Genomic DNA, 57,667 nt, shown 5'->3' on the forward strand with positions numbered 1-57,667 from the left:
CATCCACATTCATTCCAACAAATCCTCACAAAGCCACAGGGAGGTTCTGCTATCCCAGGTTCACGAGAGGAAACTGAGGCTCAGAGAGAAGTGACTTGCCCAAGGTAACAGGCTGGCATGTGACAGATCTGCAGTCACTCACAGATACTGCTGTTACTCATATCTGTGCTTGCCCCCCTCCTCCTGCAACCTGCCCCTGCTACAGTTTGTGGGAGCCCCTACTTCCCTGCACTGCTGCACCCCTGCCCAGCCCCTAGCACAGTAGGTGCTCAGGAAACAAGTGTTGAACTGACCTGACTTCAAGCAGGCAGAGGGGACGATGGAGGGAGGGAGAGGAGCAGAACCAGGACAGGGAGGCCCAGGGGGGTTTCTGAGGCTGTTTGCCAAGCAGTAGACCCCAACCCGGGTGTATGATTTCAGCTTCACACGTGGGCACCCCTAGGCTAGGACTGACACTTCTGCTCTGACCTGGCCCAGGTGGAGTCTGTCCAGGGGAAAGGCAATTGGACCAATGGATGCTTCCCCACCTTGGGGTCACTGGCTCCCAGGGGGCTGCAGCTCAGGGAGCCTCAGAGGAAAAATCACAGAGGGGAGGACACCTCCACGCCACTCTCCCCAGGCTTGTCACTTTTCTTGGATCTAGCTGCAGAGCAAAGGGACCCTGTGAGCAGAGAGCTCTAGAAACCAGGTGAGAGTGATGTGGGAACAGCCAGCGCCACCACTGGTGGGGCACCAACTCTGGACCAGGCCCTAGTGTGCCCTTTCCCTGCCTCTGTCCCCAGCAGCTCTGCAAAGGGGAGCATTCATGTCTTCATTCGAGGGCAATCAGTCCAGCTGCCCCATGTTACAGGTGAGGAAACAGAGCCTCCGAGAGGGAAGGAACTTGTCCAAGGTCACAGCCAGCACCAGGGCGTTAGGAGTTAAGCCTAAGTCTGACCTCAAAGCCCATGTTTTCCCTACTGCCTTCCTCTCCCTGGAATGCCCTCCCCTATTCCTCTTGTGGCTGGTTCCTCTTCATATCCTCCCAGAGAGGCCTGCCCTAGCCCCACCCACACCCCTTATTCTGTCTCAGCCCCTTGCTCGTTCCTTTATAGCACGCATCACCGCTGGTAATTATGTTCATTTTTGTTGGGAGTTCCCTGGCGGTCCAGTGGTTAGGACTCAGCGCTTTCACTGACTGCCAGGGCCTGGGGTTCAATCCCTGGTCGGGGAACTAAGATCCCGCAAGCCAGCCGAGGACACAGTAGGTGCCGTGTTCCCCAGCACACTGGACAGCAGCAAATGTCCCCACTGCCCTGGACCTTGCCTCTGTCTCCCACCCCTTCCCTGCCACCCAGAGTCTCAGCTGCCACGACCCTAATAGAAGATTGAGCCCCCTTGCTCAGGGGCTTGGCAGAAAGCTGCTCGAGCCTGGCAGGACAGGAGGACGGGAGCAGGGCCTCTGAGCTGGCAGACAAAGGGCGTGTGTTCTCATCCAGTGCACTTCCTGGGTTTCCATTGCAGGAAGCCGGGCACCTGCTAAGGTGACACCGACACCAGGGCTGGTGCGGGAGTCCTTTGTCTGGGACGCTCCTCTCCAACCTGGAGCAGCGGCAGAGGTGGGACAAGCGAGCAGGGGTGTTGGACAGCCGGTAAGTGGTGGCAGCTGGGCCTCACATACCCCTTGGACCTTCTCCCTTCCCAAGCCCGTCTTAGCCCAGAGCAGGTGTGGGGAGGCCTTGCTCCTAGGTGGAATCGCTGGAACCTTAGACAAGGCTCCAGATCAACCCTTCGGTGCCTCCTTGTCCCACCTGGGGATGCGGTAGGAGGCTCAGGGGTGTATCGTGGAGGAGAGGGAGGGCAGCTCCATTTTTATTTGTTTTAAATAAGCTTCTGGGTCACAAAGCACTTCAAAAGGGGGTTCTATGGCTGAAAGTGTCTGAAAACCCCTGGCTCGCACTTCCTCCTTAGGGTCCTTCCTGTGGCTGGCGTCCAGTGACTCCCTCCTTCCTCCTGGGGGAAGGCATAGGGGTCTTGCTCTGAGCAGTGCTGCAAAGGGAAGTGACCTTACCAAGCTGGAGAATGAGCCTGAGCAGGGGCTCAGGCAGCATTGAGTGTGAGCCCCCCTCTGCCAAAAAGCGAGGGAGTCACCTCTCTTCCCATCTTGAAGGGCGGCAGTTGTACGAGCCCCTGGGACCGCAGGGCAATATGTGTGCCCGGGGGCACCCGCTGGTCTGGGTTTGAATCCAGCTCTGCCACTTGCCTCTTGTGTGACCTTGAGCCTCTCCGGGCCTCAGTTTCTCGTCTGTGAAGCAGGGATAATCAGCCCTTTCCCATAGGGCTCTCCCGGGGATTAAATGGAAAGGTCTGTAGGCCGAGCATCAGATAGAAAGCCCCTATAAACGGCAGCTACTCTTATTACTGTTGTTATCGTAGAGTGGCTGAGAGGATCGAATGAAAAAAGGGATGACAAGGGGGACAGGAGTGGTGACAACACGTAGGTGAGGAATCTAAGGAGGCGGGATGAGAAGGAAGAGCGCGGGACATGGTGTCCAGGTCCCCCCCAACCCCCATGAGTGTGGGCCCCACAAGAGCAGCCCCGGAGCCCTCCCCGCCAGCACGACTCCAGCTTTGGGCCCGCAGAGGGGAGCCGGACCCTGCCTGGCCGCCCCACAGATGGCGCTGGGTCCCGCGCTCCTCTGGCCTCAGCCACTGTGGCTTTAATCAAAAGAACAATCTGTTTGCCTCTGAATCAGACCCAGATTCCTTTTCCCAGCAATGTTCCCTGGGCCTCCAGGGACTCAGGCGGCCCATCCAGGCTCCATCTCCTGCCCCAGAGCCCAGCCTCGGCTTCTCCCTCCCCATTCCACTTTTGGGGGATGGGGGTGCAGGAGGCGGGAGGGGGTCAGGTACAGGGCTCAGGGTGGCAAACCGGGTGACCTGATTGCCAGCTGGGCCCTGTCGACCAGGCCTCCTGGAGGAGCCTGTCCCCCAAGACTCTAGGACCCACCTGCAGAGGGCTTAAGGGCCCAGACAGGTCATTACCCCCATTTCAGAGGCGAAGAAACTGAGGCCCAGGAAGGTGGAGTGACTGCCTAGGGTCACATGATTCAATCCAGATCCACCTGACTCTTGAGACCTTGGGAGATCCCAGGCCAAACTGGTGGAGCCACCAACCCAGGTGACTGGGGGAGGGGGAGGGGAAGGACCACTCTGGGTTCACAAAGGACGAGGAGGGTGGGCAGCGGAGGAGGCCTCCCACCCTCCAGGCCTGGGTCGAGGGGAAGGGAGAAGTGGTCGAGGGAACAAAGGGAGCGGGGAGGGGGCGGCGCGGGGCGCGGCCGGGCAGGTGGGGGGGCAGGTAGGGGCCGCTTCCGCCCGGCGGGAATCCCGGGCCCCCTCCCCCAAGCTTCACCTTTTATGGTAAGGCGGCCGGGGCGGCGGGGCGGAGGGAGCCGAGGGGGCGGGGAGGGCGGAGGGGCGGGAGGCGCCGCGCCGCTCCCGGTTCTGCTCGATCGGGTGACCGACCGGAGCCGCCGGGGGCGCGGGCGGCCCAGGTAAGCGGGGCGGGGGTGGGGTGGGGGTCCTGTCCTTCCGTCCCCGCCCCGGCGACAGACAGGTGACAGCACGGGCAGCCCTCGGCCGGCGCCCACCCTGCTCCCCAGCCGGGACCCCAGCCCCGTCGCTCCCGGAGGGGGCCCGGGGGACGAGGGGCCGCGGGCTCTGTCCTTCTGTCTCAGTCCCTCGGTCTCTGTCCTCCGAGTGGAGGGAGGGCAGTTCCGGGGGGAAGGCTGGGGTCCCTGCCCGGGAGCGGCACGCGGAGAGCAGGGATGGGCAGGGCGGAAGCTCCCGCACAAAGAGGACAGCGTCCCGCACATGGATCGAATTAAAGTCCCCGGCAGCGCCCCACAGTGACCCGGCCGGCCCGCCGGGCTGCTTTGCTAGAGGGCGCTGGGTTTCCGGAGCTCCGGGGTGCTCCGGGCCCCTTTATCCAGCCAGGGTCAGGCGAGGGGAAGGAGAGGCCGCAGGGCTGCCCCCCTCTGGGCCTCAGATCCTCTCGGGGGCTGGGAAGGGGTGGGACTGGGCGATCCCCAAGGTGTGTGCCTGGGGCATCCTGGCCTGGGTCCTCCTGCAGCCCGGATCTGAGGACCCCGGGAAGAGGGTGGGCAGCACCCAGATCCCTGCTCTTCATAATGATGGAAGCTAAGTCCTGGTCCTCGCAGGCCCTCCAGGGGCTCCTCCTCCCACTCTGGGGCTGAATAACCAGTTAGCTTTCTCTTGGCACCTACCAAGTATCAAGATTTTGAGTACCCCCCTCCTTTTATCCTCTCAGCCACCCTTCCAGAAAGACCTCATTCTTCTCACTCTATGAAAAAACTGAGGCCCAGAGAGGTTCAGTGACCTGCTCAGGGTCGCCCAGCAGGAAGGAGGGGGCCCAGGGTGAACTCAGCCCTTTGTGCCTCCTCTGCTTCCCTGGGGTGGGGGAAAGGAAGAGGGACCTCCTGTGCCAGGCTGCAAGGTCCCCTGCAGGGGGCGTGGGGCTCAGTCTCACTCCCACCTCCAGCAAAGTTTAGCTCCCAACCAAGCCTAGGCTACAGCTTAAAGGTAGTTCCAGAGGGTTCTGGGGGGGGTTAGAAGGAGTGTGACAGGGGACAGTGTGGCGGTGGGGGTGAGGTGGGGTAGACTACCCCACCCCTGGAGGCCCTCCAGCTCAGCCAGCCTGGGCCCTGCCCTGGGCTGCAGCCGAAAGCCCGGCTGGGTGGGTGGCTGGATCTCAGCCTCCTTCCTTCCTCTTGACAGGAAATGACTTTCCTTCCCTTTGTTTCCACTTTCTCCGCTTACCCAGCTGGATCTCAGATTCGCCCTCTGGGGGAGGAAGGGTGGCTGCCTAGGGTCTCCTGGGCTGGGCTGGCCGGGAGGCTGCCCCACAGGGAGCTCTCTCACCCACAGCCCACACTAGGGTGACCTGGGGGGCAGTGGGACCAGGGGGAAGCCGAGACTCCCTTTCCTTCCCCGGGGCTGACTGGGCTTTGAAAATCCCTAGCCCGGCCTCTTTCCCTGGGGCCTGAAGTCCCTGCAGGAACCGCAGGGGAGGGATGGGGGTGGGGGAGTGCTGCCCAGCTGTGAACATCTGGTCTCAGTGCTGGGACGTTCGCCTTGGACATTTTCTGAGAAACCAGCAGATCTGATTTCCCGGCGGGGGTGAGCCGGGATGGAGTGGGGTTCAGGGCGGGAGGGGAGGGAGGCAGAGGAGGCATCCTCAGCTGTCTCTGGGGATGAGCCCAGGATATGCTGACCATCAGATAACTGGTCTGGACTGGGCCACCCTGGGGTAAGAACAGGCCTGGGAATTTTGCCCCCCCCCTCCCCCCCCCACCCCTAGCCATCCAGGGAAGAAAAAGTGTGTCCTCTCAGGCTCAAGGATACCCCCTGGACTTCCAGGTTGGATGGTGCCCTGTTAGAATTCCAAGTCTGCAACCTCTTGCTTGGGGCCTCACCTGGCCTCATCTATAAAGTGGGGGCATAACGCAGGCTGTGTTGAGAATTAGGTGACTTTTGAGGCTGGGAAAGCACTCTCCATAGTGCCTGGCACAGGGCGAGCACTTTATCAGTGAGTGCCCTTGTTGTTTCTTGCATTTAAAGGTTAAATGCACTCTGAAAATTGTTTGCAAAAACAGATTCTTAAACTTGTAACGAAGTATGAAATTGAAGTGGAGGACAGCCAACAGAAGCAGATGTACTTTCAAACATCACTTACAAAACAAGAAACAAAAGAGAAGTACTTTAAAAGAACTTTTAAAGCCTTATTCATATATTGGTTTCTTATTCACGTTTCTTATCAGAATGACCTGCACGTTTTAACCAAACACAAATGAATTTAAAAGGAATTTAGGAGCCTATGTTGTTGTTTTGTTATTATTATTCTCCATCAGTCTCCAAGAGAGCCCACGGTGGCCAGTGGAGGGAAGGCTTTGAGTGGCCACTTGGGCTCCAAGTCCACATTAGGGTCCCTTGGGGCCTCAGCCCCACCTCTCCAGGTTCACTCTTTGGGTCCCTATTTACTCTCCTCCTCATGAATCTATGGGCCGGGCTCTGGGGCCATGTCGGCGTGGCCCATATGGAGAGTAAGATAGAAAAAGGGCACAGTCCTGAGCTGAGTGTGGTCGACTCACCCCAGCCCATGACCCCACCTCATCCCTAGCTCTGGAGCCTACTCTCTGCAGGAACCACCTGAGAGAAGGAAAATGGGCTCTCCCCGGTGGGGATGCCGCCCTGCTCCCAGATCCATGCTTTGATGTCTACTGTGAGCCGGACTTGGGTCACACAGATATCACAGACACAACTGAAGGTAGATGAGGTCACTTGTCAGTTGGTGGGGGGGGAGCAGACATAGTGATGGTGAGTCAGCTGTCATTGCCCTGTGGAATAGACAATCGCCCTGGAGTCGGGAATCAGGGGAGGCTTCATGGAGGAGGTGATGTTTGCTCTAGGCTTCTAAGGAAAAACTGAAATTCACCCTGCAGCAGGGAGGAGAGGAAAAACAGGTGGTGGAAACATGCCAGAGCAAGTAAGGGAGAAAGATGGTCCAGGAACTGTGCGTGGTCCAGGGTGGTCAAAAATAGGTTGAGTCCAGGGAAATTTAGACTTTATCTTGAAGGTAGTAGGGAGCCGTGGAAGGCTTTTGACTAGAGGAGAAACAGATTTATGCTCCAGAAAGATCACTCCAGAGACAGGGTAGGAGGCAGGTTTGGAGATCATTGAGGCACCCTCACCCCTGTGCCTGAACCAGGGCCGTGATTTTGGAGATGAGACTGAGTGAGACATTCTGGCCATACAATCAAGACTTGATTGGATGTGGACTCTGATGGCGGAGAAAATGATGCTGGTTTGTGAGCTGGGCCGGGAGAGGGCAGAAGAGCGAAGTGGCCAAGAGCATGGGCTCTGTGTTCAGATCCCAGGTCTGCTGCTGCATGACCCTGAACAAATGACTTACACCTCTTCACCTGGGTTTCCTCATCTGTAAGATGGGCACGGTGAGTGTGCGGTAATAGTGCCTCTCCGCCGCAGCGGTGGGAGGATCTGTGAGTTAATGAACAGCAAGTGTTTAGGGCCCTGCTGGCACAGAACAGGGCTTGGTAAATGGTAGCTCTTTGTTCTTCTGTCCGCTTTGCCTCCTGGAATCCAGCCCTGATGTTCTGACGAGAGTCACACTGTTTCCCGCCCACCGTGGAGCTGGCCTGAACGTTGGGGACGTCACCTTTCCCAGGAAAATCCAGATCCCAGGTGAGGGAGTTCACTTGGGGTGTGGCCCTGGGCTGGGACGGGCAGTCAGCTGTCCTGGGAGTGGGGAGCTGCAGGAGTGGCCCCTCCCTCACGCTCCGTAGAGGAGGGAAATTAATCATTTGTGAGGTGAGCAGGGCAGGGCTGCCCTCTGCTCCTCCAGGTGTGTAGGTCCGGGGGAGGGGTATTCAGGACTGCCGGGTCCCACCCTTTGGCCAAGCCACCTGGTGGGCACCTACCCTTCCCTGTGGGACATCCGCAGCCCCTTCCGTGGCTGGGTGGGGCACTGGCACTGTGGAGTGGCTGCTCCTGTCTTGTTGGGAGGGGAGAGGCTCCCTGCCCTGGGGGTGTCTGCGTGCCCAGGTGGAGCACCTCTGCCCCGCCCCTGCCATGCCCTGAACCCTGCCCAAGCCTGCGCCTCACTCTGTCCCCAGCCCCACCAGAAGCTGAAGCAATGGCCTCAAAGCCTGAGAAGAGGGTCGCCTCATCTGTCTTTATCACCCTGGCACCTCCACGTCGAGATGAGGCTGTGGTTGAGGAGGTGAGGCGGGCAGCTTGTGAGGCCCGGCCTGGCTGCCCCCGGGAGTCTCCTGCTCCCACGAAGGCACCCGGGGCCGGCTCTGCGGGGAGGCTCCGTTCTTGGACACCCCCCAGCAGGGCTGCAGCCCCAGTGCCAGCTGTTCCACATCAGCTCTCCAGTGGAGGTAAGAGGGCGAGGGCGGCGGGTGGGAGACCCGGTGAGAGGCATCACCAAGGTGGGGAGGAAATGGCAGGCTCTGAGGTCATTCATTGAGCACCTACTGTGTCCCAGGCAGCCTCTGGAACCTTCCTGCCTGGGTTCGAATCCTGGCTGCTCCGCTTCTTGACTGTGTGACATTGGCAGGCAACTTAACCTCTCTGTTCCTCAGCTTCCTAATCTGTAAAATAGAGATAATGATAGTACCCACCTCAAAGGGTCCTTGTGAGGATTCGATGAGTTAATACATATGTAAAGTGTTCAGCCCAGCGCCTGCCATGTAGAAAGTGCTAAATACCCACCGTTATTATTCTGGGCCAGGCACTGGGAATGTGAAAAGAGAGAAGGTTTTCAGCCTGCATGAAACTTACCTCCTGGTGGGGGAAACAGAGATAATAAAAACAAAATATAACATCAGGAAGACACAAACACTCTACTAGAATAGAACACAGTGAAGAGCCGGGGAGGTACAGCTTTTTATGGGGTGGTCAGGATGGCTTCTCAAAGAAGGTAACATCTCAGCTCAGTTAAGACCTAAATGACAGAGTGGAGCTAGAAGGGAAATGGGAACAGTATGTGCAAAGGCCCTGAGGCAGGAATGAATTTGGCAAGTTGAAGGACCTGAAATATAGTTTTGTTTTCTCTCGCGCTCTGCCATTCACTTGCTGTGTGGTCTTAGGCAAGCTGTTTCCTCACTCTGGGCCTCAGTTTCTTCCTCTGGAAAATGGAAATTTGGTCATGTATGTGATGTGAAATCTCAACTGTTGGGTAGAAGCAAGGAAGGATGACAACCTAGGGGCCCGAGGTGGCTCCTCATCTGATAGCGCACCAGCTCGAACAAGGAGGCACTGAGACGCTTAGTGCGAGAGGCCAGCCCGGGAAGGCGGGTGAACGCCCCGGAGTCCTCAGAGCGAGGCTAAGGCAGCCTTGTGCATCCATCACCATGGAAACCACCTAGAGTCCAATGGGAAGTGCCAATTATGGGAAGCCAAAAACAGATGGGAGAAGGGACCACACGTGGATACACGTGAGAGTACATGAATATTCGTGTAACATGCTTCTTCATTATGACGCAGCCTCTTAAACTGATCTTTCCTTCCTAACCACACGTGCCAAGAACAGCCTCCTGCTGCTTCTCTGTACAGGAGAACCAGGACCATGATGACCAAAATTCACACATCAGGACATTGATCCAATGGGAAAAAGAAAAATTATGGCCCTTCTGGGTAGGAGAGGGAACCTAGGAAATATAGTTTAGTTGCCCAAATGCCAAACTTTCCTGGACATTTTCATGGGGTATTGGAATTACAGGCAGAAGATCCAGGGAGCAGGTTTTGTGGTAGCAAAACCAGACCAGACCTTCCTCGGGCGAGATGGCCTTACAGTGGCTGGTCAGGCATGTTGCTGGCCAATTTGGCAAACACAGAGCACGGGGAATCTTGGGGTTCAGGCCCGCTGGGGTGAGATAAGTTCTAGGTGAGCAGCGGTCATGAGTCTGGTCTGACTGCAGAACACAGAGGTGGGCCCTGGGGGTCTGCCTTCTGCTCAAAGCCAGCTCTGCAGCAGGCTGTCATCTGACACCTCACCTATGCTTGTCCCCTTAGGAATCCACCAGCATTTCCTGAGCCCTTTCATCCTGGCAGAAATCCCCCCCATCTCTCTCTTGAATTCCTGCCCACCCTTCACAGCTGAATGTCTAGAACCTCAGGCAGGTCCTGGGAGAGGCCTCAGCTCTCCTGCTGTCTCTTCCTGACCTGGTTCCTGGCTCAGTCAGCTCACGTAGGGCAGAGTCTCACACTTTAGCAGCATCGGCATCCCCTGGGGGCTTGTTCTAACACAGCCAGCTGGGCCCTACCCTGGGCCTTCCTGATTCAGCAGGTCTGCGGTGGAGCCCGAGAATTTGCATTCCTTACATGTTTCCAGGTAAGGCTGATGCTCTGGTCTGGGGACCACACTTTGAGAACGACTGTTCCAGTCCAAAGGCGTTAATAGGTTAGACTTTCGGAAGAGAAGAGTAGTTCCCAAAGTGTGGCCTTTGAACCCGAAGCGTCGGTATCACCCAGGAAATGTAAATTCTAGTGTAAATTCAAAACACAATTCCAAAAAGGTCAATTCCCAGAGCTTACCCCAAACCTGCTGAAGCAGAAGCGCTGGGGTGGGCCCAGATATCTGCATTTGGACAAGCCCCCAGGCGATTTTGGGGCAGACTCACAGGTCTAGAGCAAGCTTCGCATCTGTATAGCCCTTGGGCAGAGGGGTTCTTACCTTTGTCAAATGGGTGGGAAACCTGAACCCAGAGAGGTGCCCCAGCGAACATGCAGGGAATGGGACCAGAGCCCAGGTCTTTAGGCAGCAGGGCCTTGAACATTCTCTATCTGCTCTCCCAGGGTGTCTAGGGCGGTCTGACCTTGCTGGAGCCTGGCCTACCTTGGGCCCCCATGACAGGAGGTGGGCAGAGTGCCTCCATGCCCTCTATCCCGGGGTGCTATTAATAGCACTCCCCTTGAGCGTGGCAGTGGGCACAGCCCTGCGCTGCGGCCTCTCTCCCGAGTTGCCCAGTTGCCACTCCCCAGGGAGCTGGACAGCCCCTTGTCAGGGCAGCCTGCAGAGGTGGGATTACACTATAGTGAGTGTTCCTGGATGGAGGAGATCCTTCACACCCGCCTCCTCCCTCCCTGCCGGGGGCACCCGCTGGCTGGCAGATAGGGTGGAGGCCACCTCCTCACCCGCCATCGCCCCACACCATGCCACTCCTGTCCTCTGTGGGTATGTGTGTGTTTGCTGTTGGGTTGTTATTGTTTAACGAAACTTTTAAACATACACAGAAGTAGGGAAAACAGTACAAGGAACCCTGTATACCCCACATCCAGTTTCAACAGTTACCAAGATTTGGCTACCTTTGTTTCATCTGTTCCTTTTTTTCTTTTCCTTCGTGAAGTATTTAAAAGGAAATGCCAGTAATCAAGTCACTTCAGCCCCACATTCTTCAGGGTGCCATCTCTAAATATGGCCTTTCTCTTACATAACCCCAAGGCCAAACAATGCATAACAAAATCAACAGGAATGCCTTATGATTATCTAATAGTCAATCCATAATTAATTATCCCTAAACTGTCATAAAAATGCCTTTTAACTGTTGGATTGTAGAGGAATGGATTGTGTCTTGTATTTCTTTTGAGCTGTATCATTCAGTGGAATATTTAGCTTTTCCTTGTCTACAAAATGAGGAGAATTAAATGAGATGATTAATCCTTTGAATCAGAATCCAAATAAGGTCCATAGCAGTGCTGGCCGATAAAAACATCATGCAAGTCACAAATGCAAGCCTCCTATGTAATTAAAAATCTTCTAGCATCCACTATGAAAAAAGTGAAAAGAAATATATGATATTACTTTTAATGATATATATTATGCAACCCAATATATAAAATGTATTATCATTTCAGCACGTAATCATTATCAAAATTTTTTTTGTGTGTGTGTGTGTGGTATATGGGCCTCTCACTGTTGTGGCCTCTCCCGTTGCAGAGCACAGGCTCCGGACGCACAGGCTCAGTGGCCATGGCTCACGGGCCCAGCTGCTCCGCGGCATGTGGGATCTTCCCAGACCAGGGCATGAACCCGTGTCCCCTGCATTGGCAGGCAGACTCTCAACCACTGCGCCACCAGGGAAGCCCCTCACGTTGTTTTTTAGTACTAAGTTTTCCAGCACATCTCAATAGCCACATGTGGCTGGTGGCTTCTGTACTGGACAGCACAGATATATGCATTATATATGGTCATTTTTCTTAGGTCTCTTAATTCTAGGGACATCTCCTCTCTTGGTCTCTCCCATGCCATTAACTTCTTGCAGAAACAGGGTCCGTTTCTGTAGAATATCCCACACCCTGATTTGTCCCTTTGCCTCCCCGTGGTCTCATCCAACTTGCCCCTCTGTTTTCCAAATTTATTATAAATGGAGTTAACTCTAGAAACCTGATTGGTTTGAGTTGGTTTTCTTTTTATGTTTTGGGTTGTTTTTTTTTTTAATAAGGCCATTTCATCAATAGTGCCCATCCCTTCCTATACATAACACGAGTCAGAAGACTCCTGATGTCCGCTGAGGTTAATCGGTGGCTTCAGGTGACGATAGCTGGACCTTTCCTTTGGAAAGTTCGCCCCCAACTGTCCGCTTGATACTTTCAACACCTAATGGTCTGACTCTATTATTTAACTAGGTGGTGGTTCCCAGCCTGGAGGGCTTTTTAAGCACCCCGTGACTGGAGCCAGCCCAAAGTTTCTGATTGTGTAGCTGCGTGGCAGGCCGAGAAGTTGTGTTTCTAACAAAGTCCCAGGTGGTGCCATGCTGCTGGTCCAGGAGCCACACCTTGGGAACCACAGTCTTGGGGGTTAGTTTTGCTTACATCTGCACAGGGCCCATCCAGCGGGGATTTCAGACGCCCTAACACCCGGGTAGGGGAGGCTTTGCTAGGAAGGGCTTTGGCGGCTACTGTTTTCTGAGCCTGTGCCACGTGCCAGCCACTGTGCCAAGCCCTCACCTGCATCATTTCATTTAATCCTCGTTAACAACCCTAAGCGATTGAGACCCATGTTCCAACTGAGCAAACTGAGGCTCAGAGAGATTGTTTCATGCCGAAGGACACACAGCAAGTCAGAGGCAGAGTCAGAGATGGAACCCAGGTCCGGGTGACCCTGGACCTGGGCCTTTAGCCACTATGCTGCACGGCCTCCTGGGCAAGTGTCACCTCCTCTGTGTACCTGCAGAGACTCTGGCCAACCCACCCTTCCCTTCCGGTTGCAGGATGTTCACTTCCTCCTCCTCCCCTGGATGGCGAGGACACACTCCCCGACCTGGACCTCCTCCCACCTCCGCCGCCGCCCCCTCCAGTGTACCTGCCTCCCGACGAGGAGCCCCCTGCCCCGATGGGGGCGTCACTCATTTCAGACTTAGAGCAGCTGCCCCCACCCCCGCCACAGGTACTGCCAACCCTTGGTCCCTGACGGAGCCCCGTGGGTTGGGGAGGGAAGGTTGGGGTCTTTCGGTGTTCTAGGCCTAGAGGTTGTTTGGTCCCTCCTCCTACTTGAGGGCAGTCCCTCTTCAAAACTCTTTCAGGCTGGTAAAAATTAGACGTGGTTTTCAAGGTCCTTGGAGAAGGGGTGCCACACCCTTCCCCCCGCTAAGTGCCTCCTTCATCTCTGAGGACGGCATTCCGCTGTGTCTAACCTAAATCCCTTATGCTGCATAGAAAACCCATATTTAATCCTCTGCCCTTAACAGAGGCGTTGTAGAAATGGGAGAGGTTCCAGGCCAAGGGAAACCCTGATTCCAGGAGATTCCTTAGAAGCAGAGGGAAGTAGCTTTGAAGGAAGCTACTTCCCTGAGTGAAGGAACCCAGGGCAAGGAGCTGGGAGATCTGGCCTCAGTTTCTGCCTCTGTACAAAGGGGCTAATTGCGCCTGGTGCCACCACATGAGGAGCAGAGCTGAGAGGGCTGTGTGCGGTCCTCACTGGGTGACTCTTCTCCCCTTCTATCCCCGCAGCCCCTCGTGGAGGGGCCTCCCCTGCAGCCTCGGCCCAATCATCTCAGACCCACAGAAGAGGAGCTGCCACCTCCCCCGGAGGAGCCTGTCGGCTTCCCCGAGAGAGAGGCCTCCACAGGTATGGGCACAGGGACGCAAGGACTGTGTGTGACTCCCAGGGGCCCTCGTGCGGCCAGCATGAGCTTCCAGGGGGAACCAGGAGAGCAGGGGCCACCGCGTCTGTCCCGGCTCACAGTGTGGTGATGGGCCTTATGGTTGTGCATGAATTGTATTTTTATTGCATTAACCTGTTTTCCTTTATAACTAAAGTCCATTTAAATATTGATCAGCAAAATTTGCCATGATAGCAAAAATGCCCTAAGTTTTTTCACTATGTAATTTTTTGAATACAAACACCCTTACATAGTACAAAATAAAAAGCACAAAAGGGCACACTGTGAAAAGTCTTTCCCCTTCCCCATCCCTGTATCATCTAGTTTCCCTGCAGATAGACAACCTGTTAATACCTTGTGCATAGCCTTTCAGAGATATCTTACGCGTATGCAAGCGGATACAAATATATCCTTCCCCCATTTCCCCACAAATAGTAGCAAGCTCTGTGCTGTTTTGCACTTTGCTCTCATTCCTTTGTAGTCTTAGAGCTCACTCCACATCAGAACATAAAGAGGCTCCTTGTTCTTTTCCACAGCTGTGTAGTATTCCTTAGCAGGACCCAGCCACATGGATTTAACTAGTTGCCTGTGGACAGGTGCTCAGGTGGTAATGCTGAGTGAATCGCCTTGCACCTGATCATTTTGCTTGTGTGCAAGTTTGTGAGATAAATTCCTAGAAGAGGAAGCACTGTGATAGTTTTGCCACGTTGTCTTTCTTGGTCATCCAGATCTACAGTCCCACCAACAGTGTCGGAGTGCCCGTCTGCCCACAGACTCTCCAGCACCGTGTGTTACTAATTTAATAAATGGCTATTAAGTGCCTACCATGTACCAAGGCCTTCTCTAGTCCAGGGTTGTAAAATAATTCTCCTCTGGTTTCTTCCAGTGTTCTTATGGTTTCCCTTTTCACATTTAGATCTTTGATACATTTGGAATTATCTGGGTGTAAGGTGTCACAACAGAGATCCCTCTTTTGACTTTTTTGCAGATGGCAACCCAGTTGTCCTAAGGCTATCTGTTTCTTTTTTTCTTCTTCTTTCTAGTTGTGGCGCGCGGGCTCCAGGGCACGCGGGGCTCTGTAATTGTGGCACGCGGGTTCCAGAGTGCATGTGCTCTGTAGTTTGCGGCACGCGGGCTCTCTTGTTGAGGCGCGCGAGCTCAGTAGTTGTGGCCGTGGGCTTAGTTCCCTCGCGGCATGTGGGATCTTAGTTCCCTGACCAGGGATTGAACTCACCGTGTCCCCTGCATTAGAAGGCGGATTCTTTACCACTGACCACCAGGGACGTCCCACACTATGTGTCTTGATTTTAGCTTTTTAAAGACCCTTTGCCTTTTTTTTTTTTTTTTGGCCACACTGCTTGTGGGATCCTAGTTCCCCAACCAGGGAACCAGTGAAAGCATGGAGTCCTAACCACTGGCCTGCAAGGGAATTCCCCACCTTCCTTCTTTTTCATTTTTTTTTAAAGTTAAGGTTTTATTTATTTATTAATTATTATTAACGAGCTCAAGCTCGTTGCTGTGAGCGGGCTTCTCATTGCGGTGGCTTCTCTTGTTGTGGAGCTCGGGCTCTAGGTGCATGGGCTTCAGTAGTTATGGCACGCAGGCTCAGTAGTTGTGGCGCACGGGCTTAGTTGCTCCACGGCATGTGGGATCTTCCTGGACCAGGGCTCAAACCTGTGTCCCCTGCATTGGCAGGTGGAGTCTTAACCACTGTGCCACCAGGGAAGGTCCCCCATCTTCCTTCTTTTATTTATTTATTTATTCATTTATTTATTTTTGGCTGAGTTGGGTCTTCGTTGCTGCGCGCGGGCTTTCTCCAGTTGTGGCCAGCAGGGCTACTCTTTGTTGCGGTGCGCGGGCTTCTTGTTGCGGAGCACGGGCTCTAGGCGCAGGGGCTTCAGTAGTTGTGGCTCGCGGACTCTAGAGCACAGGCTCAGTAGTTGTGGCGCACGGGCTTAGTTGCTCCGCGGCATGTGGGATCTTCCCGGACCAGGGCTGGAACCCGTGTATCCTGCACTGGCAGGCAGATTCTTAACCACTATGCCGCCACGGAAGTCCCCCCACCTTCCTTCTTAATGCCCCTCATGACCCTGCCCATGAGCTGAGGCTGCATTTATAACACCCGGGGGTTTCAGACAGAGACCTGGCACTCTGGGCTGGTTCTGGGTGGCGACTGGGTACAGTTCTCCCAGGCTGGGCGGGTATATCCTCTACCCCAGGATATCCTGTATATAGCCTGTATATCCTCTACCTCAGACGTCTGTGCCTTCTGCCACAAGACCGTGTCCCCTCGAGAGCTGGCTGTGGAGGCCATGAAGAGGCAGTACCACGCCCAGTGCTTCACGTGCCGTATCTGCCGCCGCCAGCTGGCCGGACACAGCTTCTACCAGAAAGATGGGCGGCCCCTCTGTGAACCCTGCTACCAGGTAAGCCCCAGGGCAGTTCCCCAGGTGCCTGGCACTGAGCTGGACACCTGGAAGATGTGGTATCATCTCTTTCTCCACAACAAGCTGGGGAGATAGGCACTAGTGACCCATTTTACAGATGAGGAAATTGAGGCTCAGGGAGAAGGAACTCAGCCAAGGTGTGTTTGTTCCCCGTGACTGCCGTAACGAATGACCACAAACTCGGTGCCTTCGAACAGTACACATTTATCCTCCTATGGTTCTGGAGGTCCGAAGTCCAAAATCAGTTTCACTGAGTCAAAACCAGAGTTTTGCTCCCTCCAGAGGCTCTAGGGGAGAGTCAATTTCCTTGCCTTTTCCAGCTTCTAAAGCCATATTTCTTGGTTCCTTTGTCCATCTTCCAACTCAGCAGTGTGGCATCTTGCATCTCTTTTCCTTCTGTGTCAAATCTCCCTCTGCCTCCCTCTTGTGAAGATACTTGCGATGACATTTGCGGCCCCCCTAGATAACCCAGGATAATCTCCCCATCCCAAGATCCTTAACTCAGTCACATCTGCAAAGTCTCTTTTGCCATGCAAGATGGTCACAGACTCCAGGGCTTAGGATCCAGATATCTTTGGGGGCATCATCCAGCCTTTTCCACTGTCACCCCAGGGCTGTCTGGTTCTGAACCCTGCCCGTGGTTATTTATTTATTTATTTTTGTCCATGCCATGCGGCTTGCGGTATCTTAGTTCCCCAACCAGGGACTGCACCTGGGCCCTCGGCAGTGAAAGCACCGCGTCCAAACCACTGGACCACCAGGGAAGTCCCATCCTGCCCGTGGTCTTGCTGCTCCCTCACCTAGAGCCACAAGGTTCCAGTGCACGGTGTGACGGGGCATCTCTGGGTACCAAAGACAGTCTGAGAGAGCTAGTTTGGATGCCAGGGTGTTGGAATTGCTAACTCTCCTGTGGCGTGTGGTGGCGTTTTTCCAGGTAGTGTACAGAACTCCCACATATGCATCACCTGGGGGTACAGTGGATCTCACCTTGTCCTTATAGATTGGTAGCACCTGGCAATCTGCATTTTTATCAAGTCTCTCAGGTGATTCTGATACACATTGAAGTCTGAAAACTGCTGATTTAAGGTGTTAGAATATTTGGAGTCGGGACTATTTAGAAAACTCAAAATGATCTGATCCCAGGCAGTAAGGTGCTGTGGAAGGAGAAAGGAGCCAGGCCACCCCACCCTGACCCTCTGACCCCATCAACATGACAGTGGGGGGTGTCCTTACGCTCTTCCCCAGCTTGGAGCCAGGCAGGGGTGAGACACTGAGGTGAAGAAGGGGTGAGGGTGGGCTTACAGCTGGGAGCAGCCAGGAGGGGCTTCAGCAGTGTGCTGGTGAGACAAGGGCTGCCCCCAGGATGGTGGGGGGCGGGAAGCAGGGAGAAATGCTGCCCCCACCAAACGTATCTGTCCAGAGGAAATCAGGTTAAGATGAACAGGAAGGGGAAGAGACATGTAGGGGAAAAGGTGGATGGGTTAGCAAGAGGCCCTGTGTTCTGCCTCAGTGATACCTACACCTTTCTTTCTCCTTCTCTCTCTTTCTCTCCCTCTCTCTCTCTGTCTCTCTCTCTCTCATCCCTCCTCATTCCAGAAAGGATTTGAGGCAGCTTATAAGAATGCACATATACCTGTAGTCAATAATAATGTTGTAGGACTTCCCTGGTAGTCCACTGGTTAAAACTCCGTGCTTCCACTGCAGCGGGCATGGGTTCAGTCCCTAGTCGGGGAAGTTCTGCATGCTGCACGGTGTGGCCAAAAAATAAAAACAATGTTGTACACATAAAACTTTGTTGTTGGGCTTCCCAGGTGGCGCAGTGGTTGAGAGTCCGCCTGCCGATGCAGGGGACACGGGTTCGTCCCCCAGTCCGGGAAGATCCCACATGCCACGGAGCGGCTGGGCCCGTGAGCCATAGCTGCTGAGCCTGTGCATCCGGAGCCTGTGCTCCGCAACGGGAGAGGCCACAACAGTGAGAGGCCCGCGTACCGCAAACAAAACAAAACAAAAAAAACTTCGTTGTTAAGAGGATAGATCTCATATTAGGTATTCTTACCACAGTAACATAAAAAAAAATTTTAGAGGATACATATAATACCATGACATAGAAAATAAATAGATAAAACAGAGGAAAATCAAGGTAGACAGTTAATAGCCCAAAAATATGTGAATGAAAGACCCCTGTACTCATCCTAAAAGTGGAACATGGAATTGGACTGTGAGCTTCCAAGTGGCCAAATGGAAAAGTGTAATAAGTTTCAAGGTTTATCGTCCATAAAATAAAAAGCACAGCAATTCCTCTGGGAATGCCTTTTACTGACTCTGAAGTTTTAGAGAAATTTCTCCTATGGGCCCTTATGGACCCTGGCCTCAAGCATTTCCTAGTAACAAAAAAAAAATGCAGTCATAGCTTCATGGCAGGATTCCTGACTGTACACCAAGGATATAGCACCAAACTCGATCCCCTCTAAGCAATGTGGAGGTTTGGGGGTAGTAGTTCCATGCCAATTGCATGAATGTGAGCACCTCTCCCGTATCTCTGCCTTCCGGGCCCCTGTGGGTAGCCAGTCTGATGCCCCTTGTGGCTTGGAGTGGGCACACCCACGGGATGGCTCTGAGGCAGTGGCCCTCTGTCCCAGGACACCCTGGAGAAGTGTGGCAGGTGTGGCGAGGTGGTCCGGGAGCACATCATCAGGGCCTTGGGCCAGGCCTTCCACCCCACCTGCTTCACGTGTGTGACCTGCGCCCGGTGCATCGGGGATGAGAGCTTTGCCCTGGACAGTCAGAATGAGGTGTACTGCCTGGACGATTTCTACAGGTACAAGAGGGGTCCGGGCACTGCATGGGGCACGGAGGACAGGGTGGGGCTCAGGCGGGATGGAGGAGTCGAGCCTGAGTGCTGGGGGCTGGGTCAGAGCTGGCCTGCAGAATGCAGGACTGCCTGTTCCACATACCCTGTGTTTGACTTAGCACCTGCTTGCAGCTGACACTTTTTGAGCAATTCCCCTTGGGTTTAAGCCATTTAATCTCAAAACTATCTTACAGGCAGGCACTATTAAAGGTTCTGTTTTAGCAAATGTGGAAACTGAGGCATGCAGTACATAAGTACCTAAAGTCTCCCCGATCGTAAGTATGGAAGCTGCGATTCAACCCCCACTGACCTGATGTCCAGGCCTTGCTCTCAAACCCCAGACCGCAGTGCCTCCCCTCAGAGCTGGAGCCGTATGGAGTGGTAGCAACACACATCTGCAGGGCCCCATCCCTGCCCTCGAGTTGCTCGCTGCCCAAGGGGAGAGACAGGTGTGCCTAGTAAAAAAGGAAAGAAGAAAAAGCAGTGACCTACAATACAAGACAAATGAAATGGGTGCCCCCCTGCTTTCTTAAATTCTAATGTTCCCATCACTTCCTTGCCTTGAGCTAATTATACCCTGGGAAGCAGGGTCTAATTACACGGGTCTCTCCATCCGCTCCTGCCAGGAAGAAATAGGCATTTGTGGTCGTAGCTCCAGGTGTAGTTAGATAGCAACGGGTCTGAAATAGCTCTGGGAGGTGAACCAGAGCTGGCCCGCGTTCTGACAGCTAATTTCTGTGGTTGTCGATGTGAACGCCTCCTGAGCATAAGTTTCTTTCCCTCTAGGAAATTCGCCCCTGTGTGCAGCATCTGTGAGAATCCCATCATCCCCCGAGACGGGAAGGATGCCTTCAAAATCGAGTGCATGGGAAGAAACTTCCATGAGAATTGCTACAGGTGTGAGGTGAGTGGAGCAGTGCTGATTTAATAAGATGCAATTGATCCTGTTCAATCACCGGACAAGCCCTGTTGAAAGCCTGCTGTGTGCCAGGCCCTAGGCCAGGACAAGTCCAGGTTGGGGCTCTGCTCTCAGATTGCTCACCATCCAATAGCAGAGACAAATGAAAATGAAAATAATTACAAATATGCTCTATTAATCAGAACTCCTTGAGTTAATGATAGAAACCAAACTCAACCTGCTTTCCGCAAGAAAGGAGATCTTAACGGGAAGGCTCTTGATGGTGATACCACTGATGACATCGAATGGTATCGTAAGGCTCTCTCTCCATCTCTCGGTTCTGCCTTTCTTGTGTGTTTGCTTCATTTTCTCTTTCTGTGGGCTGGCATCCTCTGTGGGGCAGGGGGTACGGTGCGTGGCCATGGTTGGCTCAGGTTTATATCCTTCCAACTTAGAAACCCCATCTAGGGATCCCGTTCAGTCTCAAGAAGGCCTCTGATTCACCAAACATGGGTCACATGCCCATTCTAGACCAATCAGTGACCAGGGGCTATGATTGATAACCTCTGGGGCCAGGCAGGCAGGACTGTATGAAACAGATTGGGATTGATACAACCACTGGAAAGAAGAAAGGGATGCTGGGCAGACCCACACCACAGATGTCCTTTTCAGGTGCTAAGAAAGAGCATGTATAAATCAACGTTGGGACAAAGAAGGCAGTGATCAAGTGATCAAGGCTGGTGCAATCAAAGGCACTCTTTTAGAGGAGGCAGTGCTTAACCTGGGTTTTGCAGGTTGAGTAGGAGTTTGCCATGTATTCAGAGAGGGGAAATGAAGTCCAAAAGGAGGCATGGGCCTGTGAAATCCTACTGTGGCACAAACAGCCTGAAGAACTGGAGGAAGTAGAAGTTTCGAGGTGTGTCTGGAGTGTAGAGTGCTGGATGGTGTGGTAACAGTGACGCCAGAGAGCAGGAAAGGGCCCCCTGTGCCAAACGAATGAGTCTGGACTTCAGGCTGCAGGGAGTGGGGAGGCTGAGGTGGGGACGCTGGTTAGAAGCCGGTGCAGCAAGAAATGCCTGGGGAGTCGCACAGGCCCCACACTCAGAAGGGTCCTGTGCTTGCTTTGAAGCTCTGCTGTCATTTTCTTTTAATCTTTCTTTTTTTTTTTCTTTATGTGGTACGCGGTCCTCTCACTATCGTGGCCTCTCCCGTTGCGGAGCACAGGCTCCGGATGCGCAGGCTCAGCGGCCATGGCTCACGGGCCCAGCCGCTCCGCGGCATGTGGGATCCTCCTGGACCAGGGCACGAACCTGCGTCCCCTGCATCGGCAGGCGGACTCTCAACCACTGTGCCACCAGGGAAGCCCTAATTCTTCATTTTTGAATAAGGGATTCTGCATTTTCATTTTTCCCTGAACCTTGCAAATTATATAGCCAGTCCTGCTGGGGAGGCTGTAAGAGCCCTCCCCTACCTCTTCCTGTCACCTCCATGTCACCGATGTTTCTGTCTTCTCTGGTGATGGTGACAAAGGGGTCACCTAAGTGGGGACTCCAGAGCAAGTCTCTCTTTTTTTCTTTCTTTCTTTCTATTTTCTAATTGAAGTATAGTTGACTTACAATGCTGTGTTAGTTTCTGCTGTACAGCAAAGTGATTCAGTTATACATATATTTCTTTTTCATAGTCTTTTCCATTATGGTTTATTACAGGATACTGAATATAGTTCCCTGTGCTATACAATAGGACCTTGTTGTTTATCTCTCCTATCTGTAATAGTTTGTAACAGAGTAAATCTCTTAATCAGCCAGTGGAGTGATTCCAAACATTTATTTGCTCACATTTAAACAGATATGTAGGGAGTTCTCTGGTGGTCTAGTAGTTAGGATTTGATGCTTTCACTGCCGTGGCCTGGGTTCAATCCCTGGTCAGGGAACTGAGATCCCACAAGCCTCGTGATGCAGCCAGAATTAAAATAATAATAATAACAGATATGTAGAACTAAGAAGCATTTTCGCTGAGGGTGACCAGGGAGTTGAGTCGAGAAGTTGACACATTGCTTCATGATTATGTTGATTTGTTCTGGTTCAAAGTCCGGCTCACAATGCATCTTGAAAGAACAATGGTGAAATTCAAGTGCTGTTATCGCCATAGCCCACATTAGATCCAGTGGTGACTGGCATTTCCCCGGGCCTGGCTGGTGAGCAAATAAGCCCTCCCTGCTCCTCCTTGGTCAGCTTGGCTGAGGCTACTGGGAACATTACCCAGGCTCTGCCATGAGTCAGAGTTCGGACTCCACCAGCTGCATTTCAGGCTGTAAGGCTCCAACCACAGTGGCCTAAGCAGATGTGGGTGCTGTTTCTCTAGGAAGGGAAATGGGTTTCAAGATGCCATCCACGCTCCCTCCACCATGCCTGCCTACCTTTTTTTTTCTTTTTTTTGGCTGCACTGCCCTGCATATGGGATCTTAGTTCCCTGACCAGGGATCGAACCCGTGTCCTCTGCAGTGGAAGCTCAGAGGCTTAATCACTGGACCACCAGGGAATTCCCCATTCCTGCCTACTTTGTGGTCCATGTTATTTCTTACTATTGCTGGAAGGGGAACAATACCTTCATACTTGGCTAGTATCTTATTTATTTATTTATTTTTGGCTGCACTGTGTCTTCGTTGCTGCACACGGGCTTTCTCTAGTTGCGGCGAGCAGGGTCTACTCTTCGTTGCGGTGCGCGGGCTTCTCATTGCGGTGGCTTCTCCTGTTGCGGAGCACGGGCTCTGGGTGTGCGGGCTTCAGTAGTTGTGGCACGCGGGCTTCAGCAGTTGTGGCACGCGGGCTTCAGTAGTTGTGGCACGCGGGCCCAGCCGCTCCGCGGCATGTGGGATCTTCCCGGAACAGGGCCCGAACCCGTGTCCGCTGCATCGGCAGGCGGACTCTCAACCACCGCGCCACCAGGGAAGCCCTCGGCTAGTATTTTTTAATATATAAAATGCTTTCGTGCTCGTCTCACCTTATTTAATCCTAATGATGATCTTTCGATATGGGAGTTCCCGTCTCCGTTTAAGATGAGGAAACTGAGGGTGAGAAGAGTGGTTTTGCCGCGTGTTCTTCTGGGCTGGGTTTGGGCAGCTTTCTGCCACCTGACAGCTCCTTCGCGAACTGTGCGACTCGGTCATGGTTGATTCTCATTAGGAAGAGGTCACGTGTGCCCCTGTGGGACTTTAGGCTTGGTACTTGGTGCTCTCAGAATGCCACACAACTGGCTGTTAGGGATAGCACAGGTCCTGGCACTAAATAGCCCAGAGTCCCCTTGAGACACTCAAGGTGCAGTTCCAGCGAAGAGACACACAAGGGTGTCCTCCCCAGCTGGCCCAAAGTTGTCCCTGTGGAGACCAACCCCTCTGTTCGGATCAGTGAAGCTTCCAGGGGATGCCAGCCGTGCCCTGAGCCGGGTCTCTGGACATGAATTCCTCCTGTTATTTCCTGTGTGTGCCCGAGTGAGGCCCAGAGGAGGTGCGGGCTCGTGGCAGAACGGTGAATTTGGCAGTTTGGGCCCCAAGTCCCCATCCTCCAAATTCTAAAATCGTTTGGTGATTTAGAAAATTGGAAACATTAAGGTTTGTGCTAGTGTCGTAGACGTTCAGGCAGTGGAACAACAAAAAGAACCCTGAACTCTGAGCCTGGAGACCCCATCCTCTCCCAGCTCTGGAACCAGCTGTGCGACCTGAGGCAGGCCGCACCCCTCCCCGGACCTCAGGGGGAGGGTGTTAAGGCCCTTCTAGCCCTTTCCACGATCCCTCAGGGGGCTTCTCCACCAAAGGGCCCCCTCTTCTCCCAGTGTCCTCGGTTCTCCCCTCAGCTGACTGAGTTAATTTCCTCAGCGGATGCTGGCGAGTCCCCCCTGCGCAGTCTCCGCGCCGCTGTGCTCAGGCCCGGGGTCCATCCACGTGTGCCTTGTTCCCGCAGGACTGCAGGATCCTCCTGTCTGTGGAGCCCACGGACCAAGGCTGCTACCCTCTGAACAACCGTCTCTTCTGCAAGCCGTGCCACGTGAAGCGGAGCGCTGCGGGCTGCTGCTGAGAGCACCTGTGGGCTGAGGGCCGTGGTCGCACACTAGCCCCACTCGGGGTCCCTCCCCAACTCGTTTCCCTTCCTGACGTGCTCTTGCACACTTTCCTTCCGAGCCACACAGGGACCAGCCTGCGGGCCTGCCCCTAGTGTCCGGGACCCAGGCCTCCTCCCAGCTCAGAGCGCCCTTTAGACTCTCAGCTGTTCCTTCTCTGCTCTGGGCACCGGGAGGCTTCCGTACCATGAGTGTCGTGCCTGGGGGTCCCATCTCCACGACTCTGGCCCCTCTTGAGCACTGGCCTTGACCTCCATTTCCAGGGGTGAGTTGGGGTGAGTCTCTAGATGGCACCCTGTGTCCCTAGCAGTGACACATTAGCTCTGGGGGTGCTGAGACCAGCTCTGCCTTGCAGGACTATACTATTTCAGGAAAACTGCAAAGTCCCTTAAAAAGCACTATTTTTAAAATTTGAAGTTTAAGTGATGAGAAACATTCTTCGGATTTTTTGGAGGGGAGGTGGGAATCTTAATAGAAAATGCCTTCCATTGTTCATAAATGTACAAGATTGTGACCTACTGGTGGCATGGCCATGGACTTCCCACACTGGGGACATGTCATGCTGACATGGGGCCGAGGCATGAACCTGAACATCAGAGGCAGGAGTGAAGGATGACATGCTGACACCCAAGGAAGTCGGCAACCCCTGCACCCTGGCTTCCGGCGCCTCCTTCTGTATGCGACAGTGATTCAACAGACATGGATTGAGTGCCTGTTGTATGCTGGGGAGCAGAGTACAGGGGCTCTGAGTGTTCGTCCTGCAGCAGCCTCGACTACGGCCGTGCACACACACACACACTCCTCCAGGACAGCAACAGGGGTGTCCCCCAACCCCTACTCGGGCCCTCCAGCCCAGGCTGCCCTGTGACCACTGCCTTCTCAAGGCCACACCTAGAAGATTCTTCTTCTCTTTTAAGGAGAATCATTTTTGTTGCTTTGTCCCTTCTAAGACATTTTGTAGAACGTGAACACATTAAACAAGATGTGCTTTCCTCCCTGGGGCTGTCTCGATGTACCATGTGCTCCCAGAGGATGCCCTGGGCTCCAAGTACCGGGAGAGATTCTCTGTAGGGCCCCTTAAGGGCTTCAGACCGGAGCACAGCTTCTTGCCCGAAGCTTAGAGCAGTGAGTCGCAAACTCCAGGTCTTCCCATACCTCCACAATTTCTATCATAAAAGGACCTCCTATTCTATTATCTCCTTAATATTTTCTTTAACTCAACATCCTTTTTTTTTTTTTTTTCCTCACTTACCGATTTAGTCTTAGGTTAACTAAGCAATATTCCATGCAGTCACATGTCGATGTGCTAGTTATACATGAAAATAAATGCATAACTATTCGAAGTTTGTCTGTGTTCCAACTAAGACCTCACCTAGGTAAATGCTGGCCTTTGATAGTAGCACCAGAAAAATGTCTGGGCATATCTGCTCAGTGTGGCATGAGTGTCCAGCAAGTGCCTGTATCCCCTGCCCCCAAACTGGGGCTCTTCTCAGCAGGTCAAGAAGCTCCTGTCCCTTCTCATCCCCAGCAATGAAGACTTACCCAGGCCAGCTCGCAGGTGCACTGTTCCTGGACACACCCACCAGCCATGACGTGGCTGCTGGGTGACCAGGGTGGTCCCTGCAGGAGGCCCTCTAAGGCCACCAAGTCCTTTAGCAGAGTCAACACCACCCTCAGGATGTGCTCTCCGCACGTGGGCCACGCTGCCCGTGAGCTTGCTTGCCCGCTGCAGCTCGGACACCACCAGCTGGGCCTGGTGAGCGCAGCTCCGGAGAGAAGGCTACGGGGCCAGAAAGTGCGCTGGACCTGGAGGCAGGTGACCCCGATCTCAGACCTGGCTCTGCTGCTCTACAGCCTGGACAAGTTATTAATCATCTGAGCCTTGCTTTTCTCATCTCTAAAATGGAAGCAATACTGGTATCTATCATAGAAGATTGCTGGGATTAGAAGTGTTGGGCTGGTGAGGTTTCTGAGAAGCTCTTGAGTCCCTTGTACCGTCTGGTGCTGGCTGGCAGTTCTTAGCCATCACTGCTGTCAGCGTTCCTCCACGGTCCTTTTGAAGCCCATCAACCAGAGACCACTGGGGACATGGCCGCGGTTCGCAAAGTTGGGTTTATCGTGCTGGCTGCAGGGGGCGGGGTGCATCTCGGCGAGAGTTGGGGGGCTCCTAGAACTTGGGTAGGTATTGAGGGGTTTGGGGAGGATTTAAGGAAGCGGGGGTTTGCTCCGAATGTGTGCTGTCGGGAAGCAGGGGCGTTCTATGCTTGAGAAGCTTGATTCTCTTCTATCTAGGATGTGGCACTGTAGCTGCGGTTGGTAGGGGAGCAGCAGCTGCTCACAGGATGAGGGATATTGGCCATTTGTGTATCTAGCCCAGAGGGGCTGGGCTCCAGGACACGCCTACGGTGCTCTGTGAGGTTGGAGCTCACCAAGGCCCAGAGATGAGGGCCGGGCTAGCAGCTCCCAGCTGTTGGGACACTTTTCTCTCTCAGTCGCCAAGTTTGGTTTGGTGTGTTTTTTCTTGTCATTAAATTGTCATCTTGTGCTGTGGTTCCTCGTGTCCCGGCCTCTTTCTGGTTGGTTGTGTTTGGAAGGGTGGCGTCTGGATGAAACTCTGGGGGGCGCCTCTGTCTTCTGGGCCGCACATTCATAAATCACAACAGAAGGGGACACTTCTAGGGAGATTTATGCAACGTAAAATAAGCCAGTCAGGAAAAGACAAGGCGCTGTGTGATTCCACATATGTGAGGTCTTAGAGTAGTTAAATTCATAGAAGCGTGGTGGGTTAGGGGCTACCGGGGTTAGGGAGTTGTTCAGCGAGTACAAAATGTGAGTTTGCACCATGAAAAGTGGTCTGGAGATGAATGGGGGAGGTGGTTGCACACGGTGCCTAACACCGCTGAACACTTAAGAGCCCGCCTGCCGCGACTCAGGAAGCCCACGTGCCGCAACTAAGGAGCCCGCCTGCCGCGACTCAGGAAGCCCACGTGCCGCAACTAAGGAGCCCGCCTGCCGCGACTCAGGAAGCCCACGTGCTGCAACTAAGGAGCCCGCCTGCCGCGACTAAGACCCAGTGCAACCAAATAAATGTTAATATTTTTTAAAAAATGGTTATGGTGGTAATTTTATATTATGTACAATTTACCACAGTTTAATAGTATACATACTGAATGCTTGGAGACAGGGTGAGGAGCTGATAAAGTGATGTAAGAGTCCCGAGGGGGGGACGTGCCATGCCCCACACTGGGGTCCTAGGAAGGCTGTCCATTACTGTGCGCGAACCCAGTGAGTGAGATGCTGCAGGCTGACCTGGGCTTCCTGAAGGCAGGTGCTATGCACGGCCACTAGAGGGTAGCATGGGCTAGCGAACCGGACATTGAGCCCTGGGGAGCCAACGTTCTCATGCCCCTCACGGGGTCCTCAGCTTCTCCAGATGCAAAATGGGAATAATTCCTGCCTGCCCGCTGCACATGGTTGCAGTGAGGCTGAGAGAAGAAAACGACTTGGAAAACTAGAAAGTGAGCGATGTGGCTGTGGAATTGCTGCAAGTGGAACATGGGTGTTGGAGGGAGACCCATGTCAAGAGACTGAATTTCTCATCTGCCCAAACCCCTACCTGTTAGGAGGGTCCCCTGGGAGTTCCCATGCTGCCACCCCTGTAAGTCTATATCTGGGAACCTGGGCTCGGTAAGCATAGAATTGGGACAAGGGACACCGTGAGATTGCTAGGGAACCCTGAGCCTTCCAGTTTGTCACCCTGTCCCCAGAGTCCCCCTTAACCCGAGGCCACACCCAGCATGTGCCAACCCCTCCAGGGTAACCAAATGCTGCTCGCTACTCTGCTAGGGACACAAATGGTGGAAATGAGGGATTAAAGGAGAGCAGAAGGGGATCAAGTTTGGGGAGAGAAGAGAAGACTGGGCTGATAAGGAAGAATCCTAGTGGCCACAGGACATTTGCAAAGAAATGGTTTTATCAGTTTACAATACAGTTCTCATAAGGTGAATAGCTCCTCCTAAAAAATAGTAGTCTACAAAGTAGCTACTGTTAATATCCCGACTCAAAGACAAGCTGCACATCAGAGAATCAGAGAGATGGTGTGACTGTCGAGGGCTTCACATCAGAGTCAGGATCAAACCAGGTCCAGTAAAAACTACAGGCCAGGGCTACAGACGCAGATCACAAACACCCACATTCTAGAATGTTCCAGAACCCATCGTGTAACACAGATGCCAAAATCCATCTGAAAAAATTCTTAAATGTTTTGAGCCCTTCGTCTTAAGAGCTGCTGATTTTAGGCTGCAGGCCTGTTGCAAGTGAGATGTACTTTCCCGGATGCATTCAGAAAGGATCTTGCATTTATAGTGTGTGAATCACGCTAATCTCGTGAATGATCGTCAGCATAGAGACCTCGGGCTGTGCCCTACCCATGACCTTCCTTCTGCAGAAAATAAATGTTCACTTCAGTGGAAAACTACAGACTGTCCGCATGCAGCACCATCTTCCTGGTTATTGGATTCTAGCCTTTCATTGTCTTTCAGCTATTTTACAACTCTGTAAATTGTAGTAACTGATAAATCCCCTCCTTAGAGGTTCCCCCCATCCCCTTGTGGAAAACTCAGTTTCACCTACATCTGCCCATTCATTTCAATATTCCTGACTTATAAACGTGAACGTCCTTCTGCTGCCGGTTGTAACATCCACCTGGTTCCCTTCTGAGTTAAACAAAATGTTTAACACGTATTCATTTTTTTTTTATCTGTATGGGAGTCATGATTAGTCATGATTTTATCTTTTCTTGAAAACGATCTTTTTTTTTTTTTTTTTTCCCTGTACGCGGACCTCTCACTGTTGTGGCCTCTCCCGTTGCAGAGCACAGGGTCCAGACGCTCAGGCTCAGCGGCCATGGCTCACGGGCCCAGCCGCTCCGCAGTATGTGATCCTCCCGGACCGGGGCACGAACCCGTGTACCCTGCATCGGCAGGTGGACTCTCAACCACTGCGCCCGAAAACGATCTTTTAACACACGGTCTTAACGAGACCTGGCTCTCCCCCTGGTTAAGCCTCTAACCAGCTACTTGACCCGAAGACACAATCTCTTTAGGCCTGAGGGTAAGGAAGGGCAGAGGGAGCTGCCTTTCTGAGTTCTCGTTTGGGGCGAGGCTGGAGAGCTGGGGATGATTGATTATCCCTGACAGGGTTTCAGCAAGGATACGAAGCAGACGGAGGTGGACCTGGGATGGGCACCAGGCCTGCCTGACTGGGAGGCCCAGGCTGTGACCACCTGCCACTCGGTGGGGCCAGGGATGGCCCACACTAACTGATGCTGGGGGGCCGGCCCCTGCCCCAAAGAGCCCTCCCCACATCCCCTCCTTACAGCTGAGGAAGCTGAGGTCCAGGGAGATGCCATGCACAGCCAGCGGCCACAGTGGGACCATACCCTGGGATTTCTAACTCAATCTTTAGGGCCTGCTCAAAGCAAGGTCGGTAGGGCCTGTCCTCTTCCCCCGTAAAGGGGCCCAGAGGGTGAGGGGCAGGGCCTCCTCTAGACATAACCCTTGACAAGAACTTGGGGTTGAAGAGATCTGGGCTTCTCAGTAATGATGACGCTGACAGTAATAACAACAGCTACCATCTCGTGGGCAGGAAATGCCCGCATGAAACAGGAGGGAAGTGGGCAGGGCACAACCTTTAAAAGAATGACATAGCCCGAGGACACGACATAAACTGATTAGAACCAAATGGGTCCAAGATGTCGGATGAGTCGACTTCCACTAGACGTTGAGCCTCAGTATACGCTCACCCAAACACGTCAACAAGCTGAATAACACACCCCCAGGCGCCATGACAGTTCCAAGGCCGACCATAAAGGTCAAAAAGTGGGCGGTGGCCCAATTTCTGGAAATCCCCGCCCCTTCCCCAAAATAGCTGGACTACTCCCCCCACTCATTGGGGGATGATACCCACCCCTATAAAACCTGACAACCCTGCACCCTGGTGCCTTTCTCGCCTTCTGAGATGGCCCACGCTCTGTCTGTGGAGTGTGTTTCTCTCTAAATAAATCCACGTCTTGGGGCTTCCCTGGTGGCGCAGTGGTTGAGAGTCCGCCTGCCGATGCAGGGGACACGGGTTCGTGCCCCGGTCTGGGAAGATCCCACATGCCGCGGAGCGGCTGGGCCCGTGAGCCATGGCCGCTGAGCCTGCGCGTCCGGAGCCTGTCCTCCGCAACGGGAGAGGCCACAACAGTGAGAGGCCCGCGTAACGCATAAAAAAAAAAAAAAAAAAAAAATCCACGTCTTACCTATCACTTTGGCTCTCACTGAATTCTTTCTGTGATGAGACATCAAGAACCTGAGCTTCTTTAAGTCCTGAGACCAGGTGTGTGATCTCAGTTAAAAGAACGTGGGTTCAAGTCCCAATCTGGGTTTTGGTTGGGTTCGGGTCACAGTATTACCGAGTCCAAGCTTGCTCTGCTCACCCCCAGTAAATCGGAGACGAGGCGTTGAGGCAAGGAATAACGACTTTATTCGGAAAGCCGGCAGAACGAGAAGATGGCAAACTAATGTCTCTGAATAACCATCTTCGCGGGGTTTGGATGCCAGTTTTTCTTTTACAGAACGGAGAAGGGGAGGAGATGAGGAAGTCAAGTAAAAAGGCCATAAGATTTGCAAATGTCCCCTGGAATGGCCAGCCTCAGGGAGGGGATGTGTTCATTTCTTCTTTCTTTCTTTCTCTCTTTTTAAAAACTATTTATTTTATTTTTATATTTGGTTGCGTCAGGTCTTAGTTGAGGCACTCGGGATCTTTCATTGCAGTGCGGGCTTCTCTCTAGTTGTGGCATGTGGGGTTTCTTTCTCTCTAGTTGAGGCACGCGGGCTCAGTAGTTGTGGCATGCGGGCTTAGTTGCCCCACGGCATGTGGGATATTAGTTCCCCAACCAGGGATCGAAACCGTGCCTCCTGCATCGGAAGGCAGATTCTTTAACACTGGACCACCAGGGAAGTCCCAATTTCTTCTTTCTTGCAGCCATCCACAGGTGGACAGGGTCAGGATGTTTCCCTGAACAAAGGCACTTTGGTTTAACATTCAGGTAGAGGGGCAGGGTTCCCTGAGGCAGGCCACTTTGTATAGACAGTATCCTCTTAGTGAACAAAAGCAATGGGAAGCAGAAGTTAAAGTGAAAGAAACATATCCAACATGAAGTCAGATTTGACTCTTCCCTGTTACACCAGCACGTGGGTTCAAGTCCCAATCTGAGTTGCATGGTTTCACATAGACATGGTCTCTTTTAGTCCTTGCTCCTGCCATGAAGTAATTACCTGTGATCCCACCCTTCAGACAAGGAAACTAAGGCTCAGGTCGCACCACGAGTGGCTTCCAGCTCTAAATCCCTTTCCTCCACTGCTTTTGCTGCCTAGCAAGTCACTTACTCCTCTGATCTCTTCTTCCTTCTTCTGTAAAACAGAGATATTTATAATTTCCTCATCACAAATAGCGTATGAAAATAGCGTATGACTAAGTGCAATGTGGTTCTCAGGATTGGATCCTGGAATGGAAAAAGGACATTGGTGGAAAAACTAGTGAATTGGATAAAGTGTGGAGTTTAGTGAATAGTTCTTTTTTTGATATAAATTTATTTATTTTATTTATTTTTATTTTTGGCTGCGTTGGGTCTTTGTTGCCATGCGCGGGCTTTCTCTAGTTGCAGCGTGCGGGGGCTACTCTTTGTTGTGGTGCGTGGGCTTCTCATTGGGTGGCTTCTCTTGTTGCAGAGCATGGGCTCTAGGCGCACAGGCTTCAGTAGTTGTGGCACTTGGGCTCAGTGGCTTATGGGCGCTAGAGTGCAGGCTCAGTAGTTGTGGCGCATGGGCTCAGTTGCTCCGTGGCATATGGGATCTTCCAGGACCAGGGCTCGAACCCACGTCCCCTGCATTGGCAGGCAGATTCTTAACCACTGCACCACCAGGGAAGCCCCTAGTGAATAGTTTTGTACCACTGTTGTTTTCCTCGTTTGGACAAATGTGCTGTAGTTATGTAAGATGTTATCAAAAAGGAAACTGGTGAAATGTGTAAGATAACTCTCTTTGTAACATTTCTGGAAATCTAAAAATTATTCTAAAATTAAAAGTTTATTATTTTAAAAGTAACTGGACAAAGGAGAAGGCTGTGAGCTCCAGGAGGCACTGCCCTTCGCTGACAGGAAGACACGAGGACAAGAGGAGGCCATTCTGCAAATCAATCTGTTTGGCTGGGAGGAGGGGAAACGTCTGCAAAAGGGGAAGGGATCTACTGATCCAAGAGAGGGCAGGGAAGGAGAGGTGGGGGACCCAACCCAATTTATGTGGATTTCTGTTCTCAATAGTTCCCAGGATCAGAGCAAGCCCCTGGTGGCCCCATATGGCTGTGGCCAGGCAGGCAGTGTAAACAAAGCCTTAGGGCTGCCATTCCCCCACCCAGGGGGTCTCCGTATGGCCTGGGAGTCCTGGGGTGCGGTGGGGGACCACGCCAGCAACGAGGAGACAGATGCCAAATGAGGGGTGGGTGGAGAGGAGATTTCAGAAAATCAGGGTGAGCTTTAACCAGCGTGGGTGGCATTTTTTTTTTCCTTTCTGTAAACAGAGCAAGAATTCCTTGGGAAAGAAAATATAATCCAGCCCAAGAATCTTGAGCTGGTCCTTTAAAGCCAGCAGGGCTCTTGCAAAGTTCAAGTTGAGACTGGCTGGAGCAAGAGAGAAACCTGAGAGGTATTAGCCTGAAGGCAGATCCATAAAGGCCAGGGAGGGTTATGAAAGCTCTGTTTGGGGCCTCTGAGTCATGGGCCAGTCAGCTTGGGACTGTGGCCTGGCTGAGCCCAGCTGGAACTTCCCTTGAAAATCTACACCCCTCCATCAGCACCCCAACCCCACCTCCTGGGCAGGGCACAGCTCTGGGATGGCCACAAGCAGCTTGCCTGGAGCTTCCACTTCATTCATTTTTTCATTCATTCATTCAAATATTCCTTGACCCCTTCTGTTTGCCGTCATTGCCCTTGGCACAGAACTCAGTTTAATGAGGGAGAGAGAAAACAGAACAGCCTCTGCTGGGGGACACACATAACTGGCAGGTCAGGAGAGGAAAGCTGGAGAAAGCGTGACGTCTACTGTAGGATGAGTGGGGGTCAGCGAGCTGCTATTCCAGAGCATCCCAGGTGCTTGCTCTCTGAGCTGGGCAGCTGCATGTTGCTAGGAGCGTGGCAAGGGGCGGGAATGAGGTCCAGCCAAGGTCAGGACCAAATCAGCAAGGGCCCTTGGGTTGTGTGGAGAGGATGGGACTTTATCCCTGAGGGCAATGGCCGGATGGAAGAATCCCAAGCCCTGGTAGAAATCCAGAGCCAGGGAACCAGAGGACGTGAAATCCAGCTGCGCATTCTCACAGAAGTGGAGACTGGAGCCCAGAGAGGGTGTGAGACCTGCCAGGCTCACACAGCAGGGTAGCACCATGCCCAGGTGTCCTGATTTCCACAACAGGGTTTTTCCCGCCCCTCCCACTGTCTCTATTATCTTCCAAGACTTACTTGTGGACCCAGGCAGGTATCTGCAAACAACTCGAGGTAGAAGAACGAAGGGTGTGGGCGGGCGAATTGAGTCGGTGTTTTGAATAGCCTGACCCAGGGCAGAGGATCCCCTGGGGGAAGGAGGGCAGAGTTGACTTGCCCCAAAGGATGAAGTGAGTCACTGGGGAGCAAGGCTCGCACTTCCTCCTTCCTTTGGGCTTTGGTCTCAGTTCCCTAGAAGGAGGCACAGCCTGGATTCCTGGGGGCGGCCCCCCTCCGGGCAGGTCCAGACTGGGGTGCCGGGCCATCTGCAACCCCAACTCCTTCACACTCCCTTTCTGAAGCCCTGGTAAGTTTCCCTTTTGGCCCCTGGTCTGACTCAGGCTCAGCCCATCACGTGGACATTGGCTGCAGAAAGGTGCATCCTCCCCGCTCCCACCCTGAGCTCAGCCACGCTTCCTCTGCCCTGGGCCACGCCCCCTCCTTTTTCTCCGGAGGAGGAGCCGCTCCGGCAAAGAACCCGTGGCTGCCCAGCCAGCGGAACAAAATACCGACTGCAGGGTAGGGCTCTTCGGAGACCAGGTCACCAGGAAGCCCCTGGACAAGAACCAGAGATAATGATCCCCCGTGGCTGTCACCGATTGAGGACCTACTATGTGTCAGGTGCTAACGCAGCCAACAGCCCCAGGAGGCAGAAATACTAGTGTCCCCATTTTACAGGGAGAAGAGAAGGTGGGCCACGGTCATGGGGAGTGAAGGATCGTGACATCCGGGTAGCCCCGGGGACCCACTCGGGACTCAGGTCACGGATTTTTTTTAAGTGGGGGCGGCTGGGAGAATTCCCTGGTGGTCCGGTGGTTAGGACTCCGTGCTTTCACTGACGATGGCCCAGGTTCAATCCCTGGTGGGGGAACTAAGATCCCGCAAGCCGCCGGGCACCGCCTAAAAAATAAAGTGAGGCGTCTGGCAAGGTGGCGTGTTTTGCTCCAGGCGCATCCAGCTGCCCAGGGGAGGCGCAGAGTGGGCGGGGAGTTGGGTTTGACTAGGGTTGGGGTCAGGAGCAGGGAAGGTGGTGGAAGCGTCAAGTGACTGGGTAGGAAGGGCAGGGAGGAAGGAGGGGCTGAGGGACAGTGAGCAGGGGGTGGGCTCCGTGACCGCTGGGGTTGGGGTACCAGAGGGAAGGGAGGAGGTGAGGGGCAGAGGTCAGTCAGTGGAAATCATCGAGGTGGTGCAGGCCCTGGCTCTGGGGCTCTGAACGTCGGGGCAGCCTTTGCTCGCAGGATGTGAGTTGTTTGCTTCCCTTTGTGTCCTCATCCCACAGGCTGCAGGGAACAGGCACTCCGTGAATATTTATGGAGTGCTTAAGTGGCTACTTGGGGGAGTCTGGGGTGGGGTGACTTTCCTCTTTCTACTGTGGTTTTTTAATAACAGCTTTATTGAGCTATAATTTACATACCACAAAATTCAGCCTTTTGAAGTTGGGGGATTTTTTTAACAGTAGTTTTTGGTATATTCACAGAATTGTATGGCCATTGCCACTATCTAATGTCAGAACATTTGATCACCCCCAAAAGAAACCCCATACCCCCTTTCCCCATCCCCTCAGCCCCTGGCAATCACTAATCTACTTCCCATGGGTTTGCCTATTTTGGACATTTCTTTCTTTTTTTGATATCTGTTTATTTATTTGGCTTCATTGGGTCTTAGTTGAGGCACACGCAGATCTTAGTTCCCCAACCAGGGATCGAACCCATGTCCCCTGCATTGGAAGGTGGATTCTTAACTACTGGACCACCAGGGAAGTCCCATAGTTTGGACATTTCTGTCAGTGGAATCATACACTACATCGTGTTTTGCATCTGGCTTCTTTCACTTAGCACGTTTTCAAGGTTCATCCATGTTGTAGCTTGTGTCAGTACTTCATTCCTTTTTATTGTCAAATAATATTCCATTGTGTGAATATACCACATTTTGTTTATCCATTCATCAGCTCGTGGGCACTTGGGTTGTTTCCTTTTTTTGGCTGTTATGAATAATGCTGCTATAGGGCTTCCCTGGTGGCGCAGTGGTTGACAGTCCGCCTGCCGATGCAGGGGACACGGGTTCGTGCCCCGGTCCGGGAAGATTCCACATGCCGAGGAGCGGCTGGGTCCGTGAGCCATGGCCGCTGAGCCTGCGCGTCCAGAGCCTGTGCTCCGCAACAGGAGAGGCCACAACAGTGAGAGGCCCGCGTAAAAAAATAAATAAATAAATAAAATAATGCTGCTATAAACATTCATGTACAGGTTTTTATGTGACTATATGTTTTCATTTCTCTTGGGTATCTACCTAAGAATGGAATTGTTGGGACAGTTCTTACATTGTTTGAATTCTTTAAAATGAGCACATAATTCTTTTACAAAAAACCAATTTAAAAAAAAGTCATTTTTCTGGGGACTTCTCTGGCAGTCCAGTGGTTAATACTCTGTGCTTCCACTGCAGGGGCCACTGGTTTGATCCCCGGTCAGGGAACTAAGATCCTGCATGCCACACGGCACAGCCAAAAATAAAAATCGTTTTTCAAAAAAGATGATCTGAATCCATAGAAAAAAACAGTGCACCAAAATCTGTGATAGGGAAGAAGTGAGGACGGCCAAGACCGAGGCCACCACCTGGTTGGTGTGTGACTTTGAGCAAATCACAGCCCTTCTCGGGGCCTGGCCTGTGAAATGGGGGTGGGGCAGGGTGGACAGGGCAGCAACAGAGGATTGAGCTGGAATGAAGACTTCTCAGGGCCCACCCAACCCTGACAGCTCAAGGTCTTGAGGCGGGCTGGGTTTCCACACCTGGTTAGAGAAACAGATGAAGGAAATGATCTGGTCTTTTGAGTTCTCTTCCTGAAAGAATAAACAACATGATACTGGTGGTCCAGGCAACAAGGCCAAATTCAACCCAGAGGAATGTTTTAGGTCACTCCCTCTACAGTTCCTCATTGAGATGAAGACATATTTAACTCTACCTGCTATTTATCTTCCACTCTGAACCAGTGCTTCGCAAACTAAAATGTGCATAGGAAATCCTGGGGATCTTAATATGCAAATACTGAATTGATAGGTCAGAGATTCTGCAATTCTAATGAGCTCCCAGGTGACGTCAATGCAGCTGGTACCCAGACCACAATTTAAATAGCAAGGGTCTAGGGACTTTCCCGGCCGTCAGCGCGGCCGAAATAAGTAGCAAGGCTCTCTCCCTTTGCAATTTTCTCATTATCCATTAGGAAATCTGTCCATATTGGATGTATTTTTTAAAAATCGATCTCCTCCACTTCATTTTTTTTTTCAGTTTTACTTTTTGACCGCGCCCCGCGGCATCTTAGCTCCAATCGAACCCGCGCCCCCTGCAGTGGAAGCGCGGAGTCTTAACCACTAGACCACCAGGGAAGTCCCTATTGGATGTTTTTTAATGGATCTCTTGGAGTTGTTGGATGAGTAGGTGAATGAAAGAACGAAATCCTTATGTCTGTCCCAGGAAGAGCGTGAAGGGAAACAATGTCATTTCGTCCTTGCAATAACACTGTGAGGTTAGAAGGTTGTCCCCATTTTGCAAATGGGGGGTGGGGGCGCGTTCTGAGAGGGCGGGCAAATGGCAGAGTTATGGCTTGTTCTTTGGTCTGACTCCAAACGTAGTGCCCGCGCCCTGGCACTGCTCGGTTCCCACTTCCCTCTCTCTCCTGCATCTCTAGAGCCGCCATTCAGCCTTGGATTTGGAAACACTTGCTAGCCCTAGATAGAAAAGGGGTTAAAGACACCTAAGCCCTAGGAGCTGCTCCCACAGACATGCAAATCTATGTGACAAAGATGTTCCCTGCAGCAGCCTTTATAACAGAGGAGAACTAGAAATTCCACTGCACACGGTGGAATTGCTAAAAGATGACTTAAAACTACAGAAACTGCCTTCCCGTTAGCTTGTATCACTTGTCATCTCCTTCTTGGCTTTCATGACTACTTCTTGTTTGTTTCTTGTCTATGTCTGTCTCATCCACTAGAATGTAAATTATTTGAAAATAAGAACATTGTTGGGTCCCTAACTTCTGAGCAGGGGTTCAATTAATGTGGAATGAGTGAACCTAAGCATTTCGCAATAGCAAGTAAAGGAGCCGTTGCAGAATTTTATGCACAAGATTTTTTTTTTTTAATGTTTGAATGCAGGCAGAGAAAAATCTCTAAGACCATATATTAATTATCTTGGGGATTGGGACTGGGGATTAGGTGTGGGTGATCCTCATTTTCCATTGTTTCATTCTGACTTTTTTTTACTACAAACATGAATTTCTTTAGTAATAATAAAAATAAATGTTTTTAAAAGAATAATCATCCAGACTTCTTTCTATGTATGCAAGCATGGATGTATGAGGATGTTTATTCCAGCACTATTTATACTGGCAAAAAAAAATGGAAATTATCATTTGCCCACTTTAAGATATATATTGTTTTAATTTTTTACAATGAATATTGTAATGGACTGAATGTTTGTGTTCCCTCAAAATTCATGTGTTGAAATCCTAATCCCCGAGGTGATGATATTAGGAGGTGGGGCCTTTAGGAGCCCTCATGAATGAGATTAGCGTCCTTATAAAAGAGACCCCAGAGATATCCCTCACCCCTTCCACCATGTCAGGATACAGCAAAAAGATGGCCATCTATGAAGGAGGAAGCAGGAACTCACCAGATACCAAATTTGCCGGTGCCTTGACCTTGAACTTCTCAGTCTCCAAAACTGTGACAAAATAAATTTCTGTTGTTTATAAGCCATCCAGTCTATGGTATTTTGTCATAGCAACCCCTATGGACCAACATGGACTTGCACAGTTGAAACAAAAATTAACAAGAGGGTGATGTATAGGCTGGTTGGCTTATAACCCAGCGAGCAGCCAGCCAGAGAGGCTCCCTGCCAGGCCACAGTGCAGGGGCCACTGCACCTGCCAAGCTTATGTTGTTCTCTCTTCTCCCACGTGTCATGTGAGCAGTAGAAATAGTATCTAGCAACTGTGACCGCAAGTGGGGAATAGGTGATCTGCTTTAGAGACCAAATGCCCAACCCTCTGCTGCTGCCTCCTTAGGGACAAAGGTCAAAAGCCCTGCTGAGGGCTTCCCTGGTGGCACAGTGGTTGAGGGTCCGCCTGCCGATGCAGGGGACACGGGTTCGTGCCCCGGTCCGGGAAGAACCCGCATGCCGTGGAGCGGCTGGGCGCGTGGGCCGTGGCCACTGAGCCTGCGCGTCCGGAGCCTATGCTCCGCAACGGGAGAGGCCACAACAGTGAGAGGCCCGCGTACCGCACACACACACAAAAAGCCCTGCCTATGCCAGGGGCTTGTCCCTCAAATCAGTCCATTACCTCCCAACATCCCGGCTTGTCTCTGGAAGCTAGGTTTTCTCTCTCTGGCTCAGCCTTCATGGGCTACCAACCCATAATGACCACACACTCAGGACAGCATAAACAAAACCCTTGGATGAGAGAGAGCTGGGCTATGTTCTCGGAGCAATCTGGGGAAATAAAACTCAAGTCCAACGTCTGGCTCTGTTGGGAGATTTACTTGCCTCATTATTCATGGTAGTGAACCTCTCTTTTTTTTTTTTAATATTTATTTATTTGTCTGTCTCTGCTGGGTCTTAGTTGTGACATGCGGGATCTAGTTCCCTGATGTTGACCAAAAAAAAAAATGTAGAATGTGAAAGTTGCGAGTTACGTTTTATTTGGGGCAAAATGAGGACGGTAGCCCAGGAGACCTCGTTTCAGATAGCTCTGAGAAACTGCTTGGAGGAAGTGAGGCGGGAGCCAGGTTGTCTAGAAGTTTCATAACAAATTCTTCTAGCCCCTTAAATATCTTTTAAAATTGGGGTAAATAGAACAGACTTGTTTGGCTTTTAATGCTGGGGACCAGTAGGGGGTCCCTTTTGGCCCATTTAACCTTAGGTAGTGTAGTAATATCGAAACTTTGTGTTTTAATCACATAAATGTCCATTTTTTTATCCAATTTTAAATAACCATCTAAAGACTTCTTTATTCATTTGACATAATTCCTTTAAAATTTCTACCTTATTGGAAATAGTATCTAGACTCTCCTTACAGGATTTTTCATGTTAACATTAATTATTCTAATGCTTTTATTAGCATCTGTGAGACCCACTGAGGGAAAGTAAAGACCACAAATGAAGCTTCCCAAACCAGTTTTTCTTACTTGTTTTAAGTTAAAGAAGTTCTTAGGTTAATAATCTGATATATTTCTTTCTTCCACCTTTAATTTGATTTTTTTTATAGGTACCAATAAAACAACTGTTTATAATGAGAGTGCTAGATTCACCAATTTGTTAGTTTCTCCAACTTTAAAAGGATCCCTCATTTGGCCATTAATAAAGTATATATATTTATAGTGATTCAAGCCATTAAGATGCAAAGGCTTTCCCATAAGAGAGCAGGGGAGGATGTAACCTAAGTAAGATCTGGAGAGTCTACTCTCAAAAATAGTATGGCAGAGGTCAAGTTTTCAAAACACGTACATACACACATAGACGTACATGGAACGTCTTAGGAAGATCAGGTAGGACATTTACATCTCAAAGACACAGAAAGAGAAATGCAAGTTTCCCCCAAAAGGCCTTTGTTTAAAGTCCGAATTCTGAAAAAATATTTTTATCAAGCAAGCTTTTTTAAAAAATAAGTTTATTTATTTATTTTTGGCTGCATTGGGTCTTCGTTGCTGCACGCGGGCTTTCTCTGGTTGTGGCGAGCGGGGGCTACTCTTCGTTGTGGTGTGTGGGCTTCTCATTTCGGTGGCTTCTCTTGTTGCAGAGCACGGGCTCTAGGTGCACAGACTTCAAAAGTTGTGGCACGTGGGCTCAGTAGTTGTGGCTCGCGGGCTCTAGAGCGCAGGCTCAGTAGTTGTGGCGCACGGGCTTAGTTGCTCCGCGGCATGTGGGATCTTCCCGGACCAGGGCTCGAATCCATGTCCCCTGCATTGGCAGGTGGATTCTTAACCACTGAGCCACCAGGGAAGCCCAAGCCAGCCTTTTAACCTTAATTTAACTGTGTACGCAATAAAAGAGCCTCCTCATTTTTAGGGTGAGATTTCCTTTAATTTCCAGTTAAATAAATACTAATTGTTATAGATCTGAAAACCCAGGCATGTAGGTCCAGATGGTTAACTCAAATTCCTTAGCAAATCCCAATAGATTCTGACTTGGATCTGGAAATTCCTTAGCCAAGGCTCTAAGTTCTGCTTGGGTCCAGGATGTGTTCGTAAGCACAGAGGATGGTTCACTTCTCCCTGCAATAGGCTTCTCCTTAAAGGGAGCTATAATCACTTCTGATTTTTTATCCTCCTTTGCTGGGGAAGAGGGAACAGCAGGAGACAGAAGAGTTGGAAGAGAAAAAAAATGGCGTCTGGGTCAGGCAATTCTGATAGAAGAGGACATGTGGGAGGGGCAGAGGGACAGACAGAGTCAGAGACAGGGTGCTAGCAGCCTTTTTTAGTCCTGATATAGTCTCAAAAAGTTACTCTACCATTTTCTCTTTTAGAAGCTTCTAGGTACCAATCAATGGAAGCATTCATTCAGTCTGTTTAATCTTACGGCCAGCTTTTTTTTAACAGTGTGTGCAACTATAGCAATTTGGGACTATCAGAAGAACCCCAATTTGGCTATTTTAGGTTGAGATCTCCCGTAGCATAATTTCTGCAATTAACTAGGTACCTGCAAGTATGAGCTCCATACAGTGTTGTACATGAATCCGGCTGGGGTGTTAGTTGGAGGTTGCTTTTCTGACATCCTCGTTTTTGTGTTTGAGAGATTCTAGTTCCCTTTTTAAGTTGAATTTGTCAGGGATAAAATTTACTAGTGAAATTGTGTGGTGGCCAGTGTGCTGCTTGTGAGCTTAACTCCTCTGGGCGTAACCCTAGAGTCGTTTCAGCCCCCTTATGTGTCTCAGTTTTTCCCTTCAGTGGCCTAAGACTACCGTGGGTGCTCGGATCGCTGAATGGCCAATTTTTATCTGTGACCCCTGGATACGTAAGTGTTTTGATTAACGAGTGGGTTTCCCTATGGGACCGCTGCACGGTATGAGGCCTTTGCCTCCATCACTCCTGTAAATGTATCAGTCTCCTGAGAAAGCCATAACTGGCCGGGAGGAGTCTTGTCCCTTTTCTTTGGAGTAACACTCTCATGTCATATCTTCACTTTTATCCCGACAAATTCTATTAAGGCGGCTGAACTGAGGAAAAGCGTCAGATCAACCTCTTACCTAACCACTCAGCCAAGACCACTCAGTCTCCTACAACTGAGCAAACCCTGGTATCTTTCAACCAAGCCCCGCCCCCTCCCCCCACACAGTCTCTTTCAACTGCTCAGAAGCAGTTACCTCCTATACACCACCAAATAAAACTCAGGATCATCAACCAACACAGGAGATCCGAGAACCAGGAAAGACTTACCCAAATTCATCTGGACTCTCCAAGGAGGCAGACGAGTGCCAGGGGCCTCTGCTGGTACCAAGGCTCCAGTTCCTCGTAGAGTTCAGGTGAAGGAGAGAAGTCCACTCCGGATCCCTTCGTGATCGCCGTAACTGTTGACAAAAAGAAAAAAAGCACAATGTGTTTTATTTGAGGTAAAATGAGGACTGTAGCCCAGGAGACAGCATTTCAGATAGCTCTGAGAAACTGCTACAAGGAGGTGACGGGGAGAGCCAGGTTATATAGAAGTTTTATAACAAAAAGCAGGTAGTGTGAATATCAAAAGATTATTGTTAATTAAAGAAAACCAGATATCTCAAGTTAAGGAATTTAGCGGTTTTCTATGTATGGGGACATGCAAGAGTCTGGGCTCACTGACATCATTCCCTTGATATGCACCTCAGCTATTTGGGGCCAGTATCCCATGTTTTCACATCCTGAGTTTCCACAGGGCTGCAGTCTGATGGCTGCTAGATGGCAGGCATTCTCCTTTTTTAATTTAACTTTTTATTTTTTTAAAGACCCAAGCTCCCCGATGGCTTTTGGGGGAAGGGTTTTTCTTTTAATTTTATTTATTTGTTTGTCTGTTTGTTTGTGTTTAGCTGTGTTGGGTCTTGTTGCTGTTTGCAGGGTTTCTCTAGTTGGGGCGAGCGGGGGCTACTCTTTGTTGCGTTGCACAGGTGGCTTCCCATTGCCGTGGCTTCTCTTGTTGCAGAGTACAGGCTTCAGGTGCGCGGGCTTCAGTAGTTGTGGTGCATGGGCTCAGCAGTTGTGGCTCTAGAGCTCAGGCTTAGGTGTTGTGGCGCACAGGCTTAGTTGCTCCACAGCATGTGGGATCTTCCCGGACCAGAGATTGAACCGTGTCCCCTGCACTAGCAGGCAGATTGTTAAACACTGCACCACCAGGGAAGTTCCGCATGTATTCTTTTCAGCCCTGAGCTTCCTCAGGGCTCACCGGCTCACATTGGAGGGCTGCAATCATTGACGACTGTGAGTCCTTTGTTTAAATATTCCATTTATCACTGACCCGGGCCCCCTGCAGTGGAAGCGTGGAATCCTATCCACTGGACCACCAGCAAATTCCCAACCTCTCTTTGATAATGATCTCCCAGACAAATATTAACTCAGCCGTGGATAGAATGTTAGGAATACTTCTTACCTTCAAGGACCTGACAATGTACAAGTTCAACGGAGATAAGTACCTGCAATTTAGGTTCTGTAGAGACCAAGAGGGCCCTAGAATGCTTCCAGTCTGGGTGGTTCCCAGTTCATTACCCAATGAAGGGATGCTGAAATAGGTTTACAAAAATTATAGTACGTTCTAAATGTTTACATTAGACAAACTTTAAAAAAAAGTTTTATTTTATTTTTGGCTGCCTTGGGTCTTCATTGCTGCATGCAGGCTTTCTCTAGTTGTGGTGAGCAGGGGCTACTCTTCGTTGTGGTGCATGGGCTTCTCATTGTGGTGGCTTCTCTTGTTGCGGAGCACAGGCTCTAGGTGCGCGGGCTTCAGTAGTTGTGGCACACGGGCTCAGTAGTTGTGTCTCGCGAGCTCTAGAGCACAGGCTCAGTAGGTGCGGCATGCAGGCCCTAGAGTGCTCGGGCTTCAGTAGTTGTGACACATGGGCTTAATTGCTCTGCGGCATGTGGGATCCTCCTGGACCAGGGATCAAACCGTGTCTCCTGCATTGGTAGGTGGATTTTTAACCACTGTGCCACCAGGGAAGTCCTAAGCAAACTCTTTTAAAACACACATATATCACAATGCAATTATGCTAGTCACAAGATTATGGGAATTATAAAAATATTCACGCACAAGAGGCCACAGGCTGTGTGGCCAGGTAATGGGACAGAAGTTCATAGTTGTCTGATGGATGTCTTCTTTCACTCCTGCCTGGGAATATCAGCCACAGTAGAGAATGTTTGGTGCCTCCCCCTGAATGGCCGTTTTCTGTCACATCACACACCTGGTTTTCATCTCCACACTTAACTCCATCAGATGTAGTCTTATTGGCAAAACAAACAAACAAACAAACAAAAAACATGAGGGACTTTCCTGGTGGTCCAGTGGTTAAGATGGCCAAAAAAGAAAAAAAAAGTTTCATTTGTTTCCTGATTTGCTGAATGCCCCCTTTAGAATAAGAGTGCCACAAGACAGAGATCTCTGTCCACTTCACCCCTGACTGGCACATGGTAGGCACTCCGTAAATTTTGGTTAAATGAATGGATATATGATATCCTCATTTATAAGAACTCATTTATGTTCACGTAAATGAGGCTACCCCCCCCCCCACACGCACAGTTGGATTTAGTGATAAGAGAGACTAAATTCCCTAGGGCATGATATTTCCCAGGGCAGATTAGTAGATCAATGGTGTCCCTGGCCCCTGACCCCCTATGAATTCAGGGAGGTGATATTTGAGCTGGATTTAGGGAGATGAGTGTGGTGGGGATTTGTGGGGAAATCCATCTGCCCTTCTCTCTGAAGGACATTCTGAGGGAAAAGGCTGTTCGAGAGACTATTGCTAAGTGAAAAAGCAAGGTTCAGAAGCGTTTCTCTAAAATGATCCCATTTTTGCATAAATCAATAATGTTACTACTTATAGAAAAGGTTGAGGAATACACACCATGTTGCTGATGGTCTTGACTCTGCAGAAGAGAGCATCTTAGGGAGATTTTACTTCTCTTGCTTTGGGTTTATATAGTGCTTAAATTTTATGTATTATGTCATGCATATTTGTTATCAGTAAAAAAAAAGATAAAAAATAACCTTACCTTGAATTGTCTTACAATGTTTAATATGCTTTCCTTTTTCCTTTCTTCATAGAGACTTGTTTTGTTTTCAGATGAGTCAAGATGATCAATTACAGGAATGCTCCCAGGAGCATTTGAATTATGCAGCGTTAATTTGTCTTTAAGCAGAATGCCCCCAGACTGCAGGACTTTGAGTTGATTTTAGGATGTACAAAAGAAAACATATATCAAGAAGCATAATGAACTGTGAACTTGCTGCTCAGTTTAGGAAGTAGAACATTACTGATAATGTGTCCTTCTCTGTCCCATCCCCTGAGTCCCCACCAGAGGAAACCACTATTCTAAATTTTGTATGCGGGGAATTCTCTGGTAGTCCAGTGTTTAGGACTGTGCGTTTCCGCTGCTGGGGCCCTGGGTCTGATCCCTGATCAGGAAACTAATTCCCACAAGCTGCAGCGTGGCCAATAATTAAATAAATAAAATTTGTGTTCAATATTCTTTTCTTTTTATTGTTACTCCCTTTTAAAAAATAATTTTTGGCCTCTCACCTTCTGAGATGGCCCAAACTCTGTCTGTGGAGTGTGTTTTTCCCAAGGCTGTTCTCACCTTTTGAGATGGACTGAATTCTGTGTATGGAATGTGTATGTCTCTAAATAAATCCACTTCTTACCTAAGGAAAGTTTTTTAAATATAAAATAAAACATAATTTTTATGATAAATGCATACATCCTTGATCAATGTATTTGTAAAAATTCATCAAGCTGTATACCTACAACTTGTATACTTTCCTATCTGTATGTATGAACATCCATCAAAAGTTAACAATAAAAAAAAAAAGTTAACAATAAAAAGAGGACAGGGGGGCTTCCCTGGTGGTGCAGTGGTTGGGAGTCTGTCTGCCGATGCAGGGGACGCGGGTTCGTGCCCCGGTCCGGGAGGATCCCACGTGCCGCGGAGTGGCTGTGCCCGTGGGCCATAGCCGCTGAGCCTGTGCGTCCGGAGCCTGTGCTCTGCAACGGGAGAGGCCGTGGTGGTGAGAGGCCCGCGCACTGCAAAAAAAAGAAAAAAAAAAAAAGAGGACAGGTGCTCAGATAGTTCTGCCCTAAGACCAATGTAGGAGGAACCCCTGCCCTGGGCTCTGCTTTAGAAGACCCTGCTTAGTGGCAAGTCCCCAGAGCCCAAGGGATGAGCCCACCCAAAGCCCGTGGCCCAACCTCTCCACCTTGTTCCAGGGGGACTCTGGAATTTCTGGCCCCTATACTCTGAGTCAACTTCCCAGGCCTTCCCGGGACTCTTCCTGAGTCCATTCTTCTGAAAATTGACTGTCTTGCTGGTGTGTGGGCCCCTAAGCCAGGGGAGCGGCCAAGGGCTCTTTTTTTCTTTTTTTAAAGAATGTCACGGGGCTTCCCTGGTGGCGCAGTGGTTGAGAGTCCGCCTGCCGATGCAGGGGACACGGGTTCGTGCCCCAGTCCAGGAAGATCCCACATGCCGCGGAGTGGCTAGGCCCATGAGCCATGGCCGCTAAGCCTGCGCGTCCGGAGCCTGTGCTCCGCAACGGAAGAGGCCACAGCAGTGAGAGGCCCGCGTACCGCAAAATAAATAAATAAATAAATAAAGTGCCAAAGAAATATAAATGATTATTAAAAAAAAAAAAAAGAATGTCACGGATGATTTCTCCAGAGGGTTCTTCCTTTCCTTTCCTTTTTAAAATTTTTTAAATTTATTTTTTGGCTGCGTTGGGTCTTCGTTGCTGTGCACAGGCTTCTCTAGTTGCGGCGAGCGGGGGCTACTCTTCGTTGCTGTGCGCGGGCTTCTCATTGCGGTGGCTTCTCTTGTTGTGGAGTATGGGCTCTAGGCACGCGGGCTTCAGTAGTTGTGGCACGTTGGCAGGCTGGTTCTTAAACACTGCGCCCACCAGGGAAGTCCAGGGCTCTCTTTGTAGGAAGCGTGACTAGCTTCTAGACGCGGAGGCTGGGGCGCCCACACCTGTGTGCATGAGGCTCTAGGTGCGGAAGAGCAGTAGAGGTGGGAAGAGGAGAAAGGGGGAAAGGCTGCAGGCCAAGAGCCGACTCTCCTCCAACTGCCACCTCTAGTTTGGAACTCCAAAGAGTCAAAGAACTGTACATTTGAACCTGGACTTCCAAGCTATTATGAAGTTGTATTTGTCAAGATGGGAGAATAGAAAAATATTTGATTTAACAGTTTGTTTGCTTGAATTTTAAGTATTTAGACTCAGGTATATGAATCTCCAGTGGTACTCTAGTTCCAGGTCCTGCAAATGTTAGGGATGAGGCTGTGCCCGGGGACCCACTCCCACAGGGAATATGGCCCGAGGATTTCTTTTTTCTTTCTTTTTTTTTTTTTTTGTGGTATGCGGGCCTCTCACTGTTGTGGCCTCTCCCGTTGTGGAGCACAGGCTCCAGACGCGCAGGCTCAGCGGCCATGGCTCATGGGCCCAGCCGCTCCGCGGCACGTGGGATCTTCCCGGACCGGGGCACGAACCCCTGTCCCCTGCATCGGCAGGTGGACTCTCAACCACTGCGCCACCAGGGAAGCCTCTGAGGATTTCTTAAAAGCCCCTCAGGTGATTCTCACGTGTAGCCAGAGTTGAGAACGTCTGTTTTAAGATATCTTTTGATTAGTGTTTTTTGTTTTTTTTTTTTGGCTGCATTGGGTCTTTGTTGCTGTGCGCAGGCTTTCTCTAGTTGCTGTGAGCGGGGTCTAGGTTATTTTTCATACCTAATATTTAAACTAATCCATTCTATTTTTTTTTTTTTTTTTTTTTTGGCTGCGTCGCCCAGCTTTCGGGATCTTAGTTCCTAACCGTCAGAGAATTCCCTAAACTACTCCATTCTAAATGTACACTGTCGGGGGGAGTTCCCTGGTGATCCAGTGGTTAGGACTTGGCACTTTCACTGCAGTGGGCCTGGGTTCGATCCCTGGTCAGGGAACTAAGATCCTGCAAGCCGTAATGAGGGAAGAAATATTAAACAACTATCAAAAAATCATTTATTCATTTAAAAAACAACAGAACCGGGCTTCCCTGGTGGCGCAGTGGTTGAGAGTCCGCCTGCCGATGCAGCGGACACGGGTTCGTGCCCTGGTCCGGGAAGATCCCACGTGCCGCGGAGCGGCTGGGCCCGTGAGCCATGGCCGCTGAGCCTGTGCGTCCGGAGCTTGTGCTCCGCAACGTGAGAGGCCACAACAGTGAGGGGCCCACGTACCGCAAAAAAAAAAAAAAAAACAGAATCAGTGAACATGCAAAATTAAATTACTTTTGTAGACTTTGGTAATATTTTATTACCTACACAGACCTCAATCTTACTTAAAGATCTTTTTATGCAAAGTCACCATCAGGATTTACCGAGTAAAAATCGTGGGTATTCACCTGGCCCTAAATGTCCTATTCCAAAGAGGAACAGGTGACTTTTGAGGAAAAGAACTGCCTTGGTAACCTCCCTCAAATACTTATTTTAAATGAGCATAGTTAATGGAAATATTTTGTAAACCACCTTTGGGTACTACAGAGCACAAGGCTCACCAAATAGAAAAGGAAATCAAAACTTTCTTTCCTTATTCAGGAAACTTTCCACCTTTACTTTTAAGATTACAACTTTTTCACCTTTTTTTGACTGCTTCATGCAATTTTTAAATTTTTTAAAATTCTGCATTTCGATGTTGTAAGAGTTCTTTTTCAAACGATCTTCAGAACACAGACAACAGAGCAACACTTTCAAGCCATATTGTTTGACAGTCATGAAGAGATGAAAATGGACGGATGTCTGAAAAGAGGTATTCCCTCTGCTCCAAAGGTGAGCAAACTTTTAACATGTGAGCAACACAGAACTCCATTCCTCTGGCGATCCCTCAAACTCAGAATGCTTCCATTTAATAAGTCGATATATTATTCTTTTTTAAAATTTGATTTATTTATTTTTGGCTGCGTTGGGTCTTCGTTGCGTGCGGGCTTTCTCTAGTTGTGGCGAGTGGGGGCTACTCTTCGTTGCAGTGCGCGGGCTTCTCATTGTGGTAGCTTCTCTTGCTGCGGAGCACGGGCTCTAGGCACACGGGCTTCAGTAGTTGTGGCGCACAGGCTCAGTAGTTGTGGCTCACGTGCTTAGTTGCTCCGTGGCATGTGGGATCTTCCTGGACCAGGAATCAAACCCGTGTCCCCCACACTGGCAGGCAGATTCTTAACCACTGGGCCACCATGGAAATCCCTGATATATTATTCTTAAAAATTAAAGTTGGATCACTAGGAAAGACTGAACAAAAGTTATTCCCCTTCCCCCCAAAACAACAAAACAGCTTTAATCATCTCCTCTCCCCACAAAAACAGGGAAGTAGTTGGGGTGGAAGCCTTTAAATCTGAAATCTCAGCTCCTAAAACATTGCTGCTCTTTGCTCAGAACTGCAAGTCCACATATTTTCTTCTCCAATATTTCCCCCATTTATAAGTTTATTTCCATACATGCATGCATGCACACACCCACACATACTCACTCACACGTGCTCTTAGTCTCAAGTAAGACACTTTTTTTGTGTCTGCTGATAAATTATGAGGATTATGAACTAGGTGTGTACAGGTTTTCAGAGGTGCTTTGTCAACATGAGTCACTTGAGTCCTTTTCTCCAAAAGCCTGAAATCAAATTACACAGCTGAAACTGTTAGGTGTCCTTTTGGGGGGCTCCGAAGAGCTCTGGTCCTTTATGTCTCAGCACAGAAAGAATTCAGTGAGAGGCAAAGTGATAGATAAGAAGTGATTTATTAGAACAGGATGCTATGAGGCTTACAAGTGGGCAAGCGAGAGGATGCTGCCCGGGAGAACTTAGTGGGCTACACTTTTATAATCAAAGGAAAAGTGGGGAGGAGGAAAAGACCACCTTCTGCCTCATTCTTGGGTAGATGTCATGCTTCCATCATTAGCTCCTCCTCCAAGTTGGGCAAGGGAGTTTTCTTGTCCCTACGTGGTCAACCTAGGGCTGTCATGGCACTATGGAAAAATTATTTTAGGTCTTAGTATAATGAGGGTCTTTCACTTTGAAATGTCACCTTTCCATAAATTATTGTTTTTAATGTGTGCAGAGAGCATGTCCTAGGGGTCACTAACTTACTGAGCTCACTGGGCAGGATGTGGGTCTCATGCCACCATTATTTTATTGTTTTGGGGCATGTCTCGTGCTTCTGTTGCATGGTTTTGTTGCTAAGCAAGCCTGCTTGGTTTCGTGGATAAGCAAACCTGCTTTTCTGAGTGATCATTAACTTAGGGGGGTCTCCCACACTTTTTTCTTTACTTACAATCCCCTAGTGGGATTGACTATTTAATTACCTAAATTTGTCCCTTTATTCTGTCCCTATCACAACCAAGGATCACTACTTTCCCAGATGCTGTTCACAGGCTGCATATTGACGAAGGGCAGATAAAAAGTCCTCATAACTGATGTTTAGGTAGGAAGGCAAAGAGACAATCTCTGTCAGGCTGATGTGCCAGGGCAGAAAGCCTAGTGTGCTGTCCTCAGGACTAAACTTCAGTACTAAATCAGGACCACGGGCACCATTCGAACTAAATAAACGGTCTGATACATCTACATCCAAATCTGTGGATTTCTTTTGCTGCTGGGCTACTAACTGGCAAAAGTCTTGAGCAGCTCTCACAATATCTGCTTTTGCATCTTCTGGGGACAGCACCTTCACTGCCGAATGGCAATCTTCATCATCACGATTTGCAAATTCTGGTGAGTATTTGGAACCATCTATGTCCAGAAGTTCCTGCTGCTGTTTTAAAATTTCATCCATCAATCTGGAGTTATTTCTTTTGAAAATTCCTTTGTGGTCGTAGACGCTAATGTAAGAGGTGCCCACTGCCATACATCACACCGTGAGGCTTGCGATGTCGGAGAAGCTGGGCTCCGGCTCTTCGGAGATCACTAGGTCTACGTGCACAGGCAGCTTCTTCAAGGAGCTGGCGTCCTCGTGCCATTGCAGCCACGGGTGGGCGGCGAGCGGGGCGGGCTCCCCGCGCGGATGCCTGTGGTCAAGGCTGTTCCCGCCGATAGCCGGGGGCTGGCGGAGCGCGAAGCCGAGCGGCGCTAGGACCGCGGCGGAGGCGGCGCAGCAGCAGCTCCGCCAGGTCCAGTTCCAGGTGCCGAACCGCAAGCGGAGCCGGGAGGTGAAAGTGCGGTGCAGGCCGAGCAGAGCCTGTAGCCCCGTCATAGTCTCGTGGCGCCCGGGCGTCCTCTCCTCCCCCTCCCCCACCCGCGGCCAGACCGCTTCTTATCCGGCTATCGCCCCGCGTTCCCCGCCCCCCGCCCCCGAACCCCTTTTTATACACTTTTTTTCCCCAACCCCTTTCTGCTGCGAGCACTTAACCTCGCCTCCGCCGCTAGCTCCCTCCAACACCAGACTGTTTGAACCACGCAGACCTGAGTTTGCACACTGGCTCTGCCAGCCTAAGGGCTTAATTTGGGTCCCAGTTTCCTCCTTTAGTTAGGATAATACTGCCTCCATCAAACAGTTCTAATGAGCCAAAGTATTGGAAAGGGCTTTGTAACATGTACCAAATGTTAGCCCTATGGGTAAGATGTCCGTCTAACCTTCTGGATGACCGTCATCCCAAAAGATTACTCTCCATAGTCTTTCCTAAGCAAGAAGAAAAGAGATTTGTGAGAGTTAAGTTTTGTAATTCACTTACCCTAATACCATTGGGCAAGAGCTGAATCACAACATGTGAATTACAGCCTGGACGAACGCTTGCTAGAAACATTCTCCAACATTTTTAGCTAAAAAGTTGTTCATTCCTCAGTGTTCTCCCTCTTTTGCATCCCACACCCATTCAAGGACTGACTCAGTCGTAAGGCAGAAGTAGCATGAATTCAGCAGCAACTTTATATTTAACATCTTCTTATATTTTTACACTGAGCCAAACTTCTTTAGGTAAGAAGAGCCCGGGAACTGGAGGTCTTCAAGAAACCGAATCAGAAGTTGCCAGAGATTTCGGGGATTCAGACATTAGGTGAGAGGTTGGACCAGATAAACACTAAGATCTCTTCCAACTGTAAAGGTCTACATAGAAGAGTTCCTGCCTCTAGAAGCATAGAATCTAATTAGGGAGATAAGACGCGAAGAACATGAAGGTGGTGTAGAAAAAAGGCCAAAATGAGTGACAATGAAGAAAATGCTATATGATCTCAGAGACCAGTGGGAGCTGGAGAGGGGTGCATTCTTTTTTTTAAAAAATTTATTTTATTTATTTTTGGCTGCGTTGGGTTTTCGTTGTGGTGAGCAGGCTTCTCACTGTGGTGGCTTCTCTTGTTGCAGAGCACGGGCGCTAGGTGCGTGGGCTTCAGTACTTGTGTCATGCAGGCTCAGCAGTTGTGGCTCACAGGCTCAACAGTTGTGGCTCACTGGCTCTAGAGCACAGGCTCAGTAGTTGTGGCACACAGGCTTAGTTGCTCCGTGGAATGTGGGATCTTCCGGGACCAGGGATAGAACCCATGTTCCCTGCATTGGCAAGTGGATTCTCAACCACTGTGCCACCAGGGAAGCCAGGGGTGCATTCTTGCAGGTGAATCTAGAGGTGAAGCTGGAGGGGTTTGTTGGATTGGGAAGGGGAAAGGGAAGAGAAATATACATTTGTAGCAAGTGGCGATGGATGATATTATCCAAGGTTGGAATTCAATTCAACAACCATTTACTGAGTGCATCTGTGGGGCAGATACAAACATAACTCAGTATTTTAGTCCTGAAGAAATTCTGAAAAATCATCTTGGTGTCAGGTGAGTGACCTCCTCTTCAGACTGGTTGGTTCTATGGACAACGGGGTAGGCTGTTCTTTGATCCAGGGCAGTGATCCACTGGAGTATGTGGAAACCTGACCCAAGGATGGTCCATCAGCATCAAGACAAGAGTGGGCTTCTGGGCTCCTTCCTCCATTTGCTCCTCCAGCCCTCTCAACCCTTTTGCTATCAGTTGCCTACGTAAAATTCACTTCTATTTGAACTACCTAGACTATTTTCTGTGTTTCCTAACTGTTCTGATATAGCATTCGACAAATTGATAATTAAAAAAAAAACAAAATATGGGAATTCCCTGGCAGTCCAGTGTTTGGGACTCCAAGCTCTCATTACTGAGGGCCCTGTTGAGGTTCCTGGTCGGGGAACTAGGATCCCACAAGACAAGCAGTGTGGCCAAAAAAATTAAAAAATAAATTTAAAAACGCATTGTATGGTGATAGAAGTAGTCACTGGGCACCCAGAAGAGGCCCTGGACCCACGTAAGGCACAAACACTCATTGGGATAGCACTGAGATTGGTCTGGCTGGGGCAGGGATACTCTGGGAGGTGGCTAGGTCGAGAAGGAGAAGGCTGGAGAGATTCACTTCACTGAGTGCTTATTGCCAGAATTTCTTCTAGGCACTGGAGCTTACATTTCAGCGGGAGAGTAAACAAGAGATCGCAGATAGAAATAAGCACAAAGAACAGTAACATAAGGGAAAGATATAGGGCAACGGTGTGGGAGTGCTCTTGATGGTCACAAAGGACCTAAGGAAGTGCTAGCTGAGATCTAGCGATTGATGTCAAGGAGACTTGTGTGTGCAAATCTAGATGAAGAGACAGCAAAGAGAACGTCCTGAGGTGGGAATAAGCATTGTGTATTTGAATTACCACTGCAAGGAATGGTGGCAAGTTTTCAGCTGGGTGAGGCGTGAGGGTTTAACCCCTTGAGGCGCTCCTTCGAACTGAGAGGTATGGTTTAATAAGTCAGCGAATGTGACTTGGGACAACTAAAGTTGGCAGGCTTGGATTAGCTGTCACTCAAGGAAGGGTGGATCCTTGGTCTGTAACTGCCAATCAGGTTGTGGAGATTTTAGGGCAGCCGCAGCAGCAGCACTGCAGTTGAAGGAAGAGTACAGCCTGCCAGTCAGTGGGAGGCTAGAGGCAGCAGCTACCTGTCATCGCTACTTGCTTTCTGGAAACTGTTGGGATATCGTAGAGCTCACAAACTCTCATACATGTTCTTAGTTCTGTCGGGTACAGAGGATCTATTTTATTCTCATATTGTAGATGAGGAAACTTAGTGAAATGCCTTACCCTTTACCTAGTGAGCTACAGGTTAGGCTGAGACCCATTTATCCTGATCTCCAGATGAGTGCGTGTTCCTTAAAGACGGTCATGTGAACTCCAAGATATTAGGGACTTTAAAAAGTGGATGTGTGGGGAGAAGCTGACTTCTGTCTCACCCCAACTCTATGTTTTCAGTTGCATCTTGACTCCCCACCTTCCATTTCCAGACCCACACAATGATGATAGTTAAATGTTTTACTGCAAATGCAAGAATATAGCATTTGAATGTGAAACAAATCTGAAATCAATGAAACAGGTAACGTCCTGGAGCAGTGCTGTTCAGTAGAAACATGTCAGCCACGTATGTTACATTTTCTAGTAGCTCCTTTTTATAAATAAAAAGGGACAGAGTAAATTAATATCTTTAATTTAATTCAATATATCAAAAATATTTTTAAAACAATCAATATAAAATATTAATGAGACAGTTTAAATTCTAAGTCTTCAGAATCTGGTGTGCGTATTACACTTAAGGACATCTCAGTTTGGGCTAGCCATATTTCAAGTACTCAATTCGACTTGTAGCTTGGACAGTCTTGGTCAGTGCAGTTCTAGAAGTAGAATTGCTAGTCTTTGAGGGCTGACAAGTGTGAAGTTGGCAGACATCTTTTGGGGACAAGATGTCTTCTAACATCCCTCATGTCACATGAAATAAGCATGTACTAGGCCATCCTTCAAGAAAAGGAAATGAAAAGAACTATAGCTAAGTCAACTTTTTTTTTTTTTTTTTAATTTATTTTATTTATTTATTTTTGGCTGTGTTGGGTCTTTGCTGCTGTGCGCGGGTTTTCTCCAGTTGCGGCGAGCGGGGGCTACTCTTCGTTGCAGCGTGCGGGCTTCTCATTGCGGTGGCTTCTCTTGTTGCGGGGCACGGGCTCTAGGAGTGTGGGCTCAGTAGTTGTGGCTTGAGGGCTCTAGAGCGCAGGCTCAGTAGCTGTGGCTCGCGGGCTCTAGAGCACAGGCTCAGTAGTTGTGGCACACGGGCTTAGTTGCTCCGCGGCATGTGGGATCTTCCCGGAGCAGGGATGGAACCTGTGACCCCTGCATTGGCAGGCGGATTCTCAACCACTGCGCCACCAGGGAAGCCCTAAGTCAACTTTTTAAATTGTAAAAGATTGTATTGGAAGGGCTCTCTGAGATGACCTAGTCCAGAAGTTGGCAAACTTCAGCCCTGGGCCATATCTGGCTCACTGCCTGCTTTGTTTTTTTAAATTAAATTAATTAATTAGGCCGCGTGGGTTCTTTGTTGCTGTGCGCGGTCTTTCTCTAGTTGTGGCGAGCAGAGCTACTCTTCGTTGTCATGCGCGGGCTTCTCATTGCAGTGTCTTCTCTTGTTGCGGAGGACAGGCTCTAGGTGCATCGGTGTCAGTAGCTGCGGCTCGTGGGCTCTAGAGTGCAGGTTCAGTAGTTGTGACGCACGGGCTTAGTTGCTCTACAGCATGTGGGATCTTCCCGGAGCAGGGCTTGAACCTGTGTCCCCTGCATTGGCCAGCGGATTCTTAACCACTGCGCCGCCAGGGAAGTCCCTGCCTGTTTTTTTTCTGTGGCCTGAGAGCTAAAAAATGGTTTCTACATTTTTAAATGGTTAAAAAAAACTAAATGAAGAATAATGCTTCATGACGTGAATATTATATGAAATTCAAAATTCAGTGTCCATAAAATAAAGTTTTTTCAGAACACCTCCACCCTCATTTGCGTATTTTGTCTATGGCTGCTTTTGAGCTACAACGACAGAGTTGCCACAATGACAAGTGACCCACCAAGCTCTTTTACAGGAAATGTTGGCTGACTCCTGCACTGACCAGTCGTTCCCATTCTATTGGTAGGGAATTGAGGCACAAAGAAATGATGGGCCTGAGATCACACAGTCTGCCAGTGGCTTAAATGAGAACTCAGCGGTGCCCTGTTAAGTGTTCTTTTCACTATACCATCACGTAAAAGCAAAAGCTTCTCAGTTTATCATGATAATGTCTGCTTGGTCCTTTTACTTGCATATCTGCTTCTCACCCGCAGGCCTAACCTAGGTTTCAGTAGGGGCGGCTGCAATCTGTAACCTCGAGAGGGCAGCAATGGTTAAGGTGACTCCAGAGTGCAACCTCTTATCCAAGAAATAACCAAAAGAGAGTATACTGTCCCGACTTTAAAAAAAAAAAAAAAAGGAAAAAAGAAAGCAGGTCAAAAAGGGCCTGAGTTGCTTTTGATGATGACATGCATACATACTAGTGCAAATGTAAGGCATTTTCAGTTTTTTTTTTTTTTTTTGGACAAATTGCCAAAGGTGAGTTCACGCTCAGAAAATCTCCACATCTAGCTGGAATTGAAAGAACGAAAGCCAAATCGGCAACGAAACAAAGGTAGGCATTTTAAGAGAAAAGCACCCATACATTAAAAAAAAAAAAAATCTATTTTCTGAGTATTGGGGGAACATGGAGTGGAAATTAGTCCTCCTCGAGCCCTAGGGACAGTTTTAAGTAGGCGAGCTGTGCTCATGACCCAGATTTGTCCTCGTTCTGAGTGGGCTGAAGAAGGGGTTCCATCTCTTCATTTGGGGGATATCTAATCATAAAATGTGTCTAGTGAGGCTTACAGCCTAGTATCTATGAGGTATTTATGAAGTAACAATATTTGCAGGGCTTCCCTGGTGGCGCAGTGGTTGAGAGTCCGCCTGCCGATGCAGGGGACACGGGTTCGTGCCCCGGTCCGGAAGATCCGCGGCTGGGCCCGTGAGCCATGGCCACTGAGCCTGCGCGTCCGGAGCCTGTGCTCTGCAACGGGAGAGGCCACAGCAGTGAGAGGCCCGCGTACCACAAAAAAAAAAAAAAAAAAAATTTGCAGTGGTATGTAAGATCCTTCATATTAAAAGGTGCCCTGTGCGAGATGCAAGATAGACTGGTGTTACTGTGAGGGCAGATATATTTTGTGGATGTCACCACTGTTGTTGTTTACTGAGGTGTCACGGGAAAAAAAAGTAGGTTAAGACCAGATGGCACAGTCTTTCAACGTGACTCAGAACTGGGCCATAGGAACCTGTATAGGCAGACTATCACATCAGATGGTGTAGAGAAACCTCCCCAAGAATGCATAAATCCTCAGAGGCAGAATGGTTAGTTTCATGACACATAATCACGCCTGGAAGAAATCTGGTGGGGCTAATTAGAAAAACACATATGGCACTTCCGACTTTACAGGGAAGGGGACTGAATTTTATTACTCAGCAAATATTTTCCTCAGCCTGAGCTTGACTTCTGAGATTTTCTGAGAACTGAGCATTTTTTCTAAGTAATCCTAAAAGGCCTGGTGCTGGGTAACAGCAGGAAACTAGGCTGGTAGCACTAATTAAGCATCCCAATACTGCAATACTTAAAAACACTTATGGGAACCCCAATGAGTTCCTAATGTCTAATTCCTAAATTTAATCCTAAAGTGCGCCACTGAATCCTCTTGTATGACCTTGGTTAATTATGTAATATCTAATCACCAGAGATAACGATGAAAAATTGAAAATGATGGCATGAGCTGATTCACTCTCCTTGCAGGTATTCCATTAGGACCAAAGATTAGGGCTTCTCCAGAATAAAACTTCAGCATATAGGAAATTGCTTTCAAACTCTAGCAATTAAGTGTATTACTTACTCTAGTCCCTGGAATGGTAAGAAAATGGAAATGAACTGAACGGGATTTTTTTTTTTTTCAGTCACAACTCCGGTCCAAATCAGTCCTATAATGTGGGAAGACCATAAAGAATTATCATGAAAATAGTCTGGTGTACTTGGAGTAT

The 57,667-nt window shown here is 50.1% G+C and overlaps 2 protein-coding genes across 5 annotated transcripts; one reads left to right on the forward strand and one right to left on the reverse strand.

The window, feature by feature from the left end:
• The first annotated feature begins 1,612 nt into the window (after positions 1-1,612).
• Positions 1,613-26,548, forward strand: FBLIM1 (filamin binding LIM protein 1). Of its 4 annotated transcripts, XM_032641269.1 has the most exons (10): positions 3,472-3,536; positions 6,770-7,013; positions 7,166-7,263; positions 7,695-7,964; positions 12,798-12,973; positions 13,537-13,654; positions 15,945-16,114; positions 18,775-18,953; positions 19,773-19,890; positions 23,841-26,548. In XM_032641269.1, the coding sequence occupies exons 4-10, from the start codon at positions 7,715-7,717 to the stop codon at positions 23,952-23,954; spliced, it is 1,125 nt and encodes a 374-aa protein (XP_032497160.1). In that variant the 5' UTR covers positions 3,472-3,536; positions 6,770-7,013; positions 7,166-7,263; positions 7,695-7,714; the 3' UTR covers positions 23,955-26,548. The 4 variants fall into 4 exon arrangements, with proteins under 4 accessions (XP_032497169.1, XP_032497152.1, XP_032497160.1 ...); XM_032641278.1 differs by lacking the exons at positions 3,472-3,536; positions 6,770-7,013 and adding an exon at positions 1,613-1,631; XM_032641261.1 differs by lacking the exon at positions 6,770-7,013 and having other exon boundaries at positions 3,465-3,536.
• Positions 26,549-50,140: 23,592 nt separating this feature from the next.
• Positions 50,141-50,980, reverse strand: LOC116753470 (dehydrodolichyl diphosphate synthase complex subunit NUS1-like). Its single transcript, XM_032631297.1, is given in 1 exon segment — positions 50,141-50,980. A coding segment is annotated over 1 exon segment (840 nt).
• Positions 50,981-57,667: the final 6,687 nt, after the last annotated feature.

The sequence above is a fragment of the Phocoena sinus genome, chromosome 1, assembly GCF_008692025.1.
Source record: "Phocoena sinus isolate mPhoSin1 chromosome 1, mPhoSin1.pri, whole genome shotgun sequence".
Lineage (NCBI taxonomy): Eukaryota > Metazoa > Chordata > Mammalia > Artiodactyla > Phocoenidae > Phocoena > Phocoena sinus.

What these genes read in the sequence shown, in the direction of transcription:
- FBLIM1 (XM_032641278.1), top strand. Translation starts at nt 7,715, where the DNA reads ATGGCCTCAAAGCCTGAGAAGAGGGTCGCCTCATCTGTCTTTATCACC. An exon ending in TGCCCCCACCCCCGCCACAG is followed by an intron (nt 12,974 to 13,536) that starts GTACTGCCAACC and finishes CTATCCCCGCAG; the next exon opens with CCCCTCGTGGAGGGGCCTCC. An exon ending in AGAATTGCTACAGGTGTGAG is followed by an intron (nt 19,891 to 23,840) that starts GTGAGTGGAGCA and finishes TTGTTCCCGCAG; the next exon opens with GACTGCAGGATCCTCCTGTC.